The 72,089-nt window shown below is 45.8% G+C and overlaps 1 protein-coding gene across 6 annotated transcripts; it reads right to left on the minus strand.

Annotated features, from left to right (window-relative positions):
• Positions 1–327: 327 nt before the first annotated feature.
• med30 (mediator complex subunit 30) lies at positions 328–50,660 on the minus strand. Of its 6 annotated transcripts, none has more exons than XM_078398471.1 (5): positions 50,455–50,660; positions 42,176–42,382; positions 21,977–22,135; positions 14,543–14,644; positions 328–2,021 (listed from the first exon to the last, which is right to left on the minus strand). In XM_078398471.1, the coding sequence occupies exons 2-5, from the start codon at positions 42,344–42,346 to the stop codon at positions 1,926–1,928; spliced, it is 528 nt and encodes a 175-aa protein (XP_078254597.1). In that variant the 5' UTR covers positions 42,347–42,382; positions 50,455–50,660; the 3' UTR covers positions 328–1,925. The 6 variants fall into 6 exon arrangements, with proteins under 6 accessions (XP_078254597.1, XP_078254592.1, XP_078254594.1 ...); XM_078398466.1 differs by having other exon boundaries at positions 14,534–14,644; XM_078398468.1 differs by lacking the exon at positions 50,455–50,660 and adding an exon at positions 50,353–50,398 and having other exon boundaries at positions 14,534–14,644.
• Positions 50,661–72,089: the final 21,429 nt, after the last annotated feature.

Raw genomic sequence — 72,089 nt, forward strand, 5'->3', positions numbered from 1 at the left:
GGCCATTCAGTCCTTCGAGCCCGCACCGCCATTCATCGTGATCATGGCTGATCATCCACAATCAGTAACCCGTGCCTGCCTTCTCCCCATACCCCTTGATTCCACTAGCCCCTAGAGCTCTATCTAACTCTCTTTTAAATGCATCCAGTGAATTGGCCTCCACTGCCCTCTGTGGAAGAGAATTCCACAAATTCACAACTCTCTGGGTGAAAAAGTTTCTTCTCACCTCAGTTTTAAATGGCCTCCCCTTTATTCTTAGACTGAGGCCCCTGGTTCTGGACTCCCCCAACATTGGGAACAATTTTCCTGCATCTAGCTTGTCCAGTCCTTTTATAATTTTATATGTTTCTATCAATTTAGTTTAGAGATACAGCGCTGGAATAGGCCCTTCGGCCCATCGAGTCCGCACCGACCAGTGATCCCCACACGCTGACGCCATCCTACACACACTCGGGATCATTTACAATGACACCAAGCCAATTGACCTACAAACCTGTACGACTTTGGAGTGTGGGAGGAAACCGGAGAAAACTCACGCAGGTCACGGGGAAAACGTACAAACTCCGTATAGACTGCACCGTGGTCAGGATCGAATCCGAACTCGACTGCTGCGTTTTTAGAATCAATTCAGGAACTCTGGCATTCAAACATGACACATAAGTCAGATTTTGCAGGCTTAATGTTGCATGTAATCAAGGACCAAATTGCATAAGAAATACCAGACAATAAATTTTTCAATAATAAATGCAAGTTTTATCTTGATAAAGATGAGGCGTTGATCCCACTCATTCGCAGTCTCTTCAGATTATCTTCCTGAATCTACATGGAGTGTCAGCATTGGCAAGCATTGATTTACTTTCCAAAAACTAAGACCCTGGATACAAATACAACTATATATTACAAAATATAACTGTATTTTCTGTTTATCCAGCCATCGTAAGCAACTTGAGCTCATTCTTGAGGTGTATGATGAGTGTAAACTGTTGGCTTGTCACTTATGGTATTTAGTTTTAGGATAGAATTTCTTTTTACAAACTTGCAAAAACAACCGTTTAAAGTTGTTCACTTTTTATCAAAAATCTTTATGATCATTTTATAAAATGGATCTTAAATTACCGAAAATATTTTACAGTACCCTGGAACAAATTCACTAAGATATTGAGTTATCAAAATAAAGCTTTGTAGCTTAGCGGCAATAAGCAACTAATTTCCAAAAAGCCGCCTAACATTGGGATTTCCAAGCAATATGCAGAATGAACTGGAACAGTATGGTTCCATGGATTGTGATTCCTAAGCAAAGCAAATGGATTAGAATAGTCAGGCTATAAGTCTGGATTGATGTATTGTGAATCTAAACTTTGGTTGAGTACAATTATGTTGAATATTATTTTGAGCTTGTGGAGCATGTCCATTTCAAAGACAGCAGCAGTGGACATTGCAGATTCTAACATCAGGACATCAAGAAACAAAAAGACCCAACTACAAAATGTAACACAAATTCTCAAAAGAAAAATAAAACACAACCTAATTAAAGACAGAAAGGTAAACACACTAATCCTGTAGCAGTCAGCTGCACAGTACAGGAATGTGGATCAGAAATAGAGCTGCCACATGGTTAAAATTCTCCTTTAAAGCACTTGTCCTATTGCCCTTCAGAATTAGTGTTATACCTTCCACCACATCAACCAGGTAGTTGCTGCACAAACATATTAAATACATTTCTCAAATTAATATACAGTTCACAAAGTGACCGTCAGCTCTGGATAATCTCTTTCTGTGCACTCCATTTTAAGGCACCCCTCTTTTGCATTACGTTTTAAAATAGACTTCAGCCAGCAAACCTGATTAGCAGGTGCTGGGCCTGATTATCACCATCAACACACGTATACATTCAATCAAAATAACAACCGACTTCGTAGCCTGGTTCAGTTTCTCATTGCCAACATTGCATTAATGTCCCAAATCAGGTTGCGTAGTTGATCCATTATTTGCTTCAGGTGCTGGTTTTTCTGTTTAAGTTTCTGCAAAGAAGAAAGACAAAATATTTAGGAAAGCGTGATGTCAGTAAGAGATATCTCTTTTACTTTATTTGCCAGCGTTTCATGGGCATGCCTCATTGCTAACATGCAGATTAACAAACTCATGCTGGGCACTTCCTCATCAATAGACCACAGTCTGTACGAATTGGCAGCAACACTTCTTCCTCAATAACCGTCAGTACGGTAGCACCTCGTGCTCAACTCCCCGCTCTCCTCACTCTATACTCATGACTGTGTGGCTAGACACTGTGCAAACTCCATCTTCAAGTTCGCCGATGACACCACCATTGTTGGACGAATTTAGGATGATGAGGCAGAGTATAGAAGGGAGATCGATCGATTGACCAAATGGTACCAACACAACTACCTGGCTCTCAATGTCAGTAAGAACATGGAACTGATTGTTGACTTTAGAAGAGCAAGGATGAGGAACCACAAACCTGTCTATATCGAAGAGACAATGGTGGAGAGCCGAAAGCTTCAAATTCCTGGGTGTATACATCTCTGAAGGTCTTACCTGAATCTAGCACAGTGATGCAATTATAAAGAAAAGCCATCAATGCCTCTTCTTCCTGAGAAGTTTGCAAAGATTTGGTGTGTCAGAGAGGACTCTCTTGAGCTTCTACAGGTGTGCAGTAGAGAGCATATTGGCTGTTTGCATCACGGCCTGGTTCGGCAACTTGAATGCCCAGGAGTGGAGAAGATTGCTAAAAGTGGTGAACACTGCCCAGTATATCACGGGTACTGACCTCCTCGCCATCGAAGGGATTTACTGGAGTCGCTGCCTCAAAAAGACAGCCAGCATCATCAGAGACCCACACCACCCTGGCCACACACTCATCTCACTCCTGCCATCAGGAAGATAAAAGAGCCATTAGGCTATTAAACGCTACAACCTCCAAATAAGCTCTGGTCTAAATAGACTTGGACGCATTGGTTTTTGTATTTTTGCATTATTATTGTTTGGTGTAATGTATGTATGCAGGAGTTTTTTATTATATTGTTTATATTGCATCCGGAGGCTGCAACGGATCGTTCGCACAGCTGAGAAGGTTGTTGGCTGCAACCTTCTCCCCATTGACGAACTGTACACTGCAAGGGCCAGGAAGCGAGCGGGCAAGATCATCTCTGACCCCTCTCACCCTGGCCACAAACTCTTTGAAGCACTTCCCTCTGGAAGGCGACTCCGGACTTTCAAAGCAGCCACAGCCAGACATAAAAACAGTTTTTTTCCACGAGTGATAGTTCTACTCAATAACCAAAGTCTGTAGTCTCTTTTTTGCTCTGGTTTATTTTCACCCCCATGTTTAGACCGTAATGGTTTATCCTTATTGTTTTGATGTGTTTATGCTTTATTCTTAATTGTTAACTGTATGTTTGTGTTGTCATTTGTGAGCGGAGCACCAAGGCACATTCCTTGTATCTGCATACTTGGCCAATAAACTTATTCATTCATTCATTTATTCATTCGTTTACAGAGTACTATTTTTTACATATTTTGTTGTGTTGCTGCAACTAAGAATGTCATTGGACATGTAAGGACCCAAACAGTCTTTCCAGGTGAGACAGAGGTTCACCTGCACCTCCTCCAATCTCATCTATTGGATTCACTGTTCCAGATGTCAACTTCTCTACATCGGCGAAACCAAACGCAGGCTCGGCGATCGTTTCGCTCAACACCTTCACTCAGTCCGCCTTAACCAACCTGATCTCCCGGTGGCTGAGCACTTCAACTCCCCCTCCCACTCCCAGTCTGCCCTTTCTGTCATGGGCCTCCTCCAGTGTCATAGTGAGTCCCACCGCAAATTGGAGGAACAGCATCTCATATTTTGCTTGGGCAGCTTGTAGCCCAGCGTTATGAACATTGACTTCTCTAACTTTAGATAGTTCCTCTGTCCCTCTCTTCCTTTCCCCCTTCCCAGCTCTCCCTCTATCTTCCTGTCTCCAACTACATCCTTTCTTTGTCCCTCCCCTGACATCAGTCTGAAGAAGGGTCTCAACCCGAAACATCACCTATTCCTTCTCTCCTGAGATGCTGCCTGACCTGCTGAGTTACTCCAGCATTTTGTGATACCTAAGAATGTCATTGTTCTGTTTGGGACATATGACAATAAAACACTCTTGACTCTTGAAAATAATCAATGTAAGATAATTCCGCACACAATATTCTCTCTTGGGAATTTTTTTTTCATTTACGGATTACTATTCATATGTGATAGGTACCAAGTCAAACAGACTATTTCCTGATCAGCGCAATAGTCTCAGTAGTTTAAGGCAATGCAGATGTTGTATATATGGATTTCAGCAAAGCATTCGACAAGGTTCCACATGGTAGGCTGCTCTGGAAGGTTAGATCACATGAGATCCAAGGAGAGATAGATGAATGGATAGAAAATTGGCTCCATGGAAGGAAGCAGAGGGTGATGGTGGAGGGTTGCTTCTTGGACTGGAGGCCTGTGACTAGTGGTGTGCCTCAGGGTTCGGTGCTGGGACCGTTACTCTTTGTCATCTATATCAATGATTTGGATGAGAACATACATGGCATGATTAGCAAGTTTGCAGATTACACAAAAGTGGGTGGTTTTGCAGATAGTGAAGAGGATTGTGAAAAATTGCAGCAGGGTCTGGATCGATTGGGCATGTGGGCTGAGGAATGGTTGATGGAATTTAATGCAGAGAAATGCGAGGTGTTGCATTTTGGGAAGTCTAACATGGGCAGGACCTACACAGTGAGAGGTAGGGCTCAGGGCAGTGTTGTAAAGCAGAGGGATCTAGTAGTGCAGGTGCATGGTTCCTTGAAGGTTGAGTCGCAGGAAGATAGGGAGGTCAAAAAGCCTTTTGGCGCATTAGCCTTCGTCAGCCACAGTATTGTGTATAGAAGTTGGGAGGTCATGTTGCAGTTGTATAAGATGTTGGTGAGGCCGCATTTAGAGTATTGTGTTCAGTTCTGGGCACCGTGTTATAGGAAAGATGTTGTCAGGCTGGAAAGGGTACAGAGAAGATTCACGAGGATGTTGCCAGGACTAGAGGTTCTGAGCTACAGGGAGAGGTTGAGCAGGCTGGGACTCTATTCCTTGGAGTGCAGGTGGATGTGGGGTGATTGTAGAGAGGTGTATAAGATTATGAGAGGAATAGATCAGGTAGATGCAGAGTCTCTTGCCCAGAGTAGGTGAATCGAGGACTGGAGGACATAGGTTTAAGGTGAAGGGGAAAAGATTTAATAGGAATCTGAGGGGTAGCCTTTTCATACAAAGGGTGATGGGTGTATGGAACAAGCTGCCAGAGGAGGTAGTTGACATGTCCCAACATTTAAGAAACAGTTAGACAGGTACATGGATAGGACAGGTTTTGAGGGATATGGACCAAATGCGGGCAGGTGGGACTAGTGTAGCTGGGACATGTTGGGCTGAAGGGCCTGTTTCCACACTGTATCACTCTATGAATCTATACACGAGAAATGGCTTGATTGTAATCATGTATTGTCTTTCCGCTGACTGGTTAGCACGCAACAAAAGCTTTTCACCCTTCCTCGGTACACGTGACAATAAACTAAACTGATAAACTGACAAATAAACAAAAAAAATCATCTTCTAGCATCTTGGCTGAGATTGTTTTTAGCTGGTAAGAACTATCACCATTATCTTTGATGCCTACTGTTTCGGATGCTGGTAACTACTCGTCAGTAGGCTAGCATCCCTGACTGCTGTTCAGCCCTGAATATTGTCACCGTAGCAGGAATGCGTGACGAATGTACTAAACGTTATTTGATGAGTTAATTACTTAATTTTTCAGAATCTGAGAGATAATTATCAATAACCATTAATACTCGGTCTTTCCACGGAGGAACCAGCCACTCTGCCCAACATCTCCCACAGAACCCTTCTGGTTCCGTCACATTGTGGTCACTTGTTTCGAAAAATATACCACCAGCAATGCTCGCGACAATGGCTCTCACAAGTTGAACAGTCACTACAGTTATTTTTTGACGTTTCACTTCAATATAAAAGCCAAAGGTTTTGCTTCACGTAAATTTGAATTGTGACATTTTACCTTACAAAGTTAACGTTCTTGACCATTGTTACCACAATGCTTCTCTTTGGAGATAAATAATGCTTATGCATTAATGAAGGGAGTCACACATGTCAGCTTCACAACACTTTCAAGGCAGCAATAAACACTCTCCAGATCAACACGTGGACATCTATTAAGATGTGGAATTCTCAGGAACCTTACTCTGCATGACACATCCTCAAAGAACTTCAATAGATTAGTCAGTCACAATTTATCTTTCATATACTAGCGTTGACTCAGTCCCAATATTTGATTTTTTTAAGTCACTTTATAAACATATCTATTATATGTTGGTAATTCCTACTTTCTCTGTCACTCCTTTGTTGAATTATGGGCTCCAATCTGCAGGAACCAGGATTGGATCAATGAAATTCTTACTTTCTGGAACTTTACAGACACTTTAAACACAACAAAACCAATAAATATACAAATAAATTATTAGTTATGCAAGGTAAACTAGACCATAATAACACAAGCCAAAGTATGTAGCGCCTTGTACTATTTAATAGTACAAAGGTTCTCAATAGTTCCGTGCTGAGGTGGGTTTTCACTGTTTTATGTATTGGTTTCCAATGTTTATTTGTTTCTAACTTACACATTTAGCTCTGTTTCTCCTCCTGATTCTCACCTCAGGTTCTCATCTCCCCACTGAGCTGGTTCAAACAATCTTCAAAGTGCCAAAAACAGCCGTACAAAGATATTGGCAGTGGCCCTTCGGCCCAACTTGTCCACACCGTCCAACATGTCTCCTGTACATTAGTTCCACCTGCCTTTACTTTAGTTTATTGTCACTGTCAGAGACAGTGAAAAGCTTTTGTTGCATGCTAACCATTCAGCGGATAAACAATACATAATTACAATGAAGCCATCCACAGTGTATAAAAGGGAATAACGTTTAGTGCAAGATAAGCCAGTGAAGTCTGATCAATTATAGTCCGAGGGAGTCCAGAGATAGATAGTAGTTCAGGACTGCTATCTAGTTGTTGCTTACGACCGTTCAGTTGCCTGATAACAGATGGGAACAAACTGTCCCAGAATCCGGAGATAGACACAAAATGCTGGAGTAACTCAGCAGGACAGGCAGCATCTCTGGAGAGAAGGAATGGGCGACGTTTCGGGTTGAGAATCTGGAGGTGTGTTTTCACACTTCTATACCTTTTGGCCAATGGGAGAGGGAGCAACTTGTCTTTGATTATGCTGCTGGCCTTGCCGAGGCAGCATGATGTGTAAATGGAGTCGATGGAAGGGAGGTTGGTTTGTGTGATGGTCTGGGCTGCTGGCCTTGCCGAGGCAGCATGAGGTGTAAATGGAGTCAATGGGAAATGTCGTAGAACAGAGACCCCAGGGTATAGATACGAAGTTCCATAAAAATGGGAACACAGGGAGATAGAATGGTGGAGAAGCATTTGGCATGCTTGCTTTTATAAGTGTTTTGAGTGCAGGAGTCAGGATGTCTTGTTACAGCTGTACAAGTTCCAGATTAGCCCACATCTGGAGAATTGTGTACTATTCTGGTCAACCTGCAACAGGAAGGATGTCGTTAAACTAGAAAGGGTGAAAAAAGATTAACATGGAAAAAGATTAACATGGGTCTGAAATGTTTGAGTTATAAGATGAGGTTGGAAAGGCTGGGTCTTTTATCCCTGGAGGGTGTGAGGCTGAGAGGTAACCTTATAGAAGTTTATAAAATCCTGAGGGGAATCGATAAAAGTCTTTTTCCCAGTACACTGAAATCTAAAACTAAGTGTAGGTGAGAGGGAAAAGGTTTAAAATGGACCCTTGGGCCAACTGTTTCACACAGACAGTGGTGCATATGTTCATCAGGCTGCTGAAGAAAGTGGTACAATTATGACATTTAAAAGATACTTGGAATGGTTTAGAGGGATATGGGCCAGGAGCAGTGAAATGGAAGTAGCTCGATTAGATAACTTGGCTGGATGTGCTGGGCTGAAGGGCCTGTTTCAGTGCTTGTCGGCTGTTTGACTCTATCCCATAAAAAAAACATAACTGTGCTACGTATGGTCTGGTACATAATGTTTTGTAATTATAAACTTGAGGGTCTGGTTTACAAGTGTTATCAGTAAAGTGAAGAAAATTGATTCTAGATTGAAAATTGTAATGATTGTTTCTGCACAATTTGAATGCTTTGTAGAAAGCCATTCACCAACACCAGTATCTTCCAGGAATCCTCAGGGCTCTTCCATGTCTCCTTTGCCCTCTGTCTCCTGCACACAAGCTGATGACAGACTGCCACACAAGACCCTAAGTCCTCTTCTGGTCGGCAGCAAGCAGGAGGCATCTTTAATAAATTGGAAGTATTCCTTTGACACAGGCAGGTTCTGATTTAAATCTTTTACAAATTTTAGAATGCCATTAAATGAACACGATTGATTATGACAATACTCAGTGATACAAACAGATGCTAACACTTCACATATATTCAAAACTATTTACGAACTGATGAACAGACTGTACAAGGTTTCACAATTTTTACTTTGTCTAAATAAGGGAGATTCAATTTCTCATCAAATCAGATCTTTTAATCTCAAACATGAAAAGTGGTGGCACTCTTCTGTTGAATTAAGCAGGAAAGAATCAGAATAATATTCTTACAAAATACTATTATTTGCTTTCTATTACGGTTATATTTTTGTCATTCATTTTTATAGGTGATGAAATGTGCTATTTTATATATTAAAGATTGTATTCATCCGTAAATTATGGAAGATCATGCATGCAATTCCAAATTGATAATTTTCAAAAATTTCGATAACCTACAAAACATCAGTTTCACTACGATGGATATCAGCGATATTAAAATCTTGGGAGAAAATTAAACAACATCTCTGGCAGTTTCAGCATCATCTTCACCCCTGCCTCCACCACCTTAAGAAATTGTCATGGATCAGCAGAAGGAAGGATTCATTCGTTTTAGGGTTAATTTGCATTTTTGAAAAAGAACCAGAATTTCCCCTCCAAGAGAGGTTGATAGGGACCTGTTCTCTAAAGTGGCAACGGAGAAGTATTGTGGTTTCTGGAGCGAGGAACCTTAATGTCCTGACTGGCCATTTCACTCTTTTTGAGGTTTAATTTGCAAGGCAAAATCTGATGCAAGAATAACTATTGATCTACGTCCCGACTGTTGTCTAATGGCAAACCCCAATGAGGAGATATTTAAAAAAAATTGTTGGTGGCTTGGTTTGAAAACAATGTCCAGTTTTATTATTTGAAGTAGACCAAGTGGACCCGTTGAGCCCACAACTCAACGGGCGGCACGGTAGCGCAGCGGTAGAGTTGCTGCTTTACAGCGAATGCAGCGCCGGAGACTCAGGTTCGATCCTGACTACGGGTGCTGCACTGTAAGGAGTTTGTACGTTCTCCCCGTGACCTGCGTGGGTTTTCTCCGAGATCTTCGGTTTCCTCCCACACTCCAAAGACGTACAGGTATGTAGGTTAATTGGCTGGGTAAATGTAAAAATTGTCCCTAGTGGGTGTAGGATAGTGTTAATGTACGGGGATCACTGGGCGGCACGGACTTGGAGGGCCGAAAAGGTCTGTTTCCGGCTGTATATATATGATATGATATGATATGATAACTCATTGGGTTGCCGTTGTGACGTGGGGAAGTGGCACTTTTTTCTTTAAAATAAATGGCTTTTTTAAAAAACACATCTCATTGAAAATCATGATTTTTCTTTAAAATGGTGTATTTTTTCTGCATTGGTCTAACACCCTCCCCTCCATCCCCTCAACCCCCCTTCTTCCCCACCCACTCCCTCCTTCCCCTCCCACCCCCCAGTCACCCACTCCACCCCCCCTTATCCCCCCCTCCATTCTTAGGGGCTCTCCGGCGGCGCCGCCATTCCCGCCCGTTGGGTTTCCATGGTGACGTGGAACATGGAGGTATTACTGCGCATGGGTGGCTGACGGGCACAGCAAGTGGAAAAGGGATTTATTAAAGTTTAAAATGTGAATAACAAAATATAACAATTTGAACATTAATAGGATTTCTTGATGCAGGAATTTTCAACATCAGCATCATTTCCCCTTTTCACAACAGGAAGGAGTTGTCGAAAATCGCCACAACAAAAGGTAAGAATGCCGCCAAAAGGCTCATCGTTCTTATTCCATAGATCTCGAAGAGTTCTGTCCACCGCTTCAAAGCTCCCCCTCCTAATCATCGGGCACTCATTCCAAACAATCAGTCTCACACTCCTGATCAAATGAACCATGTTGGAGTTCTTCTCAATGTTGCACATTGTATTATCGATCACTTCGATGGGTATCTTGAATCGAGAATGTGCAGTTCTTCCACCAGGCTGCTATACCAATGGATGCTACAGCAAAAGCAACATCAACTTGACCTCGAACTTTGGAGAGGACCAAATTAGTGAGAATTGTTTTGCCCATTCCTGCTGGTGTATCAATGAAAAACATTGAAGGAACATTCCTTTCCAAGCAGCTGCACACATGGTCATACACTGCTCTTTGCTCAGCATTCAGCAGAGGCTCCTTCTCTTCAACAAATCACTGTTGTTCAGGGCTATTGTGCTGCAATTCCCACAACAATTCTGGATTGTCACCATCAAGGTTCATCCTTCCATGTCTTGGTAGTGGCACATGAAAGTATCCCAGTGTCCCAGTGTCTTGTTGTAATTCACAAGCTTGTCTAGAATATACAACAGAGCCTGATCATGATGCCTCTCATCAATCATGATAATTGGATCATCGATTGTTCTCCGTTCTCTTTGAAGGTAATCTTCATGCATTGAATTCTTGAAGCGATCCCATAATTGTCGAGAAGTGTTGATCTCAGCAATTGTCAGCAAAACAAACAAATCTCTCATTGCTTCAGGGAGTCTTGTCCGTTCAGCATCTTCCATCGTTTGTTGCCAATGGTCGTCAGTTTGCAACAAACTTCTTTCTATGCTGACGTCTGTGAAGGAAGGAAGAATATGTCCGTCATGTGTCCTCGATGGATTGAAGGATATTGGCCCTTTTACGTGATGGAGAAGCAGTCTCAAGTAGTAGAGGTCACATCTTGGAGAAACGGTATACACTCGTCCCAGAACGTTGGCTTCAAAAATACCTGGAAGATCTTCCACCATCTTCCCAACCTTCCTTCTTTGCCATTTCTTATTGTTCCATGTGTAAAATCGGGGTACATCAGCGTAGTACAGTGTTCTTGCACATTGATCTCGAGAACACAATTCCATGAATTCAGTTAAAGTTGTTCTCGTGATATCCTCATTTCTCACCAGCCGACCAGCATCGACTCTGATGATGACTCGTTGTTCTTGTGGTAGATGTACCTGGAGTCGAATGACAGCGGAGTGTCTCTCATGAGTTGGAAATCCAAGGAATGATCCCACTGCTTCCAATGGGCCAATGTATCTGCCAGTAAAGTACTGTGCAATTTCATCATCCCTGTTAACTCCAAAAACTGCTTGATCACTCCCCTTCAAGGTGTACTTGAACACGTATTTGACTGACTTTCCAGAGGAGCATATCTCAACGTTGATGTGACATTTGAACAACTTCAAGAGTTGAGCATTACAGGGCACCACCCATTCAGAAGTAATAGGTTGATCCCCGTGTCCTTCTTGATGTCCCTGAAATCCTCCCATATCCGGAGATCATCTCCTGTACAGAGGATGTGACTCATCTCCACACCTTGTGCTTTCGATAAATAGTTTCGGGAATCTCTTTAAGCATCTTCCATTCTTCCAACATGGAGAAGAAGCAGCGGCGGCTCCGGGGCTGAGCGGTGAAGGAGACGCCTGGGTTTAGAGCGGCAGCGGTGATGGCGGGGCGAGGGCTCCGGGGCTCAGCGAGGCAGCAGCGATGGAGATGCACGAGGTTTTGATGGCGGTGATGGCGGGGAAGGGCTCCGGGGCTCAGCAAGGCAGCAGCGATGGAGACGCACGAGGTTTTGATGGCGGTAATGCGGGGCGAGGGCTCCGGGGCTCAGCGAGGCGGCAGCGATGGAAACGCCCAGGGTTTAGAGCGGCAGCGGGAGTGGCGGCCATGATGGAGACACCCGTGGTTTGGAGCGGCGACGGTGACGCTCCCCCACATGGGCCGCGGAACCATTCGGGCGTCTGGCGGGAAGTGGGAGCTGAACGCAAAATGGCGACCCTCCACCCAACTGCGCGCGCGCAGTCACCCGGCCATCTTACGTAAGTGTATGCGCTGGTCTGGCAGCCATCTTACTTGAGGACCGCCCCCCCCCAACTGTGCATGCGCGGGTTTTTAAAAACTATAAAATGTGCATAACTTTTAAAATATAACACCAATTTCAATTAAAATATTTGCATTACCATTAAAGCGGTGACGGTGAGTAAAGTGGGCCTAAAATTGTCATGCTATCATGTACCGTTTTGGTTGAAGTTTAATCACAAACAAACAAACAAACAAACGAGAGTTTTAGTATATATCTCGCTGCAGTTGTAGGATGCACAGACAGGTTCCCATTAGTGATCTACTGGAACAGCTGAAGTGAATAAGTTTATTGGCCAAGTATGTGCACATACAAGGAATGTGCCTTGGTGCTCCGCTCGCAAGTAACAACACCAACATACAGTAAACAATTAAGAATAAAGCATAAAACATTAAAACATTAAGAAAACAACATTACAGTTTAAACATGTGAGTGAAATAAACCAGAGCAAAAGGAGGCTACAGACTTTTGGTTATTGAGTAGAACTATCACTCGCTGAAAAAAAAGCTGTTTTTATGTCTGGCTGTGGCTGCTTTGACAGTCCGGAGTCGCCTTCCAGAGGGAAGTGCTTCAAAGAGTTTGTGGCCAGGGTGAGAGGGGTCAGAGATGATCTTGCCCGCTCGCATCCTGGCCCTTGCAGTGTACAGTTCATCAATGGGGGGAAGGTTGCAGCCAACAACCTTCTCAGCTGTGCGAACGATCCGTTGCAGCCTCCGGATGTCGTGCTTGGTGGCTGAGCCAAACCAGACCATGATGGAGAAGGTGAGGACGGACTCAATGATAGCAGTATAGAATTGGACCATCATTGCCTGTGGCAGATTGTGTTTATTCAGTTGCCGCAGGAAGTACATCCTCTGTTGGGCCTTTTTGACTGTGGAGTCGATGGTGGCCCCCATTTAAGGTCCCTGGAGATGATGGTTCCAAGGAACTTAAATGACTCCACAGATGTGACTATAGTGTTGTTGATGGTGAGTGGGGGGAGGGGAGGGGGATCTCTTCGAAAGTCTACATTTAGTTCCACTGTCTTGAGAGCATTGAGCTCCAGGTTGTTGCAATGGCACCAGGACGCCAGCTGTGTCACTTCCCATCTGTAGGCAGATTCCTCCCCATCCTGGATCAGTCCAATCAGGGTTGTGTCATCCGCAAACTTGAGGAGCTTGACAGGAGTCTGTGGAGGTGCAGTCGTTGGTGTAGAGAGAGTAAAGGAGAGGGGAGAGTACGCAGCCTTGCGGTGCTCCTATGCTGAGGGTCTGCGGGTCCGAGATGTGCTTTCCCAGCCTCACATGCTGCTTCCTGTCCGTCAGGAAGTTGATGATCCACTGACAGAGGGGTTCAGGCACAGTCAGTTGGGGGAGTTTGGAGTGTAGTAGCTCTGGCACAATGGTGTTAAGTGCAGAGCTAAAGTCCACAAACAGAATCCTGGCATAGGTCCCCTTGTGGTCTAGGTGCTGGAGGAGGAAGTGCAGGCCTAGATTGACTGCGTCATCCACCGATCTATTGGCCCTGTGTGCAAACTGCAGGGGGTCCAGCAGGGGGTTTGTGATGTTTTTCAGCTGGGCCAGCACAAGTCTTTCAAAGGTCTTCATGACTACAGAGGTAAGTGCGACAGGCCTGTGGTCATTAAGACCAGTGATCCTTGTCTTTTTGGGTACAGGGACAATAGTGGAGACTGAAGCAGGCAGGGACAGTACAGCAGTACAGGGACAGCAGGCAATGGTCAGAGATCCAATTTACGGATTTCAGCAAGCAGAATGTAAACATCAAAAGGACTTTTTATTTCCCCCCATAAACCTTGAACAAAGGATAATCTCCCCCAACCTCCTTTCTTTTTTAGACACATCAATAAAATTTAACAACACCAATTACCAAGCAGGTGGCACTGCATTTTACAGACATTTCACTCTATTTTTGGAATCCAGCCAGATTAACGGGATGGAATTTCCCTTGCTATTTATATTGCTGCTGGCTACTAAATCAGACTAATGATCTCCAATTATAGCAGGTCAAATGATATCCTTGTCTGAGAAAGGTTGCAATGATACTGGTGCAGCACCACGTTTTTCCATCATTCATTCCCCGATCTCGTTGAGCCTAAAACTTCACAGCAAATTACTTCCATCCCACCCCATCTGTCCGCAAGTGCTTTTGTAAACATTAAACAATTAAGATATACTTGGATAAACCTTTCAAAGTGTTTCTGTACCTTATTTACCTCTACAATTTCCCGCCTCTCTTCACTTGCCAAACGGAGTTGATTTGCCAAGCTATGATCTTCATGTTTTGTACTTTCATCCTCCACATAAGGAATAAGTTGCTGAGGAGATATAAACAAAATATAATTAAACCAGGTTCACTTTAAGCATTATGCATGGCCTTCTCCACAGTGAGCACTATTTAACTCATTTCCACTTGTATCTTCAAATGTAACCTTTTGAAATTTCATTATACTCTTTAAACATACACATGGAAATCAGAGTTCAGCTTTTTCAGTGTGCTAAAATATCACATCTAATGCTTTTGTCAACTTGACCCTCCCAAATGATTGCAAAATAGCTGTAAAGTGTGAAATCTACACTGAAATTTCAATCTTAACCTGCCTGTGTCAAAGGAATAGACAATAGACAACAGGTGCAGGAGGAGGCCATTCGGCCCTTCGAGCCAGCACCACTATTCAATGTGATCATGGCTGATCATTCACAATCACTTCCGATTTATTAAAGATGCCTCCATTTGCTGCATCACAATCTTGTGTGACAGTCAGGCAGCAGCTACTGTGCATGAGTCAGAGGGCAAGGAGACATGGAAGAGCCCCGAGCTTCCTGGATGATTGGTGAGTGAGATGCCTGCCAGGAAAGAGAAGCCACACCAGGTGGAGCAACGCTGGACATAGGCAGCCTGGTATCACTGGATATTCAGTGACCTCTGCAACTCTTCAAGATCAAAAGTGCTCTTTAATACAGACACGCACGTGTGCTCACATACACTGCCATACCTGAAACAACAGTGACAGGTCTCCCCACACAGTGACTCAGGCAGAGAGATTTGCTGGTGGGAGGACTGGGCAGGGGATAGGATAGAGAGAGAGAGGGAGGGAAAGCAAAGGCTATCTGAAGTTAGAGAAGTCAATGTTCATACCGCTGGGGTGAGCAACATATGAGGTGCTGTTCCTCCAATTTGCGCTGGGCCTCATTCTGACAATGGAGGGGGCCCAGGACAGAAACGTCAGATTGGGAATGGGAGGGGGAGTTGAAGTGCTGAGCCACCGGGAGATCAGGTTGGTTAAGACGGACTGACCGAAGGTGTTCAGCGAAACGATCACCGAGCCTGCGCTTGGTCTCGCCGATGTAGAGAAGTTGACACCTGGAACAGTAGATGAGGTTGGAGGAGGTGCAGGTGAACCTCTGCCTCACCTGGAAAGACTGTCTGGGTCCTTGGATGGAGTTGAGGGGGAGGTAAAGGGTCAGGTGTTGCATCTCCTGCGGTTGCTGGGGAAAGTACCTGGGGAGGGGGTGGTTTGGGTGGGAAGGGACGAGTGGACCAGGGAGTTGCGGAGGGAACAGTCTCTGCGGAAAGCAGAAAGGGGGTGGGATGGGAAAATGTGGCCAGCAGTGGGGTCCCGTTGGAGGTGACGGAAATGTTGGAAGATTATATGCTGTATCTGACGGCTGATGGGGTGGAAGGTGTGGACAAGGGGGACTCTGTCCTTGTTACGAATGGGGAGAGGGGGTGCAAGAGCGGAGCTGCGAGATATCGCGGAGACCCTAGTGAGAGCCTCATCTATAATGGAAGAGGGGAAACCCGGTTCCTAAAGAATGAGGACATCTCTGATGCCCTGGTATGGAAAACCTCATCCCGGGTGCAGATGCGGCGTAGACGGAGGAATCGGGAGTAGGGGATAGAGTCTTTACGGGAAACAGGGTAGGAAGAAGTGTAGTCTAGATAGCTATGGGAGTCAGTGGGTTTGTAGTAGATGTCGGCTGCTCCAGGTGTCAACTCCTGTACATCGGCGAGACCAAGCGCAGACTCGGCGATCGTTTCGCTGAACATCGCCACTCAGTCCGCCTTAATCTACCTGACCTCTCGGTTGCTCAGCACTTTAACTCCCCGTCCCATTCCCAATCTGACCTTTCTGTCCTGGGCCTCTTCCATTGTCAGAGTGAGGCCCAGCGCAAATTGGAGGAACAGCACCTCAAATTTTGCTTGGGTAGCTTACACCCCATGTGGAAAAGCTCAGGGTCCTGATAACATCCCCCCAGAATTCCTGAAACACTGCGGTCCTAAATGCCTGGCCTGGCTCCGTGAGTTTTACTCCTCTTGCCTCATTGGTCAGTCCATTCCTCATATTTCGCTTGGGCAGCTTGCAGCCTAGCGGTATAAACATTGACTTCTCCAACTTTAGATAGTTCCTCTGTCCCTCTCTTCCCCTCCCCCTTCCCTGTCTCCACCCATATCCTATCTTTGTCCCGCCCCCCCTGACATCAGTCTGAAGAAGGGTCTCGACCCCAAAACGTCACCCATTCCTACTCTCCAAGATGCTGCCTGACCTGCTGAGTTACTCCAGCATTTTGTGATACCGCAGAGAATTGCTGAGTATTTCTGATCCAATGTAATGCGGCCCGACACTCTGGCAATAACCCGACTACCCATTGACAGAAACATCCTTCTACAACCAAGGGAGCAGGTTTTAAGTTGCTCCTTGCCACGTTAAGGTATTATAAAGACTTCCATTTCACTGATTCCAATTGTAATCAAATTGCTGGAGTACAGGCAGCATCTCGGGAGAGAAGGAATGACTGACGTTTCATGTCGAGACCCTTCTTCAGGCTCAGGCGTGTGAGTGAGGCCCAAAAAAAGAGGAAAAGTGCCGAGCACTTGCGCAAGGCGTAAAACGGGGTCAAAAAACGGGGAATTTTTTGAAATTTACACACAAAATTACCAGTTTCAAGCCTCTTTTAGTGCATTTCAAAGTAAAAACGAACATTACAAAATAATGTGAATATGTCACTGTATACTAATAACATTTTGAAATAAATTTGCACATTAATTGATAATCAGCCCAAAAAGGTAGTAATTGGCTTTTCTAGACTTGAGGAATTGTAAAGGTAAGAAGACATTCAGTCTGAAGAAGGGTCTCGACCCGAAACGTCACCCATTCCTTCTCTCCTAGATGCTGCCTGACCTGCTGAGTTATTCCAGCATTTTGTGATACTGAAGACACTAATTGGAGTTGTCTCCAGACCCCCAAATAGTAGCCCGGATGTAGGGTGTAAGTTGCAGCAGGAGTTAAAGCTGGCATGTAACAAAGGTAATGCCACTGTGGTGATGGGCGATTTCAATATGCAGGTAGACTGGGAAAATCAGGTTGGTTCTGGACCCCAAGAAAGAGTTTGTAGAGTGCCTCCGAGATGGATTCTTAGAGCAGCTTGTACTGGAGCCTACCAGAGAGAAGACAATTCTGGATTTAGTGTTGTCCAATGAATCAGATTTGATAAGAGAACTCGAGGTAAAGGTGATTAGTTTTAATCTGCAATTTGAGAGGGAGAAGGTTAAATCAGAAGTGTCAGTGTTGCAGTTGAACAAAGGGGACTATGAAGGCATGAGAGAGGAGCTGGCCAAGGTAGATTGGAAAGGGATCCTAGCAGGAATGACGGTGGAACAGCAATGGCAGGAATTTCTAATCCGGAAGACGCAGGATCATTTCATTCTAAGGATAGAAAGATTCTAAGGGGAGTAGGAGGCAACCGTGGCTGACAAGGGAAGTTAGGGATGGAATAAAACTAAAAGAAAAGGTGTATAACACAGCAAAGAATAGCAGGAAGCCAGAGGATTGTGAAACTTTCAAAGGACAATAGAAGGTAATAAAACTTGAATACGGGCTGAAAAGATGAAGTACGAGGGGAAGCTGGCCGAGAATATAAAGAAGGACAGTAAAAGCTTCTTTAGATACGTTAAGAGAAAAAGATTAGCAAAGACAAATGTGGGTCCCTTGAAGGCAGACACGGGTGAAATTATTATGGGTAACAAGGAAATGGCAGAAGAGTTCAACATGTACTTTGGATCTGTCTTCACTAAGGAAGACACAAACAATCTCCCAGATGTACTAGAGGACAGAGGATCTACGGGAATAGAGGAATTGAATGGAATTTGCATTAGGCGAGAAATAGTATTGGGTAGACTGATGGGACCGAAGAGTGATAAATCCCCTGGGCCTGATGGTCTGCATCCCAGGGTACTCAGGGAGGTGGCTCTCGAAATAGTGGATGCATTGGCGATCATTTTCCAATGTTCTATAGATTCACAATCAGTTCCTGTGGATTGGAGGATAGCTAATGTTATCCCACTTTTCAAGAAATGAGCGAGAGAGAAAACGGTGAATTAAAGACCAGTTAGCCTGACATCGGTGGTGGGGAAGATGCTGGAGTCAATTATTAAAGAGGTAATAACAGTGCATTTGGATAGCAGTAAAAGGATAAGTCCAAGTCAGCATGGATTAATGAACGGGAAATCATGCTTGACTACTCTTGTGGAATTTTTTTGAGGATGTGACAAGTAAAATGGATGAAGGGGAGCCAGTGGATGTAATGTATCTAGACATTCAGAAAGCCTTTGATAAGGTCCCACACGGGAGATTGGTGAGCAAAATTAGAGCACATGGTATTGGGGATAGAGTGTTGACATGGATAGAGAATTGGTTGGCAGACAGGAAGCAAAGAGTAGCAGCAAACAGGTCCTTTTCAGAATGGCAGGCAGTGGCGAGTGGAGTGCCGCAAGGCTCGGTGTTGGGGCCGCAACTATTTACCATATATATTAATGATTTGGATGAATGAATTAGAATTAACACTAGCAAGTTTGCAGATGACACAAAGCTGGGTGGCAGTGTGAACTGCGAAGAGGATGTTAGGAGGTTGCAGGGTGACTTGGACAGGTTGAATGAGTGGGCAGATGCGTGGCAGATGCAGTATAATATAGATAAATGTGAGGTTATCCACTTTGGCGGCAATGAGACCTGGGTGTCCTTGTACACCAGTCACTGAAAGTTGGCGTGCGGGTACAGCAGGCAGTGAAGAAAGCTAACGGCATGGTGGCCTTCATAAGGAGAGGATTTCAGTATAGGAGTAAAGAGGCTCTTCTGCAGTTGTATAGGGCCCTGGTGAGACCACATCTGGAGTATTGTGCACAGTTTTGGTCTCCTAATTTGAGGAAGGACATCCTTGTAATTGAGGCAGTGCAGCATAAGTTCACGAGATTGATCCCTGGGATGGCGGGACTGTCATATGAGGAAAGATTGAAAAGACTAGGCTTGTATTCACTGGAGTTTAGAAGGATGAGAGGGGATCTAATAGAGGCATATAAAATTATTGAAGGACTGGACAAGCTAGATGCAGGAAAAATGTTCCCAATGTTGGGCGAGTCCAGAACCAGGGGCCACAGTCTTAGAATAAAGGGGAGGCCATTTAAAACTGAGGTGAGAAGGAACTTTTTCACCCAGAGTTGTGAATTTGTGGAATTCTCTGTCACTGAGGGCAGTGGAGGCAAATCACTGGATGGATTTAAGAGAGAGTTAGATAGAGCTCTAGGGGCCAGTGGAATCAGGGGATATGGGGAGAAGGCAAGCACGGGTTACTGATTGTGGATGATCAGCCAGGATCACAATGAATGACGATGCTGGCTCGAAGGGCCGAATGGCCTCCTCCTGCACCTATTTTCTATGTTTTCTGCTCTGTTTTATATTTTAACCCCATCTTAATTAATTTAGTTATATAATCTTGCGCTTAATTTTAATATTTACTCATTACAGTTCCACCACTGATTTTCTGGCACTCTTGGTTCCAGGTCTTTGCTGGTTTATCCAGCCGGCCAAGGAAGTCGGCGATGGGGATAGATGTGCTGGCTCGAGCTGGGCTGGAGTTCCAGAGCCCCGGCCACAGGTTGCAAATTCAACCCACCGATCGGCCTTGGAAGTCCCGATGAGGTCGAGATTGGCTGCCTTGCCCAGCCTAGGTGCCACATTTTCGGGGAGACTTCCATGGCACGGGGGATTTCTCGCGGAACCCCTAGCGCCCTCTAGTGGAACCCTAGAGTTCATTACAAATCTATACATAGTTTATTTATTTTTTTCTTTCTTCTTTTCGATCCGATTTCTCTGTTTATTTGGCAAAGTGAAACACGCGGAAATCATGCAAAAAGCGCGGAAAATGGATTTTAAAAACACGGAAAATTCACATGCCTGCAGACTCTGCAGGTCCGAAGAAGGGCCTCGACCCGAAACATCACCCATTCCTTCTCTCCAGAGATGCTGCCTGTCCCGCTGAGTTACTCCAGCATTTTGTGTCTACCTTCGATTTAAACCACCATCAGCAATTCTTTCGTACTAATTATAATCAATCTGTGCTGCAAAAGCCACTTAAAGTAAACAAGGACGTCCAGTGGTTGACTAATCGATCATGAAGCACTTCATCGACTGTAATGAAAGTTATTGCCCTTAATCACGTTAATAGTAATGTTGGTATAGTGCTCTTCTTTGAATGGAACTCACCAGAAAATGAGGCAATGTATTCAGCAATGCCTAGATTCAGGGATCGGTGGTAACATTCACATCACAAGAGTGCCAGGCAATGCCCATTTCCAATAAGAGGGAATCTAACCATTTACCCTCAATATTACCATCACAGAGTCCTCACTGTCAATACCCTGGGGTGGAGCAGGGTATCACCATTCACGAGAAACTCAACTGTATGGACCACACACGCAAACTAGATAACACTGCATTAATGATGCTAACAAACAATCACTCAATGAGTCGAACAGCATCTGTGGGGGGAAATGGAGAGTGGACGTTTTGGGTCAATTGTTTGTTACTCCAGATTCCAGTACAGATGCTCCTCAGGTTACGATGCTTCGACTTCACGATGGTGCAAAATCTGGGCAATGGCAACGAGCGATATTTTCGGTTTACGATGGGTTAATCGGAAGGTAACCCCATTGCAAGTTGAGGAGCAACTGTGTCTATAGTTTCTTGTGTCTTGACTAATTATGCAAACTTTAGAAAAAACAGGCAGAAACTTGGCTGAATTTACTAGTCTTTTTCAAATCCGACAGCTCAGAGTTTCTGCGCACTCTCAAAGAATGCGCACGTAAAGTCCAGTCCCAGCTTCACGCCACATTGGGTATTGGGACAATAATTTGTCAATTTTAGTGCCAAGGTGCAGGGGTTATTATCCAAAATGCAGCAGCTAACTTAGCACAGCACTGAAACTCTTTGTGTAAACTAAATGTTGGTGTTTTGCACACACACTTCATGATTGTAGACAGGTTTGTTGATTTGCTATGCCCATGGCTACAGGGGATGGTTCAATGGTCCTTTATCGTCACGTGTACCATTCAAGGTGCAGTGAAAGTTGATTTACCATACAGTCAGACCAGAAAAAAGCTCAAGACACACATCTACGTAAAAGTGAACATAAACATCCACCACAGCAGCTCCCCCACATTCCTCACTGTGATGGAAGGCAATAAAGTCTTATCTTCTTTCCTCCTTTTCTCCCGTGGATGGGGCAGTCGAACCACGGACAAGGTAACAGCAAAAAGCTGCTCCTCCTTACGTTTCTCTTGGCAAGGGTCTGGTCCCCCTTCAGCTGCTTCTTACCTCCATTGAGACAGGATCTAAACCGGCACAGTTTTCATTGCACTTGTCGTAGACTAGTCGCAACTTCCTGAAGAGCACAGACAGCTGGCGAAGGTGTTCCTGCAGTTTCCCCTGCCTGTCCTGGTGGGTGGCAACATGATATGACACACCATTTGGCAGCTGCAATGCAGAAAGCATAAATTGAAGTATTTACTGTACAAAAATAAATCATCTCTTCATTGGCTGCAGGCAACCATTACAAATCTTTCAGAACATCCCAAACAGTACTATTTTGAATTATTAAATTACACAGAACAAGTCAATATGCACTATGAAAGATATTCATTGATTTTTTTTCTGAGGTGCGCCACTGACATTGGGCTTTAGCTGAGTGTAAGCATAAACTTCAATGAGACAGTCAAATGGTGAGCACACAAACAGAAAAAAATAACTTCCCTGCCAGAAGAGCAGGATGTGTTACTTAGCTGAGATGCAGGCAGCAGGAAAACTGATGACAATCCAACTGTTTGTTCCAATCCTACTTTTTCCTGACAGATTAAACGGGCCAGACTTGATTCACATCTTCCACCCTGGCGCCAGTGCTTCTGCCAGACTTATTCATGTTTCTCCGTGGAATGTCCACAGCTCACACCTGGCACAGTCACTGGCTTGAGCCAGCAGCACTGTCCTCTATCCTGTTGCCCCTGTCTGCACCAGTTGACTCACAGACTTATGACTTTTTTTTCTATTGAAAGATATATTATGGAAACAGGCTATTCGGCCTGGGTCCACAATGACCATCGATCAAGCCGCTCCAACTAGTTCTATTGAAGGTAGACACAAAATGCTGGAGTAACTCAGCGGATCAGGCAGCGTCTCTGGAGAGAAGGAATGGGTGACGTTTCGGGTCGAGACCCTTCTTCATAAACTTCTCGACCCGAAACGTCACCCATTCCTTCTCTCCAGGGATGCTGCCTGGCCCGTTGAGTTACTCCACCATTATGTGTCTACCTTCGATTTAAACCGGCATCTGCAGTTTTCTTTCCTAACCAACTAGTTCCATGTTATTCTCCTTTTGCATCCACACCCTATACATCAGGGGCAGTCGAGCAGACACCAATTAACCTTACAAATCTGCACGTTGTTGGGGTGTGGGAGGAAACCAGAGGACCTGGAGGAAGCTCACCAATCACTGGGAGAATGTGCAAACTCCGCAAAAACAGCACTCGAGGTCAGGATCAAACCCAGGCCTTTAGCTCCGTGAGGCAGCAGCTTTACCAACTATGCCACCCTTAAAGGCAGGTCTCAATCACAAAGCTTGCTTGCTGAGCCTGTGCAAGATCTCATTTATAAACAGGCCACATTGAAATGAATTGGAATAAATGGAATTCATGACAATGATAAGTTAATTTTTCTACCATATTTGATTCAATTCAGTCGGGGTATGTGAGTGTTTTTATTAAATTATCTTTTTTTTTTGTTGGAAAAACGACATTTCTATTGAGGTAGGAGGTCGGTAGCCCAGGGCTGGTTGCAGCCCAAGGATCTGAAGCATGTGGGGAACCAGGGGTGGACTGCTGCCTGATAGATACAACATGGGTTTATGCCAGGTCACAGTCCGAAATACTCTTTTCCTCAATCGACCAAAGGCCCTTCCGGCTGTCGAGAACACTGAGAACAGCTCATGGGATCTGGACCAACTCAATCCAGCCAAGTAATGCTCTCATGACATGACTGACAACATATTCCGCAATACCCATAGCCTTCAAACGTTGGCATAAATTTGAATTGAGCCTCAGTTGACTCTCCGAAACACTGGCATTATCCACCACAAATAGGCCCTATAGTTTTGACAAGGAATGGGTGACGATTCGGGTCGAGACCCTTCTTCAGACTGATGTCAGGGGGGCGGGACAAAGGAAGGATATAGGTGGAGACAGGCTGACCTCCCGGTGGCTGAGCACTTCAACTCCCCCTCCCACTCCCAGTCTGACCTTTCTGTCATGGGCCTCCTCCAGTGCCATAGTGAGGCCCACCGGAAATTGGAGGAACAGCACCTCATATTTCGCTTGGGCAGCTTACAGCCCAGTGGCATGAACATTGATTTCTCCAACTTTAGATAGTTTCTCTGTCCCTCTCTTCCCCTCCCCCTCCCCCTTCCCAGTTCTCCCACTGTCTTCCTGTCTCCACCTATATCCTTTCTTTGTCCCGCCCCCCCTGACATCAGTCTGAAGAAGGGTCTCGACCCGAAACGTCACCTATTCCTTCTCTCCAGAGATGCTGCCTGACCTGCTGAGTTACTCCAGCATTTTGTGAAATACCTTCGATTTGTACCAGCATCTGCAGTTATTTTCTTACACTATAGTTTTGAGATACCAGAGGGCAGAGAAAGAAAAGGATGGAGGATTGTTGGGGGAAAGAATAGTTCTGATATAAACTGAGGAATCTCCCAGCAAAGACCAGCAACGTACCTTTATTTGACACGTTAAGGGGACAGGACCTTTGTTATCATAGAACATAGAAAATAGGTGCAGGAGGAGGCCATTTGGCCCTTCGAACCAGCACCGCCATTCATTGTGATCATGGCTGATCATCCACAACCAGCAACCTGTGCCTGCCTTCTCCCCATATCCCCATTCCACTAGCCTCTAGAGCTCTATCTAACTCCCTTTTAACGTCACAATCGTCGATTTTATGCAGAGTCCCAAGTGAATCAAGATGGGCCCATTTTTAATTTAAACTAGTTCATATTAATAAGGAAAAAAATGACCACTCTGCGAGAATTAGGACTGAAGGATCGGTAGCTCAGGTTACCATTTTAGGATCTCGTGGCAATGGGGAAAGTACTGAGGGGAAGGTGGCGATGGAGATCCGTGCTTTCACTGGGGGTCAGGAAGGATGCTGGCGACTGAAGCTTTCACTGGGACCACAGTGTGTGTCATAAGCAATGGCAGGACATTGCTGTTGGTGGTACAGTGCGATAGACTTACATCACAGCTGTGTAAGAAATGTAGGGAATAACTGCAGATGCTGGTACAAATTGAAGATATCACAAAATGCTGGAGTAACTCAGCAGGTCAGGCAGCATCTAGGAGAGAAGGAATGGGTGACGTTTCGGGTCGAGACCCTTCTTCAGTCTGAGGGTATGAAAGGTCTCGCTCAAGTTGATTGGAGCAGGTTATTAGACGGGAAAGGAACATCGGCCAAGTGGGATGTTTTTAAAAGTGTACTGAAGAAAGCTCAGGATGTGTTGGAGTGAAGGGCAAAGCAGGCAAGCGTAAGGAAGCTTGGCTGACGAGGGAAATTGGGACTAGTCAAAAACAAGAAGGGTGCATGGGACAGGTATTGGCAGCTGGGATCAAGTGCATCCCTGGAGGAGTTTCGGGAACTAAGGAGTAAACTAAACAAGGAAATCAGAAGGGCATAGTAGCATAGCAAATAGGTGCAGGAGGAGGCCATTTGGCCCTTCGAGCCAGCACCGCAATTCATTGATCATGGCTGATCATCCACAATCAGTAACCTGTGCCTGCTTTCTCCCCATATCCCTTGATTCCGCTAACCCCTAGAGCTCTATCTAACTCTCTTTTAAATTCATCCAGTGAATTGGCCTCCACTGCCTTCCGTGGTAGAGAATTCCACAAATTCACAACTCTCTGGGTGAAAAAGTTTCTTCTCACCTCAGTTTTCAATGGCCTCCCCTTTATTCTAAGACTGTGGCCCCTGGTTCTGGTTCAAGGTGAAGGGGAAAAGATTTAATAGGAATCTGAGGGGTAACATTTTCACACAATGGATGGTCGGTGTACGGAACAAGCTGCCAGAGGAGGTAGTTGAACCTGGGACTATCCCATCATTTAAGAAACAGTTGGACAGGTACATGGATAGGACAGGTTTGGAGGGTTATGGACCAAGCGCAGGCAAGTGGGACTAGTGTAGCTGGGACACTGTTGGCCGGTGTGGGCGAGTTGGGCCGAAGGGCCTGTTTCCACGCTGTATCACTCTATGACTCTTAAGTTTAGCCAGGCAAATGAGCATATTGGAGGGGAACTGGTTGGGCTTCTGCCCCAGGAAGAAGCAGAGGGCCCTTAGACCATCCTTATGTGGGATGGAGCTGGCCTCTATCAGGGCAGCAGTGGTGTCGCAAATAAAATTGGGAAGGAACTGGACCATTCAAGGCAGGTAGAAATGTTTGATGGGGTAAAAGCAGGCTGAAATAAGCTGTCAGTGCAGTCGACGAAGGGTCTTCAAACTGGAAAATTAACTCCGTTTTCCTCCCATAAATCCAGCCTGACCTGTTAACTATTTCCAGCATTTTCTGATTCAGAGGTTCCCTGCTAAATTTTGGATTGGGATGAAATAACTGCCAATTTTATTTCACTCTGAAAAAGGAAATGGATATCTATTGCATTAACACTGGGGGGAAAAAAGCATTATGTAATTAAATTTCACAGTAGTTAGGAACTGGATTAACTCATTACATCAGACAATAGATAATAGGTGCAGGAGGAGGCCATTTGGCCCTTTGAGCCAGCACCGCCATTCACCGTGATCATGGCTGATCGTCCACAATTAGTACCCTGTTCCTGCCTTTTCCCCATATCCCTTGACTCCGCTATCATTAAGAGCTCTATCTAACTCTCTCATGAAAGCATCTGGAGAATTGGCCTCCACTGCCTTCTGAGGCAGAGAATTCTACTTCTTCACAACTCTCTGAGTGACAGTATTTGAACATCAGCTGCATAACAAATCCAATATCCTCAGTGAACATAACGAGTGGCTGTATAATCACCCCTTTATGATATAATATGCTTTTCAGGAGCAATGAACACCAATCTGGATTTACAAAAATAGTTTAAAAATTAGAAATTTGAAATCTTTACACAATAAATGGTTGAAGAAAAAAGAGAGCAAAAAAAGATTTAAGGTGAAAAAGAGCTGATTTCAGTGGAAGAGGATCCAAGCCACTGTCATACCCTGGAGTTTTAGTTTACCTTTATCTTATTTAAATAAAATCCTCTGGAATTTATAATCCAATTTTACTGCACAAAAGGGATCACGTGATTTCTGACTCAACTGGTATCTCGAACTTACCATACTTAATGAAAGTTCCATGAGCTACACCTTAGGTTGCCAAGCGATTAACAAAATACCAGGTTGCCAAGTGACATGCAATGAATGTTCTGTGGATTCCTTGCAAAAATCCTGGCAACATGAAGATTTATTTTTATGTTATTGACAGGACATGTGCAATGTCAGCAAAGGAAATGATTTTCTGAGCATTTCCCAGCATGACAACTATTAAACAAATCAAAGTACAATCAAAGGAAGTGTGAAGTTTCGTTAAAATTGGGCAGTATTAACAGCTGTCAAATTAACAAGAAATCAGCAGTCAAAAATTAGTAACCATTGCACCTTCAAACATCAAGTATCCTCCATAAATAAGTGGATGCCATCTCATCAAATATTAATTGAAAGAACCTGCCATCCAGTGTGAGACACATGAATACAGAGGTACTGAGGACAAATAAACCATAACAAAACCAATCCCTGGCGTGCAAAGCCATGGTACTGGTGTCATTTTGAGATCAAAAAGCTTGATAATTCTAAAGTCATTTTTTATCTCTTTAGCATTATTACTGAAACATTACGAATCTAAAGGTATAACTGATTTCCAATTTAAGCTCCATTGTGTTTAACTACGAGATCGTGGAATTATAGTCTACACAACACAAATTAGGAAATATTTGTACCATCTCCCCATGTCTTATGAACAACAATTGCAAGTTTTATTTAAGTGGAACAATTAGATTTCCACTCTCAATAATTCTTATTATAGGCTGCTAAGGATGAGAGTCCGTGGTATCAGAGGGAAGATGCTAGCACAGATGGCAGAAGGCAAAGGGTGGCAGTAAAGGGGGCTGTTTCTGGTTGGCTGCCAATGACTAGCGGTGTCCACAGGGGTCGGTGCTGGGACTGCTACTCTTCACGGTGTATATCAATGATTTGGATGAGGGGATTCAACGCTTTGTGGCCAGATTTGCATATGATACGAAGATAGGTGAAGGGGCAGGTAATGTAGAGAAAGCTGGGACTCTGTAGAAGGGATTTGTAGGAAAATGTGGAGCCATTTATTTGGTTGTAGGAATAAAAGCGTGGACTATTTTCCAAATGCAGAGAGAATTCAGAAAGCAGTTTTCGGACCCTCATATCTGAGAAAGGATGTGCTGGCATTAGAGAGGCTGTAGAGGAGGGTTACAAGAATGATCCCAGGAATGATTGGGTTAACATGATGAGCGTTTGACGGCACTGGGCCTGTACTCGCTGGAGTTTAGAAGGGTGCGGGAGGACCTCATTGAAACTTACCGAAAAGTGAAAGTCCTGGATAGTGTGGATGTGAAGAGGATGTTTTCACTAGTGGGAGATTCTAGGATCAGAGGCCATAGCCTCAGAATAAAAGCACATACTTTTAGAAAGAGATGAGAGGTTATTACTTTAGTCAGATGGTGGTTAACCTGTGAAATTCAATGCTATAGAAGGCTGTGGAGGCCGTCAATAGAAATTGTTAAGGCAGAGATTGACAGATCCTTGATTAGTACAGGTGTCAGGGATTTTGGGGAAAAGGCAGGAAAATGGGGTTGAAAGGGAAAGATAGATCAGCTACGATTGAATGGCAGAGTAGACTTGATGGGCCGAATAGCCTAATTCTGCTCCTATAACTTACGGATTTATGAATTTGCAAAATTGCAATAATTTACAGAAACATAGAAAACATAGGTGCAGGAGGAGGCCATTTGGCCCTTTGTGCCAGCACCGCCAGAGAAACCTCTGCAATGTAGTAAATCATCTCAAAGTGCAAATGGAGCCAATCCTGCAACACACACAAATTCTGTGAAACAAAAAACTCAAATTAAAATTGGGGTAGACATGGTTCTGGATTTTTCCCATTTTGTATTTAAACTAGCCACTTGTAGCAATGGAAAGTCACCAGCTAAATGGGAGAGTAGAAATTCTCTTGCGTGCATCCCTGCTATTTAAGAGAACTCCCAGCTCTTCCAAAGCTCCCCTTTCTCCCAAACGTAGTTTTTCCAGATCCAGTAGACTGACAAGACAAGTCAAGCTGATTTTATTGTCAAGTGCACAAGTACAGTACGGTACAGGTAGAAACAAAATCTTGCTTGCAGTAACATCACAGGCATATATACTCAGATGAATTCTGCAAGGCAGTCAAAGAAATTGAACATGCAAAGACATGAGAGAAACACAATTAATGATTCAATGGTTCTTAATTGTCACACGTACTGAGGTACAATAAAATTTGGATTTGCATACAGTTCAAAGTATTACTATACATAAGCACAATCCTAGATTAAGTACAAACTATATAGCATTAGTCCACTGGGATGATATACAAGAGTCGCCAGGTTTTGGCACCATTTTCAAAGTCCATGTTGTTTTAAGTGCACTTGGCCTTGAAGGCCCGTAGTACTGGCAGCAGTGCTGGGTCAGCCTGGCCAAACGGTGTTGGAGACATCCTCTACCGCTGCTCCATCGCACTGCCATTGCAGGCCGAACCCCATCTGCGTGCTCAGTCTCTTCTAGTGGTGCCCGATCCAGTCGAGCCACAAGCCGCTGCAGGGCCTCGTGTTCTGTTGCTAAGGTTAGATTAGGGTTGTGTAGGTCGGTTCAAGAACCTAACGGTTGTAGGAAAGTAGCTGTTCCTGAAACTGGTGTAGGATTTCTGGCTTCAGTATCTCCTGACCAATGATAGCAGTGAGACGAGGGCGTGGCTCGGATCCTCATTGGTAGTTACAGCCTTCTTGAGGCACCGCCTCACATAGATGCTTTTGACGATGACACATGGAATCTACTTAAACTACCAAGGAAGTAGAGGCCCTGGCAGGTCTTCTTCATGATCACATCCATGTGCTAGGTGCCAGAGGTCCTCAAAGCTGAGTGGCAAGGCCCTGAGCAGAGGCAAGGCGGGAACTGTACCATTGGTAACGTGGGTGTGTTAGAACAAGCCCCATTCACAAAACCACTTCAAACCCTTTGAAAGCCGGATAAACACTCTCCCCATCTTTACCATCTCTTTATGCCACGCAGATTTTACAGAATATTGTGGACATTCAATGCTAAGCATTGGACACCTATTAAAAAACTTTACTTTACTTTTGAAAGGTGGAAGTACTCAAAAACACCTAATTGAAATCCTTCAACATGCTGGAAATAAATGTTATAGAAATTAAATTAATCTTTTTCCTTCCCAGCAACCACACAATTGGCCTTCCAATAGTTGGGGATTTGGAGCCCCCTTCAGGTTTAACGTAGCAAGGGCTCAGTTTATGGCTTCTATCAGATACAAGCTGGGAAATCCCAGCAAGATCCACAGAACGTTGAGATACAGGTTGAGATATGCTGTCAACTCCCTGCAATATCTGGGCTGCACATTGTAAGATGTTGTTTGACATACCCTAGTGTCCAGAGATGAAACTACATATCATTTTTTTTAATACACTCATTACTTTGGTCAAACGCAAAAAAATCACCTGACAGTTCTTGCAATGTATATTGGTTTCATATAAAATGAGGTAAAGAACTCCACCTCCTGGCACGAAGGGGCAGATTTAAAACATTCATACAATTAAAATGAATGAATAGTAAACTCCACCGAGATCACAGCCAACATTCCCATCATGCACCATCAGCAAACATTACCAAGAATGCAAGCTTGTACAATGTGCTTTAGCTGTTGCAAAACTGCTGAGTAACTAAATGGTGAAATGTGGATTGTTTGGGTTGGTGGTGATGTACATTTATTGTGCTGTCAAAAGTAAAAGGACCTGACAAAATGTATGCCGGGACGTTTTTGGAAGCATGGGAAGATGTTGCTGAGGTCCTGGTAGAGATTTTTGTGATGGACCAGAAGATGGAGGATGGAGGAACTTGTGCCTTTTTTAAAAATAAGGGTTACAAGAATGAGCCAGAGAACTGGTGGCGCAGCAGTAGAGTTGCTGCCTTACAGTGAATGCAGCGCCGGAGACCCGGGTTCCACCATGAACTACGGGCGCCCTCTGTATGGAGTTTGTACGTTCTCCCCGTGACCTGCGTAGGTTTTCTCCGAGATCTTCGGTTTCCTCCCACACTCCAAAGACGTACAGGTATGTTGGTTAATTGGCTTGGTATATAACCATATAACCATATAACAATTACAGCACGGAAACAGGCCCGTTCGGCCCAACCAGTCCACGCCGACCACTTTCTCTGACCTAGTCTCATCTACCTGCTCTCAGACCATAACCCTCCAATCCCCTCCCATCCATATATCTATCCAATTTACTCTTAAATAATAAAATCGAGCCTGCCTCCACCACTTCCACCGGAAGCTCATTCCATACAGCCACCACCCTCTGAGTAAAGAAGTTACCCCTCATGTTACCCCTAAACTTTTGTCCCTTAATTCTGAAGTTATGTTCCCTTGTTGGAATCTTCCCCACTCTCAAAGGGAAAAGCCTATCCACGTCAACTCTGTCCGTCCCTCTTAAAATTTTAAAAACCTCTATCAAGTCCCCCCTCAACCTTCTACGCTCCAAAGAATAAAGACCCAACCTGTTCAACCTCTCTCTGTAGCTTAAGTACTGAAACCCAGGCAACATTCTAGTAAATCTCCTCTGTACCCTCTCCATTTTGTCGACATCCTTCCTATAATTTGGCGACCAGAACTGCACACCATACTCCAGATTCGGCCTCACCAATGCCCGGTACAATTTTAACATTACATCCCAACTTCTATATTCGATGCTCTGATTTATAAAGGCAAGCATACCAAACGCCTTCTTCACCACCCTATCCACATGAGATTCCACCTTCAGGGAACAATGCACAGTTATTCCCAGATCCCTCTGTTCCACTGCATTCCTCAATTCCCTACCATTTACCCTGTACGTCCTATTTTGATTTGTCCTACCAAAATGCAGCACCTCACACTTATCAGCATTAAACTCCATCTGCCATCTTTCAGCCCACCCTTCCAAAAGGCCCAAGTCTCTCTGTAGACTTTGAAAATCTACTTCATTATTAACTACACCACCTATCTTAGTATCATCTGCATACTTACTAATCCAATTTGCCACACCATCATCCAGATCATTAATGTAAATGATAAACAACAGTGGACCCAACACAGATCCTTGGGGTACTCCACTAGACACTGGCCTCCAACCTGACATACAGTTGTCAACCATTACCCTCTGGTATCTCCCATTCAGCCATTGTTGAATCCATCTTGCAACCTCACTATTAATACCCAACGATTTAACCTTCTTAATCAACCTTCCATGTGGAACCTTGTCAAATGCCTTACTGAAGTCCATATAGACAACATCCACAGCCTTGCCCTTATCAATTTCCCTGGTAACCTCTTCAAAAAATTCAAGAAGATTAGTCAAACATGACCTTCCAGGCACAAATCCATGTTGACTGTTTCTAATCAGGCCTTGTTTATCCATGTGATTATATATATTGTTCCTAAGTATCTTTTCCATTAATTTTCCCACCACAGACGTCAAACTAACAGGTCTATAATTGCTAGGTTTACTTTTAGAACCTTTTTTAAACAAAGGCACAACATGCGCAATGCGCCAATCTTCCGGCACCATCCCCGTTTCTAATGACGTTTGAAATATTTCCGTCATAGCCCCTGCTATTTCTGCACTAACTTCCCTCAATGTCCTAGGGAATATCCTATCAGGACCTGGAGACTTATCCACTTTTATATTTTTCAAAAGTGTCCGTACCTCCTCTTCTTTGATCCTCATAATTTCCATCACTACTCTACTTGTTTCGCTTACCTCACATAATTCAATATCCTTCTTCTCGGTGAATACCGAAGAAAAGAAATTGTTTAATATCTCCCCCATTTCTTCCGGCTCAGCACAAAGCTGTCCACTCTGACTCTCTAATGGACCAATTTTATCCCTCGCTATCCTTTTGCTATTGACATATCTGTAGAACCCCTTGGGGTTTACTTTTACATTACTTGCCAAAGCAACCTCATATCTTTTTTTCCCTTTTCCAATTTCCTTCTTAAGATTCCTTTTACATTCATTATATTCCTCAAGAACCACATTTATTCGCTGCCGCTTATATTTATTGTATATCTCCCTCTTTTTCCGAACCAAGTGTCCAATTTCCCTGGAAAACCACGGCTCTTTCAAATTATTATTCTTTCCTTTCCACCGAACAGGGACATAAAGACTCTGTACTCTCAAAATTTCACCTTTAAATATCCTCCATTTCTCTATTATATCCTTTTCATTAAACAAAATGTCCCATTTCACTCCTTTTAAATCCTTTCTCATCTCCTCAAAATTAGCCTTTCTCCAATCCAAAATCTCAACACTTGGTCCAGATTTGACCTTCTCCATAATTATATTGAAACTAATGGCATTGTGATCACTAGACCCAAAGTGCTCCTCAACACATACCTCCGTCACCTGACCCGTCTCATTTCCTAACAGGAGGTCCAACACTGCCCCTTCTCTGGTAGGTACCTCTATGTGTTGCTGCAAAAAACTATCCTGCACACATTTTACAAACTCCAAACCATCCATTTAACAGAATGTGATTCCCAGTCTATGTACGGAAAATTGAAATCACCCACAATCACTACTCTGTGCTTACTACTAATATCTGCTATCTCCTTACATATTTGCTCTTCCAATTCTCGTTCCCTATTTGGCGGTCTATAATACACCCCTATAAGTGTTGCTAAGCCTTTCTCATTTCTGAGTTCCACCCAAACAGCCTCCCTAATCGAGCCTTCTAGTCTATCCTGCCAAAGCACTGCTGTGATATCCTCCCTGACAAGCAATGCAACACCCCCACCTCTTGCCCCTCCGATTCTATCACATCTGAAACAATGAAATCCTGGAATATTTAATTGCCAATCGCAACCCTCCTGCAACCATGTTTCACTGATCGCCACAACATCATACTTCCAGATGTCAATCCAGGCTCTAAGCTCATCCACCTTTCTTACAATGCTCCTAGCATTAAAATATACACATTTAAGGGACCCATCATTTCTTATTCTCAGTTTATTTCTTTTCACTTCTTTCTCTCCTACATATTGGGTCTGAGTGTTTCCCTTTTCTGTCTCCTGCCTCACACACTGCCTATTAGCTATCTGTGTTTGAGTCCCTCCCCCCAACCGTACTAGTTTAAAGTCTCCGCAATTACCTTAGCAAATCTCCCCACCAGGATATTGGTTCCCCTCAGGTTCAGATGCAACCCGTCCTTTTTGTACAGGTCATACTTCCCCCAGAAGAGGTCCCAATGATCCAGAAACTTGAATCCCTGCTCCCTGCACCAGTCCCTCAGCCACGTATTTATCCTCCACCTCACTCCATTCCTATTCTCACTGTCGCGTGGCACAGGCAGTAAGCCTGAGATTATCACTTTGGAAGTCCTTTTTTTTAACTCTCTTCCTAGCCCTCTAAATTCTCCTTTCAGGACCTCTTCCCTTATCCTACCTATATTGTTGGTACCTATATGCACCACGACCTCTGGCTCCTCTCCCTCCCTTTTCAGGATATCTTGGACACGTTCAGATACATCCCGGACACTGGCACCAGGGAGGCAAACTACCATCCGGGTCTCCCGACTGCGTCCACAGAATCGCCTATCTGACCCCCTCACTATATTATTATTATTATTTATATTATTTTTCATATTTCAGATACAGCGCGGAAACAGGCCTTTTCGGCCCACCAAGTCCGCGCCGCCCTGCGATCCCCGCACATTAACACTATCCTACACACACTAGGGACAATTTTTACATTTACCCAGTCAAATTAACCTACATACCTGTACGTCTTTGGAGTGTGGGAGGAAACCGAAGATCTCGGAGAAAACCCACGCAGGTCACGGGGAGAACGTACAAACTCCTTACAGTACAGCACCCGTAGTCAGGATCGAACCCGAGACTCCGGAGCTGCATTCGCTGTAAAGCAGCAACTCCACCGTTGCGCCACCGTGCCGCCCTATAGAGTCCCCTATCACTATCGCTCTCTTCTTCCTTTCCCTACCCTTCTGAGCAACAGGGCCGGACTCCGTGCCAGAGGCCCGGGCGACGTCGCTGCCCCCAGGTAGGCTGTACTCCCCAACAGTACCTAAACAGGAGTATTTATTGCCAAGGGGTACATCCACTGGGGTACTCTCTAGCCCTGCCTCTGCTCCTTGCCCCCCCTAACCGTGACCCACTTGTCTACCTCCCGTGGTCTTGGAGTGACCATCTCTCTATAACCTCCTCACTCTCCCTGACCAGACGGAGGTCATCAATCTGACGCTCCAGGTTCCTAATACGGACCCTTAGGAGCCCCATCTCGTCGCACCTGGCGCAGATGTGGATGTCTGGAAGACTATCAGACTCCCAGATTCCCCACATCCGACACCCAGAACAATAAACTGCCCTGGCACTCATACTCCCCCTTAACTGGGAACGTTGCAGTGTGGTCTGCTCCAACCGCTCCAACCGCTCCTGGGCCTCTGTAAGAACAAAGCTCCGTGCTCGGTTTCCAAAAACTACCGCCCGGACGCTACTCCAACCGCTCCTAGGCCTCTGTGAAAACAAAGCCCCATGCTCGGTTTCCAAACCTACCGCCCGGCCGCTGCTCCAACCGCCCACCCAAAAGAACTGAGTAATCTCCTGGGAGAGGCGAAAAACCGGATAAAAACCCAAGTCAAGTCAAGTCAAGTCAATTTTATTTGTATAGCACATTTAAAAACAACCCATGTTGACCAAAGTGCTGTACATCTGATTAGGTACTAAAGAAAAAAATGAAACATACAGTGGCACGCAAACAGTTCACAGCGCCTCCTCAATGAGCCTCAAACGCTTGGGAGTAGAAATAGGTTTTGAGCCTGGACTTAAAGGAGTCGATGGAGGGGGCAGTTCTGATGGGGAGAGGGATGCTGTTCCACAGTCTAGGAGCTGCAACCGCAAAAGCGCGGTCACCCCTGAGCTTAAGCCTAGACTGCGGGATAGTGAGTAGCCCCAAGTCGGCCGACCTGAGGGACCTGGGATTAGAGAGGGGGGTTAGAAGATTTTTGATGTAGGGGGGGGGGATGTCCATTTAGGGCTTTATACGTGAATAGGAGGAGCTTGAAGTTGATTCTGTACCGTACAGGGAGCCAGTGGAGAGAGGCCAGAATCGGGGTGATGTGGTCCCTTTTACGGGTACCCGTCAGGAGTCTCGCTGCGGCGTTTTGGACCAGTTGCAGGCGGGACAGGGAAGATTGGCTGATCCCAGTGTTGCAGTAGTCTAGGCGGGAGGAAATGAAAGCGTGAATGATTTTTTCTGTGTCGTCGAATTGGAGGAAAGGTTTGATTTTAGCTATGGTTCGAAGTTGGAAGAAGCTGGCTTTTACCACAGCGTTGACTTGCTTATCAAATTTTAATGCAGAGTCAAATATCACGCCGAGGTTTTTGACATGCGGTTTGACTAGGCAGGATAGACTTCCAAGACTGCCTGTTATCGATTTGATGGAGTCGGGGGGGGCCGAATAGGATGACCTCAGACTTGCTCTCATTTAATTGGAGGAAGTTCTGTGCCATCCAACATTTTATGTCCTCAAGGCAGTGTAAGAGGCTGTTTAAATTTGACTGGTTGTTGGGTTTCAGGGGGAGGTAAAGCTGAGTGTCATCGGCATAGCAGTGGAAAGAAATGCCATGCCTTTGAATGATTTGGCCAAGGGGGAGCATGTATAGAGAGAAGAGAATGGGGCCTAGGATGGAGCCTTGTGGAACTCCGCAGGAGAGGCTAGCTGGAGCAGAGGAATAACTGCCTATGTTGATGGCGAAACTCCTATCTTTGAGGTACGAAGCGAACCAGCTCAGGGCAGTGCCATCAATGCCAACCGCGTACCGGAGACGGTCAATAAGGATGGTGTGGTCCACTGTATCGAACGCTGCGCTGAGGTCGAGAAGGAGCAGGATTGCACAGTCGCCGGTGTCGATGGCGAGAAGCAGGTCGTTGTGTACCTTCAACAAGGCAGACTCTGTGCTGTGGTGGGCTCTGAAACCTGACTGGAAACTTTCCAGGATGGTGTATTGGTGCAGGTAGGGCACTAATTGGTTTAGAATTGCCTTTTCAAGGACTTTTGACAGGAATGGCAGTTTGGAAATGGGTCTGTAGTTGCTAGGCAAGGTGGGGTCTAGGTTAGGTTTTTTCAGTAGGGGCTGGACCACCGCGTGCTTGAAACTGGTTGGAACAGTGCCAGTGGCCAGAGAACTGTTGATAATAGAGAGGATGCTGGGACCGGCTATTGCAATGACATCCTTCAGAAGGGCAGTGGGGGCAGGATCAAGGGGGCAGGTTGCAGGTTTCATAGCGGAGACAAGCTTTGCAAGGGAGGATAGAGTGACGGGTGGGAAGCAGTCCAATTTAGATGAACAGACTAGTGAGACAGCTAGGTCACGGGTGGGAGGGGAAATGTTCATTCTAATGTTCTCAACTTTGTGGTGAAAAATTTAGCGAATTCTTCGCACTTAGCAGGGGACCCAACTAAGCTGGTACTGGGGGCGGGACATATGACAGAGGTAATTGTTCTAAATAGGACCTTGGAGTTATGAGAGTTTTTGGAAATAAGGTCGGAGAAGTATTGTGCTCTAGCAGACTTTACTGCTTCCTGGTATTTGAGAAGATTGTTTCTCAGAATTTCGAAGGAAATTTGAAGCTTGTCACATTTCCACCTCCTTTCTGATTTTCTGCACTCCCTTCTTAGGGCTTTGGTGGTGTCATTGAGCCACGGCCGACCTTTGGGCTTAGGCTTTTTCATTTTAAGGGGAGCGATAGAATCCAGGATGGAAGAGCAAGTGATATTAAATAAAGAGGCAAGATCTTCAGTGCTGAGATGGGGGGGAGAGGCCTCAATAGTGCAGATGTTGGGGGCAGCTGTGAGAGCCTCGGAGAATTTACTGGCAGTCAATGAATTTATGTCGCGGGAGTAGCGAACAGGGAGATGAGATTTTGCGGGAGATAAAGGCAGAGATGCGTCAAAAATGATGCGTCAAAAATGATTAACCCAGGCCAATTTGGGAAAAAAAATCCGGGAAATTCCTCTCCGACCCCAAGCTAGGCGATCGAAACTTGTCCGGGAGATCACACAGGTCTTACTCCTTACTATCTCCACACAATACTTCCCAAGCAACACAGATGCAATCAATGATCAGCAGCTATCACCACGATATATGTAAAATATTGTCCCTAGTGGGTATAAGATAGTGTTAATGTGCGGGGATCCCTGGTTGGCATGGACCCGGTGGGCCGAAAGGGCCTGTTTCCGCGCTGTATCTCTAAACCGAGTTGGTGAGTCGAACATCAGTGGTGAGAAAGTTACTGCAGGGGATTCTGAGAGACAGAATCCATCTGCATTTGGGAAGGCAAGGATTTTTAGTTTAGTTTAATGATGAAGTGCGGAAACAGGCTCTTCGGCCACCATCTTTGGAGTGTGGGAGGAAACCAAAGATCTCAGAGAAAACCCACGCGGTCACGGTGAGAACGTACAAACTCTGTGCAGATAGCACCCATAGTCGGGATCAAATCCAGGTCTCTGGCGCTGTAAGGCCACAACTCTACCTCTGCGCCACCATGCCGCACCAATGATTAGAGAAAATCAGCATGGGTTTGTGTTTGGGAAATTGTCCAACGAGTTTTTTTTGAAGAGGCTACTAAGAGGGTAAACAAGGACAGGGTGGTAAATGTTATCTACATTGACTTTAGCAATGCTTTTTGACATAGTCCCACGTGGTAGATTGGCCCACAAGACCATATGGGATCCAGGATGATCATGCCAATGTTATACCAAATTAACAGTGCAAGAAGTCGGAGACTGGTAATGGAGGGTTGTTTTTTAGATGGGAGGCCTGTGACCAGTGGAATGATGCAGGGATCAATGCTGGGTCATCTGCTGTTTGTCATAAACATTAACAATTTGGAGGAGAGCATAGGTGGGATGATCAGTTTGCAGTTGACACTAAAATTAGTTGTGCGGTGGATAGCGAAGAAGGTTGTCTAAGATTACAATAGGATCAAGATCAATTGGGAAAGAGAGCAAAGGACAGGTGGAATTCAACTCCGAAAGCGTTAAATTATACTTTTACAAAGATTTTAAAAAGCAAGATATACACAGTGAGTGACCATGCCATTGGGAGTGTTGTAGAACAACTTTTAAAAGATATTTGAACACGTTCGTGGATAGGAAGAATTTAGAGAAAAGGAGGCAAATAAGGCTTGCTCAGGAAGGCAGCTTGGTTGTAATGGATGAGTTGGGCTGATGGTCTATTTCTGTGCTGTACATCTCCATGACGTCCAGTAGCGCATATGATAAAACTGTTGCCACAAAGCACCAGACACCCGGGTTCGATCCAGACCTCAGGTTCTGTCTGTATGGAGTTTGCGCATTCTACCTGGGCCCATGTGGGTCTCATCCAGATGCTCGTTGCCTCCCATATTCCAAAGACGTGTGGGTTTGTAGGTTAATTTTAGTTTTAGTGATACAGCGTGGAAACAGGCCCTTCAGCCCACCGGGTCCGCGCCGACCAGCGATCCCCGCACATTAACACCATCTTACACCTACAAGGGACAATTTTTACATTTACCAAGCCAATTCACCTACAAATCTATACGTCTTTGGAGTGTGGGAAGAAACCCAAGATCTCGGGGAAAACCCAAGCAGGTCACGGGGAGAACGTACAAACTCCGTACAGACAGCACCCGTAGTCAGGATGGAACCCGGGTCTCCGGTGCTGCATTCACTGTAAGGCAGCAACTCTACCGCTGCGCCACCGTGACCGCCCGAGTAATTGGCCCTAGAATATAGGAAGTGAATGCAAAAACGGATAACATAGAACCAGTATGAACGGATAATCAATGGTCGGTGTGGACGGTGGGCCGAAGAGTCCGTTTCCATGCCATATCTCCAAACTAAAAGCCAAACTGAACAACAACTGGACGCTGTGACAAAACATTGTAATGAACACATATTGTCATATTTGATCCTTATTCTAACATGTATAATATTCACCCAAAAAAAGATTAGAGGAAGTTGGAAGTGGAAATAAATGGCAACAATTTGCTGCCATACAGTGCCAGAGACCCGGGTTCGATCCTGACTACGGGTCTTGTCGGGGGTTTCCCCGGGTGCTCTGCTTTCCGCTTTCCGCTTTCCTCCCACACTCCAAAGATGTTCAGCTTTATAGGTTAATTTGGTTTTGGTAAAAATTGTAAATTGTCCCTAGTGCGTGTTAGTGTTAGTGTATGGGGCGGGGCTATGGGACGGCAGGGACAGAGTGGGCCAAAAGGCCTGTTTCCACACTGTATCTCCAAACTAAACTAAATCAGTCATTGATTGGATACTTCAGAACATAATGATATAATACAAAATTCAGTTTATTTCCCTAGGTTGGAGATCTCAGGGATGTGTGCAGGAATAAACAGGGAAGTTTGGAAGAGCTGGAATTTTGCCCCGAATTGCAGACATGCACGAGGGAACTTGAACTCGATTTCCCACAGCCACAGCTGACTCAATTTAATTTTAAAATAGTGATTTAAACCTAAGGCACGCAGTCATATTATAACAGTTAGGTGATCCCTTAGAAGTAGTCAACCCCTCCTGTTCAAACTGCAGGGATAATAATAATAATAATAAACATTTATTTTTTATAGCGCTTTTCCAAATGCTCAAAGACGCTTTACAATACAGTCAAGACATAAAAACAAACAAACGAACTGTCCTGACGGAGAAGCGGCGAACAAATAGCGCCAGCGTCCTCTCACGTCAGGGTCCGGCAGTAGACAATAAAGAACACAAGACACACAATTACAATTTTAACACAAACAGCCATCACAGTGATTGCTCCAGGCACACCCTCACTGTGATGGAAGGCAAAGAAAAGTCTTATCTCCGCATTCCTGAATACAGAATTTTTAGTTTGAAATGGACCGACCAAAACCCACACAGTTTTGGGGCGTTAACATTCCTCTTCATGTGGAACAGACCTCCTAACATTTAATTTTACAAATTCATAATTTTGATATCCAAAATTCACAATTTTACATCGAAATTCATAATATGGCGCGTAATGCAACTTTTCAGCAAAACAAAAAGGTATGCACGCCAAATGCACATACACGTTGCGCTACATTCACGTGTGAAAAACGACTATTATGTACAATGTCAGTGTACAATGTACAATGTACAATGTCAGGCCTATCATGAGTATATTCTGCTATTTATAGAAAGGTTATTTTTGCAACACAAAGATTTTTTTTTTTTTTGTGTTTTCTATTTTGCTTTTTCCTTACACATCCCAATTCTCTTGGTATTTAATAAAAGAACAATGGTCATAAAATGTATGACTAAATTACGAAGAAAGAGTTGATATATGCGACTCGACTAAGCATACGGAAGGATTTCAAAGCGCGAGTCTGTCAAGGATCATTTCACTGAACACCTCCGCTCAGTCCGCCTTGGCCTACGTGACCTCTTGGTTGCAAAACATTTTAAATCCCCAACCCATACTGATCTTTCTGTTGTGGGCCTCCTCCACTGTCAAAAGTGAAGCCAAACGAAAATTGGAGGAACAGCATCTCATATTTCGCATGTGGAGCTTACAACCCAGTACAATGCAATGAATATTGCTTTCTATAATTTCTAATAATCCTTGCATTCCCTCTCTCTCTCTCTGACCCTCCCCCTCCCATTCATCCTGCTCGTTTCAGTTTTTATCCCTTCGTTACTACCTCTTCTACAGACAACCATGGACTGTTGCAGGCTCCACCTTTCACTGGTCATCGATGCTGGCTCTGATTTGTTCTGTACATTTTCATATCTCTAATTTCCCTCACCCCAGATTCTCAGTCTGAAGAAGAGTCTCGACCTGAAATGTTACCTATTTGTTTTCTCCAGAGATGCTGCCTGACACGCTGATGTACTATCTTGTGCCTATCTTTGGTGTAAACCAGCATCTGCTATTCCATCCTGCCCCAGGGTTCTGTTCTTTTGTTTATCAAATTTGATATCAGCTGCAAAATAATACAAAAACTGTACACTGCCACACTCCATTGATTACTCATGTTTTCATGCATGTTCCATACTGCTGATCATGAACAGCATCTAGGATAAATTACTCATCTTGTAAGAATTTATCGGTCAGTCACTGACCTGCATATTTCTTAGAAGCTGGAAAATCTCCATTGTTCTTGAGACAATGTCTTGCACAGTTTCTTGGCCAATTCGACAGAGAGAAGCTGTATTAACTTCACGTCCTGCCTGGCCTTGAGGTCCAGAAAATGCTCCGGGCAACCCTGGACCAGGTACAGGCGGTGTGGCCATCACTGTTTCACCCCACACGTCAGTTGGCTGAAGGTCCTATCAGAAAGAATTTGCAAAAGTGAGAAGTCAAGAATATCTTGAAAGATAACTTAGTAAAGAAAATAAAACTGCTGCCTACATGCATTGCTTAACTTTTTCATATCAATGTGCATAGTGATACAGCATTAATAGAACCATCAAACGACAGAAGCAGGCCAGACAACGTATCAAGCCCACAACAACAATCCCACCTCCACAATCTTCTCCTGTAGCCCGGCAACATTTCAGCATCCAATTATTATCTTTGAAAGCAGCAACAGAACCTGTTTCTGGACAGTAATGTTCCCCATACTGAGACTTATTGATGCTGATCATTATGGAAGGTTCTGAGAATGCCATGAAACAAGACAGCCGAACAATGATGTACCGTATATAGAGAGCACGTACAGACAGACAGACAAACACACACACGGACACAGTTGCAGAACAACAGGGAAGCAAGGAGAGGAGTGTGTGTGGAAACAACAAACTATATTTGGCACATAGCATGTCCCAGAACAAAGTTGCTTTCACTTTGTCTTAATATTAATTTATTTAAAAACATTCCAATGTAGCCACGCTAACCATCCTGTGACTTCCTGGGATATAATCAACATATTAACAGAAAGACAGACATGCGACAGTGAGTGTGTGAATGTATTTCCCAACAAATCAGCCGACATCTTGCAGAAGTGTTTCTCAGGTTCTCTTCTGAGGTGTTTGACGTGGATTTGAGGGTAGCAACCATTTGCCTCACTAAGCACTCCCATCACTGGACAATGTTTCCATTTCCTCCAATGGTCCTTTTCAAAGTCCAGAAAACCTCAATCATATCATGCGTTGCCTTTCCAAATTCCATAAAATGTACAATTTAAATACACTTAATATTGACATACATCTTACTGTCAACATTAGGAGCTTGTACTGTCACTGTAATCTATTTTCAAACCCACCAAATGCTGTGAAATTTCAGGGTACTTTTTATAACCTCCATTGCCACAGAGGTCTCTTGATTTACTATGTAGGCTTATTACAGTTTGTTTCATGAAATACAAATAACCCTCGAAACATTTCAGATATTTCAGGTCAATTTCCATGAGTAAGCTTCATGACCAGGCTAAAACAAAACAAACATCAAATCAGCTTTTAACTTTATCTGCCTTTTCATAAACTAAAGATCACAATGAGATACATGCTGGAAGTTGCATGGACTCGCCAAATGCTTTCATTCTTTCAAATACCTAAACAATTACCACATTGGCAGGAAGAGCTTTGAATTTCTTTGCAAAATCATACCCGAACATCAACAGTATAAGATTGCAATGGAACAGGATTAATATGCTACATCTGTAATAATCATGCATCTTCCTTGCAGAGAGCACAATATCTTACTAAGCATTTGCAACACCCAGGTGCAGCTTAAAATAACATGGTTACTTTTGGTTAGCATATTATTCTTTATATTCTTTAAAAATTGCTGCAGGCCAGGCCTATCCCTGCAATTCTTCCTCCTGAAAGCTTTACAGATGATCACTTCTTTCTGTTCAGTGGTTCAGAAACACCTTCTTTGTGAATAAGTACATCATGTTTTCTCAATCTCTGACTACCTCAGCCTTTGTAAATGTAGCTGAGAATGTGAAAAGTTTTAAAGTTACATCTAGCCAAGAGAACGTACATGACATGATTCGCAAGTTTACAGATGACACAAAAGTGTTACAGATAGTGAAGTTGGGTGTCAAAAATTACAGCAGGATCTCGATCGGTTGGGACAGGTGGGCTGAGGAATGGTCGATGGAATTTAATAGAGAGAAATGTGAGATGTTGCATTTTGGAAGCACTAACCCGGGCAGAGCCAACACAGTAAATGGTACGGCTCTGGGGAATGTGGTAGAGCTGAGGGATCTCGGAGTACAGGTACATAGTTCGTTGAAAGTGGCATCACAGACAGATAGGGTGGTCAAAAAGATCTTCATCAGTCCGAGTATTGAGTATAGAAGTTGGGAGGTCATGCTGCTGCTGTATAAGACATAGGTGAGGCTGCCATTCTGGGCACCATGTTATAGGAAACATGTTGTCAAGCTGGAAAGTGTGCAGAGAAGTTTTACGAGGATGTTGCCAGGGCTCGAGGGCCTGAGCTATAGGAAGATGTAGAGCAGGCTAGGGCTCCATTCCTTGGAGCGCAGGGGGATGAGGGTGATCTTATAGAGGTCTACAAAACCATGAGAGGAATGGAAAGGTTAGACACACAGAGTCTCTTGCACAGAGTAGGGGCATCAAGAACCAGGGGACATAGGTTTAAGGTGAGGGGGGAGAAAAGATTTAATAGGAACCCAAGGGGTAACTTTTCCACACAAAGGGTGATGGGTGTATGGAACGAGATCCGGAATAGGTAGTTGAGTCAAGTACTTTTGCAACGTTTTAGGAACATTTAGGCAAGCAAACAGAGATAAAATGTAGTCGGAGATAGTAAGACTGGTGGGAGAGCTGGGAAGGGGGAGGCATGGAGAGTGAGGGAAACTAAGGGTTACTTGAAGTTAGAGAAGTCAATGTTCATACCGCTGGAGTGTAAGCTGCCCAAGTGAAATATGAGGTGCTGTTCCTCCAATTTGTGCTGAGCCTCATTCTGATAATGGAGGAGGCCCAGGACAGTGTGGGAATGGGAGGGGGAGTTAAAGTGCTGAGCAACCAGGAGATCAGGTAGGTTTAGGCGGACTGAGCGGAGACGTTCAGCGAAACAATCGCCGAACCTGCGCTTGGTCTGGCCGATATATAGGAGTCCACACCTAGAACAGTGGATGCAGTAAAAGAGATTGGAGGTGCAAATGAACCTCTGCCTCACCTGAAAAGACTGTTAGGGTCCTTGGACGGAGTCGAGGGGGGAGGTAAAGGGACAGGTCTTGCATCTCCTGCGGTTGCAGGGGAAAGTACCTTGGGAGGGGGTGGTTTGGGTGGAAAGGGACGAGTTGACCAGGGAGTTGTGGAGGGAACGGTTTCTGCGGAAAACGGAAAGGGGTGGAGATGGGAAGATGTGGCCAGTAGTGGGATCCCGCTGGAGGTGGCAGAAATGTCGGAGGATTATATGCTGTACGTATGGGGTGGAAGATGAGGACAAGGGGGACTCTGTCCCTGTTACGACTGGGGGGAAGGGGGAGCAAGAGCGGAGCTGCGGGATATCGAGGAGACCCTAGGGAGGGTCTATAATGGAAGAGGGGAAGAATGAGGACAAATCCACTGTCCTGGTACGGAATACCTCATCTTGGATTTATTCATGTTGATCCAAGCTGAACCCTACAACTGAATCCTTGCTATGATTTTCATCCAACCCGTTTACTGTTCATCAGTAATGACATCCTCATACATCATTATCTCAGGGATCAACTTTTTCCAATGTCTTCTTTACCACCTTTCCCTGCTTAAACCTTCACAAATGTCACCAAGTGCAAAACTCTGCAATTCAGCACCTCCATTATCCTTACTTATCCATCATGTCTCCATATGATCCCAGAAATCAACTTTAAGATCTGTTTTCCAAACTCAGTTTTCACATATTCAACCTCATGGATGGGATCTTTCTCAACCATGTACCTCAAACATTTCCAGCTACCATTTGCCCCTTCCTTTCCAGGCTATGCTTTGTTATTTGAAACCTAGGCAGTAGTTGACATCTCCCATATTACCTCATGCTGAGTCAATGCTCAGCAACATTTCCCTGTCCTTTGCAATTCTCCTCCAGATGTACTTTGTCTCTTTCCCTTCCACCCACACCTGGCTCTTCCCTTCGAATGTCTTCTCAAAACTACTCCATTTTACTTCTTGGGTAGGCACAAAATGCTGGAGTATCTCAGCGGGTCAGGCAGCATCTCTGGAGAGAAAGAATACCTTCAATTTAAACCAGCATCATTTTGTGTTTACCTTCGATTTAAACCAGCATCCACCCATTCCTTCTCTCCAGAGATGCTGCCTGACCCGCTGAGTTACTCCACCATTTTGTGTCTACCTTTGATTTAAACCAGCACCTGCAGTTTTTTTTCCACCATTTCACTTCTTACTTGATGCCTATTCCTCCTCCATTAAGTGTTTAGTGGAAATATTCATAACAGCAGAGATCAATGTTCAAATAAAAATCCTTTTGCACTTTTGTTCTACCCGTTTTACAATTTTTTTGTAGAAAAAAACATTAAATGTTAAACAAAAATGTGTTTTTGTTCTTGTACATCAATTTCCAGGCACATTAAAGCTGTCTGGTAACTCAATAGCTACATTTAATGTACAGACTAGTAAATTAAACAAACAGAGGGGCTTTTTTACCCTCTAAAGAAAAGGTGGAAGGCAGCAGATGCCAAGCACATCCTCATTTTATTGTGTTGCGTTGTGGATACACAATAGGCATTCCTCAGAGGATTTACTGTTGCCTGAGGAACCAAGCTGGAAACACAGAGCTGAAATTCTTTAGGCCACCTATGCTTAAAATGGGGGAAGAAAAAAGTGATGTGGCTTAATGTAGATATTTAGCACTCTCTTAACAACAAGGATTCGATTGCATTCTTAACCTTGTGCTGCTTCTAATGTTCCTCTGCACACAAAAATTAAAGGATCATGAACTATACCCCTAACCTCCACAGGTGACTTTTTTATTCTTTGCTAAATGGCAGGGGAGGTAAATTCATCTTTCTGATCTATTTATGGAAACGTAAAACGTGCATGTTTGAAACATTTACTAGAGAGATCAACAATTATATTTCAATTAATTCACAGATTCAGACAGCAGAACCGTCAATGACTGGATAAAAATTGCATCTTTACATAACAACATGTCCTTCGATACTTCACAGAAGTGCGATTAAACAGCTCAGGGGTCCCATTATGAAAAAAATGATCAAATGTTTGGTCGAAAAGTAGAGTTGAAGGAACATCATAAACAAGAAAGCGAGTGGAAAGATCCAGGGAGCGAATTCTAGATCTTGGGAACAGGATAATCTAAAGGATCTGAAGATGTCTGAAGAAGGGTCTCGACCCGAAACGTCTCCCATTCCTCCTCTCCAGAGTTGCTGCCTGTCCGCTGAATTACTCCAGCATTTTGTGTCTATCTTCTAATCCAGGGATCTCCAAACTATGGCCCGCGGACCACATCTGGCCTGCCACGAGATTTTATCAGGCCCGCGGCAAGCTCTTACGCGGCAGGGACTGAAGGCAGAAGCTGCCCGGCGAAGGTTCACCGAAGAGCAGATCGCCACCGACCCAGAGCCGGGACAAGACAAGAGATCGCAGCGCCCCCTCGCAAACACCAAACCCAAGGAAACTTCCCTCCTCGCCTCCGCCGCTCACCCTGGGGAGAGAGAGAGGTGGGGGGGGGGGGAGAAGAGTCGGGGTAGAGGGAGCAGCGGGTGAGAGCGGGAGCGCGGGGAGGGTGTCAGAGGGTCCAGTGAAGGAGCGCTGCCACTTGCGGGGCCTGCACCCTCCCTCTCCCTCTCTCTCTCTCCCCCCCCCCTCCCTCTCTCTCTCCCTCCCTCTCTCCCCACTCCCTCTCCCGGAGCCAGCGAGATCTGCGCCGCTCCTCCACTCTCTTCCCTGACCCCCATCTCCCTCTAACGCAGCGAAATAAGAACAAACACGAGTGAAACTTCCCTCCTCACTGCCGCCACCGCCGCTCACCCCGGGGATGCGGGGCTTCTGACAACAACTACACATGTGTTTGTTCTTATTTCGCTGCGTTAGAGGGAGACGGTGCCGGGGAAGAGAGTGGAGCAGCGGCCCAGATCTCGCTGGCTCTGGGAGAGAGGGTGGGAGCAGCCCCTGCAAGTGGCTGCACTCCTTCACCGGACCCTCTGACACCTTCCCCTCCCCCTCCCTGCACTCCCACTCTCACCTGCTGCTCCCTCTACCCCGACTCTTCCCCCCCCCCTCCCTGCACTCCCACTCTCACCTGCTGCTCCCTCTACCCCGACTCTTCCCCCCCCCTCTCTCCCCCCCCTCTCTCTCTCCCCCCCCCAACTCTCTCTCTCCCCCCTCTACCCCTCTCTCTCTCTCCCCCCTCTACCCCTCTCTCTCTCCCCCAGTGATGGTCACTGTATTGTTTCTGTGTTATAAATAATTGTATACCTATGGTATATCTATATTACAATATTTCAAGCACTTTTAAAAATTGAATGTTATTTATTTGTTGCCATATAAACCTAATGTAAATTAACCTAACTTAGTTTAACCTTTCTTAATCTAACGTAACCTAGTCTAAACTTTGTTGAGTTCATTAAATTTATAAAACTCACACTTTATTTTTTCCTACTGCCCGCAAAAATGTGCCAAATACATAATGTGGCCCTCATGCTGAAAAGTTTGGAGGCCCCTGTTCTAATCTAAAGGATCATCAGAATTGAAGGAGCACGGATATCTCAAACAGCTGAAGGGCGAGAGATTATGGCTATGGACCAAATTAAAAAGTCAAAAATCCATCACAACAACTGAACTCTGTCACTGGATTCCTCAACTACAAGGAAAATTACATTTTAAAAATAAATCACCCACTTTAAAAAAATATCTATCCAGACCTTTGACTGAGTGATAGCAACCGTTCTCCGAATGACTCTATTGAGAAAAAACCCCAACTTCTTTATTTTACAAAGCTTCATGCAACTTTTTAAAATAAGCAACAGTGGGGCAGGTTTAAATGTCAGGGCTTTCCCACAGCCCAGGAAAAACAAGGCTGGAATAATAGCAGCTCTGGTTTGAAGAAAAGAGATTATTCACTGCCGAGGAGAGACACAAAACTGCTGGAGTAACTCAGTGGGGGACAGGCAGCAGACAAAATGTGCAAGAAGGAACTGCAGATGCTGGTTTACACCGAAGGCAGACACAAAATGCTGCAGTAACTCAGCGAGACAGGCAGCATCTCTGGATGCTCCAGTTTAAATTCCATTTGGAATATTTTGGAGGACCAAGAACCAAGAGAAGAAATGGGTGACATTTCGGGTCGAGACCCTGCTTCAGATGTCAGACAGACTCTCAGTCTGAAGAAGAGTCTCGACCCGAAACGTCACCCATTCCTTCTCGCCACAGATGCTGCCTGTCCCGCTGAGTTACCCCAGCATTTTGTGTCTATCTTTGGTTTACTCCGCCACCTCCAGTTTAAATTCCATTTGGAATATTTAGGAGGACCAAAAAACCAGCATCTGCAGTTCTTTCCTACAGACAATGGGGATGATCTGGATTGTTTAGGACACACACACGCACACTGCACACACACCCTGCGCACACACACACACCCTGCGCACACACACTCTCACTACACACACACTGCACTGCGCACACTGCGCACACACTGTACACACTACACACACTGTACACACACACACTGTACACACACACTGTACACACACACACTACGCACACTGTACACACTACACACACTACACTGTACACACTACACACACTGTACACACACACACTGTACACACACACACTGTACACACACACGCTACACACACAACACACTGTACACACACACACACTACACACACAAACACACTACACACACTGTACACACTGTACACACACTGCACACACACTACACTGTACACGCTACACACTGTACACACACACAACACACACACTGTACACACTACACACACTACACACTGTACACACTACACACACTGTACACACACACTACAGACTGTACACACACACACTACACACTGTACACACTACACACACACTACACACTGTACACACTACACACACACTGTACACACACAGTACACACACACACTGTACACACTACACACACACTGTACACACACACTGTACACACACTACACTACACTACACACACAGTACACACAAACACACTGTACACACACACTGTACACACACACTCTACACACACTGTACACACACTACACACACACTGTACACACTACACACACACTGTACACACACTACACACTACACACACTGTACACACTACACACACACTGTACACACACACTCACTACAATCAGCAAAACCGGTTCTTGGATTCTGGGTCCTCCTAAATGTTCCAAATGTTATTTACACTGGAGGTGGGTCAGTGGGGACGGGGGTTTAATACTCACGGTTTACCCTCATGCCCGCCGAGCCGAGCAGAGCAGAGTCTGGGTGTGTGAGGGCGGCGACAGTGGGAGCGGCTCATTGAGGCAGAGACAGTGGGAGAGAGAGAGAGAGAGAGAGAGAGAGGGAGGGGGAGGGAGGGAGAGAGGCCGCCAGCAGCGGCGAGAGGAGCGGGAGCGGGGTGGAGGTGCGGGAGGAGCAGGCTGTGCGGCCTGGGATGGCGGGGCGGGGCGGGGGAGGGGCCTGGCCCGGGGAGGGGGAGGGGCCTGGCCCGGGGAGGGGGAGGGGCCTGGCCCGGGGAGGGGGAGGGGCCTGGCCCGGGGAGGGGGAGGGGCCTGGCGCTGCTGCAGGCTCCTCACTAGAGTACCGAGCGGCAGCGTGCAACTCACAGCACAGCTCAGCTCAGCACACATGCATGCACCAGCACACATGCATGCACCAGCACACATGCATGCATCAGCACACATGCACAACTCAGCACGCATGCATGCATGCATGCATGCATCACCCTGCAACACCACTCCCCCCCCCCCCTCTCTGCGAAAGGCACGCTCGCAATGGTGCAGCAGGGGGGGGGGGTGCAGTCAATGCAGAATCCCGACGCGACCACTCCCTACGGAGATAGACAGACACACACAGATAACTGCTGGAGAAACTCAGCTTTACACCGAAGACACAGACACACAAAATGCTGGAGCAACTCAGCGGGTCGGGCAGCATCTGTGGAGAGAGGGAGTGGGTGACGTTTCGGGTCGAGTCTGAAGAATGGTCAACCCATTCCCTCTCCACAGATGCTGCCCGACCCGCTGAGTTACCCCAGCATTTTGTGTCTACCTTCGGAACAGGCAGCATCTGTGGAGAGAAGGAGTGGGTGACGTTTTGGGTCGAGACCCTTCAGGCTGAGAGTTTTAGGCCTGTCCCACTTAGGTGACTTTTTAGGTGACTATAGGCGACTAGACTGTCTCCACACGGTCGCCGGGGTGTCGCCTGTATGGTCGTGAGTCGTAGCTTCTCTGGTCGCCGCTGGATTTTGAGATGTTTAAAAAAAATTCGGCCACAGTGGGTTTGACGCCAATGAGCGTAGCTTGACGTCTCCTGACGTAGGTGCTCTTGTAGGTTGTCGCCAGGTGACTAAGTTGTCGCCGGTGCTGACTTCGGTGAATTCCATTGGCAACTACCTACGCCAACCGGCGACAAAACCAGAGGCCAAAATGACATGAATTGTCTTCAGTTATCGCCGACGGTCGTAGCTTGTCGTAGATTGTCGCGGGTAGACGTAGGTTGACTTCAGTTATTGTAGGTGTTGCCAATGTGGTTGTAGGTTGTCGCCTGTGTGGTCATAGGTGGACGTCCTCGCGACGATTGGGTTGTCGGTAGCTTGTCGTAGCTTGATGTCGACTAGGTTGTAGGTTGTTGTAGCTTGTCGTAGACATTGTCGTGGGGGGTCCAGTCGCCGGCTTTTCGGCGACCTGCTACGGCTACGACAGTCGCCTACAAAATTGCCTAAGTGGGACAGGCCCTTTAGGGGAGACGAGGGAGACAGAGATTTGGAAGGGTAAGGTGTGAAGAGGACAGATCAAAGAGGACGAGGGGCAAGGAACATGTAGAATGGATCATTGTAAGCTACGGAGAGACTCGAGTTCACTCTTTCATCATCACTGGTGAACCTTGCCCTTCCCACAACAATCTTCCTGTGCATCACCTACCAACTCTCTTTATATCAAGTCAATAATTGTATATGAGATTATGAGAGGCATAGACAGGGTAGACAGTCAGAACCTTTTTCCCATGGTGGAAATATCCAATAGGAGGGTTGCCCGGCAGGCGAGCTCACGCCCCCTGACCCGCGCTGTTGCCACTCATCGCCGTCTGGAGGGCAAGCCGTGTACTGCAGTTTAGCATTTACCATGGACATCAGCAAAGCAGTCTTCTGTCCCAGCATCCGTTCAATTGTCGCAGTATGCCTCCAATCTAGCAACGGAGGAGCATGCACGATATGTCCATAAAGTCTCCGTGATTGGTATTGACCCTTACTTAGTTCCTGAAGCTGAGAAATCCCGTGACATTTCCCAACTGCCAGAACTGAATTCCATGGACATCATGGCATACCTCATCCCAAGCCCCAGTCCATACACAGCAAATAATCTCCAGGCATACAAGTCATCAGAGGCTTACAATCAGTTTGCAAATGGTTGGTTACATGACCCTAGTGTATATATCCCAAATAATCGTCCACACTTACGAGTGGTGTGTGAGAAAGTAGGTTTTCAATCATTTGTTTCTGCTATTACTTATTAGAAGCTTTTTTAACACTTTTTCTTTCTCTTTCTTTTAACTTATCCTCGTACTGCAGGTTCTGCACTCGCAAGCTGTAGGCCTGACTTCTAAGCTATTGATGCCGTGGGTTATTGGTACAATTGGCCCACTGTGATTGCAAGGCAGGGCTCGGCCAGGTTTGTACCCATGTAGCAACGCTTCTCTTTGGTGTTGACGCTGGAGTTCGGATTCGTGAGAAAAAAACAGTCACCCAGGTCAAAGCATATTGGATGGAGCCAACGAGAAAGCAGGTTAAAGCTGCGCCTGTCAACAAAGTTGACTTCTCTTCAGCAACAAAGAGGAAAAGATGTCTTGATGCTGCCATAGATGGGATGGAGCCGAACCAGCAACAAAGCAGAGATGAAACTCCAACAGTGTCATCCGCTTCGTGTCCAACATCAGAGTTGCTGCAGGGCAAAGCACTGAGTGGACATTTGTTAGACCTGTCCATGATGACACCAAAATCGGCCATACTCAGCACTGTTGACCCTTATGCAGGACGATTTGTTCCTGCTGAGACTGTTAAAGAATTTGCACCCATTCTTACAGACTTAACGGACAAAGATACATTCAGCTTAACATATGCTGATCTTCTGGAGGTGTGAAGAAATTGATTATTCTGTTACTGAGGAAGGGGCAAAGAATGTCGAGGCGTACACTGGTCAGCAAGCCAAAGTAAATATCTGGTTCCGGTATCGGACAGGCCACATTACAGCATCACAAATGAAAAGTGCTTGCAGGACAAATGCAGGTGATCCTGCAATTAGTCTGATCAATCGGTGTGCTACCCCGATCTATGCAGATTTAGCACCGAGGCAACCAGATGGGGCTGTGATCATGAACTGCAAGCAAGACAAGCTTATGAGGATTATATGCATACTGAGCATTCCAGCTTCAAAGTGAAAGACTCAGGACTGATCATAAACCCCAAGTACCCTCATATGGGTGCAACACTGGATGGACCATATGGATGGACTGGTTCAGTGTGCTGAGCATTGTTGCGGAGCATTTGGTGTCTGTGAAATTAAATGTCCGTTCTGTAAGAAGGACATCTCTTTAATGTGCGCAGCGGAGGACAAGCAGTTTTGTCTTCAGGATGTGAATGGTGAGCTTCATCTGTTTAATGAGTGTGCTTACTACTACCAGGTCCAGGCCCAAATGTTTGTCCTTGAGGGATTATTTTGTGGTTTGGACCAGTGATCAGAATAAGAATCAGAATTACCTTTATTGTCATCCAAAAAAACAAATCTTTTTGACGAGATTTCGTCACCCACAGTCCAACAATAAGAGCAATAAAAATAAGCAATTACACATACAATCACAAACCAACACAAAACAAAAAAAAGAACCATCCATCACAGTGAGTCTCCCCCAGTCCCCTCCTCACTGTGATGGAAGGCCAGAATGTCTTTACTCTTCCCCTGCCGTCTTCTCCCGCGGTCAGGCTGTTGTAGTTGCCACGTTCCAGGCCGCGCCGGACGGTGAAAGGTCCGCAGCTGGCCGACCCCAGCGTCCGTCCCCATATTGAGCGTATTGTGGGTAATCATGCTTTTTGGACAGATGCTGTAGCAGCTGCCACTCACTTCATCATATCATCATATCATATATCCTCAAGGTAGACGTGCTACCGGAGTTTGTTGGTAAGCATTTTACCAGTCCTTCCAAAAATAGGTCATAGAATGTCAATGACCAGGATGGACAAAAATGGTGCTACTGTCAGGAGGGGGAAAGCGGGAAAAAGATCATGTGTGATAACCCAAAGTGTCCTATTTCGTGGTCTCATTTTGAATGCCTGCAATTGCCAGGCAATTATAAAACACCAAAAACATGGTTTTGCCCAGTTTGCAGGTTCCTCCCAAAATCACAAAGAAAAGTTCCAAAAAGAAATGAACTGCAAGTGTTGTGCAGAACATAAATACCAAGTCTAGCATTGCACTGTATAAAACCACATAATAGGACATTTTCAAGTCAAGTCAAGTCAATTTTATTTGTATAGCACATTTAAAAACAACCCACGTTGACCAAAGTGCTGTACATCTGATTAGGTACTAAGGAAAAAATGAAACATACAGTAGCACGCAAACATAACAGCACATACAAAACAGTTCACAGCGCCTCCTCAATGAGCCTCAAACGCTAGGGAGTAGAAATAGGTTTTGAGCCTGGACTTAAAGGAGTCGATGGAGGGGGCAGTTCTGATGGGGAGAAGGATGCTGTTCCACAGTCTAGGAGCTGCAACCGCAAAAGTGCGGTCACCCCTGAGCTTAAGCCTAGACCGCGGGATAGTGAGTAGCCCCAAGTCGGCCGACCTGAGGGACCTGGAGTTAGAGAGGTGGGTTAGAAGATTTTTGATGTAGGGGGGGGGGAATATCCATTTAGGGCTTTATATGTGAATAGGAGGAGCTTGAAGTTGATTCTGTACCGTACAGGGAGCCAGTGGAGAGAGGCCAGAATCGGCGTGATGTGGTCCCTTTTACGGGTACCCGTCAGGAGTCTCGCTGTGGCGTTTTGGACCAGTTGCAGGCGGGACAGGGAAGATTGGCTGATCCCAGTGTATAGGGAGTTGCAGTAGTCTAGGCGGGAGGAAATGAAAGCGTGAATGATTTTTTCAGTGTCGTCGAATTGGTCGTTTTCACACAACAGTCTCTTTTTCAAACTTAAATTTAAGTTTAATGTTAAAGATTTTGAAGTGCACTTTAACTTCTGTGTTTGTTATTCAAAGATTTGACAATTACTTAAAATTTCATTCATAATGAATGCTGATGAGCCAAGATTTTTGGAGATTTTTGTTTCTGTTCTTATGAATGAATAATTGAATGAATGAATGAATAAGTTTATTGGCCAAGTATGTGCACATACAAGGAATGTGCCTTAGTGCTCTGCTCGCAATTAACAACACGAACAAACAGTAAACAATTAAGAAAAAAGCATTAAATATTACAACTTTAAAAATACAACATTAAAGTTTAAACATGTGTGTGAAATAAACCAGACGAAAAAGACACTACAGACGTATATGCCCCATACGAAAACACAACTATCTGTACCTACTGTGGGACTATTGGTTCATTTACGTTGAAAAGTGCACAACAGATCCTTGCAATTTTATCAATTTTGGGTACTATACTTTCAGAGTTGTGTAGGAAAATAACTGCAGATGCTGGTACAAATCGAAGGTATCACAAAATGCTGGAGTAACTCAGCAGGTCAGGCAGCATCTAGGAGAGAGAGAATGGGTGACGTTTCGGGTCGAGACCCTTCTTCAGACTGATGTCAGGGGGGCGGGACAAAGAAAGGATATAGGTGGAGACAGGAAGACAGTGGGAGAACTGGGAAGGGGAGGGGAAGAGAGGGACAGAGGAACTATCTAAAGTTGGAGGTCAATGTTCATACCGCTGGGCTGCAAGCTGCCCAAGCGAAATATGAGGTGCTGTCCTCCAATTTCCGGTGGGCCTCACTATGGCACTGGAGGAGGCCCATGACAGAAAGGTCAGACTGGGAGTGGGAGGGGGAGTTGAAGTGCTCAGCCACCGGGAGATCAGGTTGGTTAAGGCGGACTGAGCGAAGACTTTCAGAGTTGGTCATCATGTACCCCAATGGTACAGTATGACTTGGAATTAGGTATTTTTGCTTGACAGCACCAATCACACGCTCTACATGAGTGCGTAAATGTGCAATTTCACGGGTTTTTTCCACATCCAGCGCAGATAGTTGTGCTTTCCCTCTTGTAAATGCAAGAGTTTCTGCTTCACAACCGTAAAATTCGGCATCATCTTTTATGCCAAAACCGCGATCAGCTAAAATGACATCCCCAGGGAGCAGGGAGAAATTGCATGTCAAGTCAAGTCAAGTCAAGTCAAGTCAATTTTATTTGTATAGCACATTTAAAAACAACCCACGTTGACCAAAGTGCTGTACATCTGATTAGGTACTAAGGAAAAAAATGAAACATACAGTTACACGCAAACAGTTCACAGCGCCTCCTCAATGAGCCTCAAACGCTAGGGAGTAGAAATAGGTTTTGAGCCTGGACTTAAAGGAGTCGATGGAGGGGGCAGTTCTGATGGGGAGAGGGATGCTGTTCCACAGTCTAGGAGCTGCAACCGCAAAAGCGCGGTCACCCCTGAGCTTAAGCCTAGACCGCGGGATAGTGAGTAGCCCCAAGTCGGCCGACCTGAGGGACCTGGAGTTAGAGAGGGGGGTTAGAAGATTTTTGATGTAGGGGGGGGAGTGTCCATTTAGGGCTTTATACGTGAATAGGAGGAGCTTGAAGTTGATTCTGTACCGTACAGGGAGCCAGTGGAGAGAGGCCAGAATCGGGGTGATGTGGTCCCTTTTACGGGTACCCGTCAGGAGTCTCGCTGCGGCGTTTTGGACCAGTTGCAGGCGGGACAGGGAAGATTGGCTGATCCCAGTGTATAGGGAGTTGCAGTAGTCTAGGCGGGAGGAAATGAAAGCGTGAATGATTTTTTCTGTGTCGTCGAATTGGAGGAAAGGTTTGATTTTAGCTATGGTTCGAAGTTGGAAGAAGCTGGCTCTACTAGTTGGAAGAAGGCAGCAACTCTACCGCTGCACCACCGTGCTGTGCCGTCTCTGCAACAATTTTAACTTTTCTCTCTTAATTGAAATAAGACATCTACTGACCAAGTCTCAGGCCCAAAACATTAACTCTCCACTGATGCTGCATTTCCAGCATTTCCTCTTTTTAATGAAGAGTATCATCATTTGTAGGTTTATTATTGTCATTTAAGTTTTATCATTGCCATTTTATGGCGAGTCCGAAAACTTGTTGGTTGTAGAAGAAGTTTATTGCAGCCGCAATATTCGAATACAGAGTTAAACAACAAGGTAAAGGACAACCATCAAAAACTTACTGTCTTCTTCGAAGACTTCGCCGAACTGTCTATTTCGGGCGCCAAAAGCACACATGACCACGCTGGCCAATCAGCGATGTCGCTCTCTGGACCAATCCCCATGGTCGCGTTCCCACGTGACCTCGCTGGCCAATCTGAGGGTTCGACGACCCGGACCATTCTCTATGGTCGCTACATGACCCCCCCCAGAACCCGAGGTACGGAACCTAGCAGGGAGCCGGATTTCGTGACCATAACGAGTACGGAGAGAGGCAGCCTGAACCACAGGAGCCGGGGGTTCCGGACTTGGAGGAACTGCCGGAACGGGGGGTCCTGGAGGAACTGCCGGAACGGGGGGTCCTGGACTGAGCGGAACTAACGGAGGTCGGCCTCTCCTAGGGGTTTGGCCGACCAGGACTGGTTGATCCGGATCCAAGTGAGCAGGTTTGAGCCGGGACACCGAGACGAGCTCACTCTTGCCGCACATGTCTAAGGTGAAGGTAGCCGTTCCCTTACGCAAAACCCGGAACGGCCCTTGATAGACCCTCTGCAACGGGGCGCGATGGGAATCTTTTCGCAGAAACACAAACTCACAGTCCTTCAGGGAAGGCGGTTCATGTACCATGGGACACCCATGACGTGAAGTCGGAACTGGAGCTAGGGAACCCACCCGTGCCCGGAGAGATGCTAACACTGATGGGATTGTAGGCAGCTGGTCTGAAGGGTCCGGAAACAAATCTCCGGGTACTCGAAGTGTCGAGCCATATACTAGCTCCGCGGACGACGCACCGAGATCTAGCTTAGGAGCAGTCCGGATGCCCAGAAGAACCCAGGGGAGCTGGTCTACCCAGTCCGGGCCTTCAAGCCTTGCACTGAGGGACGCCTTAAGTTGACGGTGGAACCTTTCTACAAGTCCATTTGCCTGGGGGTGATATGCAGTAGTGGGTTGTAACTTGGAACCGTACAGTTCTGCGAGCGCGGCCCAGAGGGACGAAGTGAACTGCGGCCCCCTGTCAGTGGTAATAACTGCCGGGACCCCGAAACGAGCTACCCAATGGAGGGCCAAAGTCCTGGCACAAGACGCTGACGAAATATCAGACAATGGGAAAGCCTCTGGCCACCGGGTGAACCGATCCACCACCGTGAGGAGGTGGGTGTAGCCCCGGGAAGAAGGCAAAGGCCCGACTAAATCCACGTGGATGTGGAAAAAATGACTTGCTGGGACCTCGAACTCCTGTACGGGGGGCTGGACATGGCGCTGGACTTTAGCGGTCTGACAGGGAACGCAGGAACGCACCCAACCCGCTACCTGTTTCCGTAGGCCATGCCAGACAAACCGAGCCGCTACCAAAGCAGAGGTGGAGCGGATGGACGGGTGCGCCAGCCCATGAATGGCATCAAAAACCCGGCACTGAAGGGAGGGCGGTACTACCGGCCTGGGACGGGGAAGAGAAACATCGCACCAGACTTTCGTGCCTTCCGACCCGCAGGCTACCTGAGCCAACTTCAATCCCGAAGTGGTGGACTGGTATGCCGAAGCGGTATCCGCTAGAAGCTGTGCCTCCGCAAGCTCCTGGGGATCCACCTCGCAGTCCACCGCCGAAATAGGGGAAAAAGCAGGTCTAGACAGGGCGTCAGCAACGGCATTAAGCTTACCCGCGACATGACGGACATCGGTGGTAAATTCGGAGATAGCAGTCAGGTGCCGCTGCTGGCGGGCCGACCATGGGTCAGACAATTTGAAAAATGCAAATGTTAATGGTTTGTGGTCCGTAAAGGCCACAAATGGGCGGCCCTCAAGGAAATACCTGAAATGACGAACAGCTAAATAGAGGGCCAGAAGCTCTCGGTCAAATGCGCTATACTTCAGCTCAGCCGAATTTAGTTGCCGGCTGAAAAACGCCAAGGGCTGCCAACGGCCACCGACCTGCTGCTCCAAGACCCCGCCCACCGCCATGTCAGAGGCGTCAACCGTCAGGGCCGTGGGGGCGGAGGGGCTCGGGTGGACCAACATGGTGGCGTCTGCCAAGGCTGCCTTAGCTGCTGTAAAAGCCGACTCTGCGGCCGGGGACCATATCAACTCTACCGGTTTTCCCGCAAGGCACTGGAAGAGCGGGCGCATGACCTGCACAGCTGCCGGAACGAACCTATGGTAGAAGTTAACCATACCTACGAACTCCTGTAGTCCTTTTACTGTGGTGGGCCTGGGAAATGCCCGGATAGCCTCCACCTTCTCGGGCAAAGGGGAGGCGCCGGCAGGGGTAATTCTGTGCCCTAAAAAATCAAGAGAAGGGAGGCCGAATTGACACTTGGAGGGTTGGATAATGAGCCCGTGGTCTTGGAGCCGCTGGAACACAGTCCGCAAGTGGACCTGGTGTTCCTGCACTGAGGGGCTGGCGACCAGGATGTCGTCTAAATAAATAAACAAAAAGGGTAAACCCCGACCCACACGGTCCATCAGTCGTTGGAAAGCCTGTGCCACGTTCTTTAAACCGAAAGGCATACGCAACCATTCAAACAACCCGAACGGAGTAATCGTGGCAGTTTTCTGTATGTCCTCCGGCCGCACCGGAATCTGGTGGTATCCTCGCACCAAATCGATTTTGGAGAACACCACCGCTCCTTCCAGCCCAGACGAAAAGTCCTGTAGGTGCGGTATGGGGTAGCGATCAGCCATGGTGACAGCATTGAGACGCCGATAATCGCCACATGGTCTCCACCCCCCAGATGCCTTGGAGACCATATGCAACGGCGAGGCCCACGGGCTGTCGGACTGATGGACAATTCCCATTTCCTCCATCTTCCTAAATTCCGCCCGTGCCACCACCAGTTTGTCTGGCGGTAGTCTCCTGGCCCGAGCGAAAACGGGAGGGCCCTCAGTGCGGATGTGATGGACCACGCCGTGCTTGGCCGAAGGCGTGTCAAAACGTTGGATGAGCAGCTCTGGAAACTCCGCCAGGATCTCAGCATACGAGTCAGGGGCCGCGACGACGGCCTGGACAGTAGGGCTGGGCGGGGAGGCGATTGTCGGAGCGACGGGCGGAGGGTCGGAGGTCGTTACCGCGGACATCAGGGACTAGTGAAAAAGCCCAGAGAAAATCTGCGCCCAGGATCGCTTGTCTGACGTCTGCTATGGTGAATGGCCATTCGTACGTGCGGAGGCCTAACACAAGTGACATCTTCCGTATACCGAAAGTGCGAATGGGGCTGCCATTAACCGCGATGAGGGTGGGACCTGTCTTACCCGTTCTGGTTTCGAGGTCGGTCGGCGGCACTATACTGACGATGGCTCCCGTGTCCACCAAAAATTCTGTGTCCGTGAATCGATCGTGGACGTAGAGGCGTCGGTTCTGGCCAATCGTAACTGCCCCTATGTACGATCGGCCGAGGCATTTCCCGCGAAGGTACAAGGTGAGCGGCAGTTGCGGGATTCGCTACCCCATCGTAGGTGATAATAGCACCAGCCGCGCTTTTGCGGATCTTTTTGGCGGGCTTTCGGAGAACTGGCGGGAGACGCGGCGCCATCTTGATGTCGCAGTGGCGTGGTCACTGATGTCGAGACCTTGTTGATCGAACCGCTTGCCTTGTTTTTAGCCGCTATGAGCGCGTCCGCTTTCGCTGCACATGCTTCGGGGTCCTTAAAAGAACAATCCGTGAGCAGCAGTCGGACATCCTCAGGAAGCTTCTCTCGGAATGCCTGTTCGAACATAAGGCAATCCGTATGCTCACCGGTTAGCATCATCATTTCGGCCATGAGAACGGAAGGCCGTCGATCTCCGAGGTCCGGTAGGTGCAGAAGTCTTGCAGCGCAATCATGCCTATTAAACCCGAAGGTTCGCAGTAACACTTTCTTCATGGCCTCGTACTTGCTTTCCGCAGGCGGATTAACGATGAACCGCATCACGCGTGTGGTCGTCTCCAGTGATAGAGCGCTGACGAGGTAGTAATACATCGTCGAGTCGTCCGATATCTTCTTTATATGAAATTGAGCTTCGGTGTGGACAAACCAAGATTGCGGTGAATGTGTCCAAAACAGCGGAAGGTGAACGCTTACCGCGCTTAACTCCGGTGTGCCAGGCGCGGCAATCAACAACGAGGCGTCGTGTCCCTGCATAGTCGGTGATCGTCCAGATCACGTCGGGGTCACCAATATGGCGAGTCCGAAAACTTGTTGGTTGTAGAAGAAGTTTATTGCAGCCGCAATATTCGAATACAGAGTTAAACAACAAGGTAAAGGACAACCATCAAAAACTTACTGTCTTCTTCGAAGACTTCGCCGAACTGTCTATTTCGGGCGCCAAAAGCGCACATGACCACGCTGGCCAATCAGCGATGTCGCTCTCTGGACCAATCCCCATGGTCGCGTTCCCACGTGACCTCGCTGGCCAATCTGAGGGTTCGACGACCCGGACCATTCTCTATGGTCGCTACAATTTCACATTACTGTGTAACACAGTTTTACACTTTCTCTGGATTTATTTTTTTGTTTCTCATTTCTTTATTTGTTCCACTAACAATCTGCACCTTCATACCTTTCGTTGTTTAATTTCTCATTCTTGCTTTCCCTTTGCATTTCCCAGCACCTTAAAATTTTGTTTATCGTATCATTAATTTTAATGAAGGATTATTGTCCTGAAACTTTATCTCTGCTCCCCCTCTCCACAGATACAACCAGGCCGATTTCCAGCATTTTCTATTTTGATTCCTAATCAATATCCATAAGAAATAGGAGCAGAATCATTTGGTCGTTTGATTCTGTGCTGTCATTCATCAAAATCGTGGTTGATATTTACCACACCATAACTTTACACCCTTCCCATTTCCCTTGATATCCCAAAATTTCAGTTTAGAAATAATTTAAAGACTGGGCCTATAAATCCCTCAAAAATTTATCATTTCAATTCTGAACAAACTCCGTTTTACAGACACTGTGAATTCTAGTTCCTAGACTTCTTAATCAGGGGAAATATCCTTTGTCTTTTGCAGCCAATAAGAATTTTGGGTACTTCAATGAAATCTTCTCGTGTACTTCTAAACTCAAGAAAGAATGCAGGCCTCGTCTACTCAGTCTCACCACAATCCTGCCAGACCTGGAATGTCAAGTGAACCTTTGCTGTACTACTTTCACAGCAAGTATGTTCCTTTTAAGATAATGGGACCAAAATTGTATTCGGTACTCTAGGTACTGTTTCACCAAGGCTCTATATAATTGCACTAAAACATCTGCACTCCTAAAATCAAATCCTCTCCTTGTAAAGACAATTCCTAAACACTGTCACGGACTCTGCGTCCACCACTTTCGTAAACTGGTTCTGGACTCCCCCAACATGGGGAACATTTTTCAAAATATGAGATGCTGTTCCTCCAATTTGTGTTTAGCCTCACTCTGACAATGGAGGAGGCCTAGGACAGAAAGGTCAGTGCGGGAATGGGAAGAGGAATTAAAGTGTTGGGCAACCGGGAGATCAGGTAGGTCCAGGCGGACTGAGTGAAGGTGTTCAGTGATACGATCGCGTTTGGTCTCGCCGATGTCCACATCTTGGACAACGGATACAGTAGATGAGGTTGGAGGAGGTGCAAGTAAACCTGTTTGTCAGTTCCTACAAACTGTTGAAAGTTTTTGGTGTTCTTTTTCAGCCCTTTGAGAGCCATGTGATGAAGTGATTGCTGTAAATTTGCAATGACTGAGTAAGAGACTGCGCTTACGCATCAGGCACAATTTACTACAAATAATTTGGCTGGGGTCATAAGGAAGTTAAAGAAGAATCGGAATCTTGTTTCCACACATTTCTACCAGCTTCCATAACTTCAGTATTACATGTATGGTCTTTTCAGTTTGTTAACGAACTTTCATTTTTAAACAACTTATTTTTAACATTTACATTGGGGAAATAAATCCCGATAATAATAGGTACAAAATGCTGTCTGAAAATGATATGTAAAGGAATACTACACACCAGAAAGAAATGAAAGAAAACACTGCAACAATGGAGAAAGACACAGTGTTGAAAACTGCAAAAAGGAGCAGCCTTATTAGACATTTCCTTTGTATTTATTAGGGAGAAGCAGAGATCATTGTGATGAAGTTGTGCACGAGGCAACTTGTCACCTTCTCTTGAAGAAATTAAGAATTCTCAGCACAAAATGACCAAATCTTCTTCAGATCAACTGACCATCTGATATGCAGGTAGTGAGGAAACATATAAAATATCTAGAAACTCACATCTGGGGACATATCCTACTTCTCCAGATCTGGTGGTTTAAGAACTGAAGTGTGGGGAGATTCTGCTGGAGATTACCAGCTAAAACCGCGGTACAGAATATCAGTACGGAACTGACAAGCTTCCTGCTTATCGCTATGATAATGTGATTTCTAGCTCTAACTTTGTGACCAACAATATCAGGAGTTTCACATAACTTTCACATAACTTACCTGAGGCTCTGTAATGCATTGCCACTGTATTCCTGGTCTCAGAATGAGCATTTGCTACATTCTACTAAATAGTAGGTCATTGGCTTGTAGAGCAGAGTTCCAACAGCTGTCTTTGCTTGTATTTAGCGTAAATCGTTTACCTTTGCTATTTGAACATTTGTTCTTAAACTCTCACACCACCATTCAAAGAAGAACTAAGGTCACAATTTATCCTAGGGTTGAGTGAGCTGGGAGAGGAGCAGTGGGAAGAACCCGAGCCGAAGGGCCTGGAGGGTCTGCAGGGGCAGAAGCAGCGAGCGTTGGAGGTCGGTGACCCGCCTGAGAACGAAGGGCCCAGGGGGGAAAGGCTCGACGGCCTTGGAGGAGGAGGCGGTGGAAGACGAGGAGCGGAGTGTCGAGCCCGAAGAGGAGGAGGAAGAGGACCGGGGATAGACCGATCGGCAGTGGAGGCCGATCAGCAGCGAGAGCTGGGCCGGGTGCAGGGCGCTGGGAGCCAAGGCAATAGGTGGAGGACTAGGCCACGACTCTGCTCGACGGCCCCAGCCTCGAGGTGTTGAGCGCCGGCCAAGTGGAAGCGGACCCCGGCTGACGGAGATGACGAGCGGGGAGAAGGGCTGGAGGGCCAGCAGGAGCGGCGAGGGGCCGAAGAGCCGCAGGAAGCGAGGCACGGAGCAGGGGCGCCGAGCCTGGAGGAGCGGGGAGTGCAGGAAGGGGGAGAGGTGGCGGGACACTCGGACACTCGGAGCGCCGGGAGGGAGTGGGAGACACACTGATGGGGGAAGACCAGTGTTATTTGAACTTCAAATAATAATGTTAAAAGCAGTATATTAAAATTTCCCCTTTGTCGGTTGCTTTATTCTGGTAGAAGTGTAAACTCAAATTACTGAACAAAACAGGGTGGGGGTAAATTTGCTTTTGAAATGTTGCCAGGGGTAAACGGGACGCAGAAGGTTGGGAACCCCTGCCCTGGTGAGTGTGAGTGTGTGCAGTGCACGACATGTCCTCCATGGGAACCCCTGCCCTAGTGAGTGCTTGTCTACAGTGCACGGTGTGCCTCCATGGGAACCCGTGCCCTAGTGAGTGTGAGTGTGTGCAGTACACGACATGTCCTCCATGGGAACCCCTGCCCTAGTGAGTGCTTGCCTACAGTGCACGGTGTGCCCTCCAGACGGTGTTGTGTGGCAACAGCGTGGGTCAGAGGGCGTGACCTCGCCTGCACTGCAACCCATCCCCAGTGGGTCTTGGAAGGGCAACGGTGAACGGTCAGCTGCTTTTCTTGAACTGCTGGACTCTTTCTGGTGCAGATACTCCCACTGCCATGGGGAGGGAGTAGCAAGATTTAGACTCGACGGTGATGAAGAATCTGCAATATGTTACCATATCAGGCGGTGGTGTGAAGTGGAGGAATGGTGCTGATGTTCCTGTGAGCCTGAATCCATTGTCATTGCTGGTGGCCGGAGCGTGCTGGTGCTGTTGGCGTACTCAGGGTGAGTACCCAAGCTGAATCCTAGATGGTACATATTATCATTGGATACCCTGGTGAAGTCAGCCAATATTTAAGGTGGTGGGTGGGGTACTGATTAGTGGGGTACTGATTAGTGGGGTACTGATTGGTGGGGTACTGATTGGTGGGGTGCTGATCGGTGGGGTGCTGGTCAGTGGGGTACTGATTAGTGGGGTACTAATTAGTGGGGTACTAATTAGTGGGGTACTAATTAGTGGGGTACTAATTAGTGGGTTATTATCCCCAGAACCTGCACGAGATAGCCCAGCTGTTGGCGGTTGTGCAGTAGAAAGCAGAAAAGCAGAAAAAGAAAAGATGTTGTCAAATCTTCTATGTTGTTTGGATCTAGGCAAATAGAGAGTATTCTTCTTGAGCCTTCAGAAAGGTTGTGGGATATCAGGAGGTGAGTCCTGTAGGGTCTCGACCTGAAACGTCAGTAATTCCTTCTCTCCAGAGATGCTGCCTGAGGTACTCCAGCATTTTGTATCTACCGGAGTGATGTGCTTCTGTGTGATATTATAGGGAGGGTTTGATCAGACAAACTGCTCCACTGGATGCTGACCTCTGCAGCTGTCTAATTGCTGCACGAACAGCAGCTTGAAGTTTACAGTGGTCACCCATTGTCAAGTCAAGTCAAGTCAAGTTTATTTGTCACATACACATACACGATGTGCAGTGAAATGAAAGTGGCAATGCCTGCGGATTGTGCACAAAAAAGAATTACAGTTACAGCATATAAATAAAGTTAATAAGTTACTGTAGTGTAGACAAAAATTTAGTCTCTGGAGTTATAAAAGTTGACAGTCCTGATGGCCTGTGAGAAGAAACTCTGTCTCATCCTCTCCGTTTTCACAGCGTGACAGCGGAGGCTTTTGCCTGATCGTAGCATCTGGAACAGTCCGTTACCGGGGTGGCAGGGGTCCCTCATGATCTTGCTTGCTCTGGATCTGCACCTTCCGGACTGTAGCCACCGCCCGCACAAAGCAGCAATTAATTCACTCAAACGTTGGCTTTCCTTTTGCATCGCCGACAATCCAGAAAACCAAGAATAACTCATGGTTTGGGAAGTGAGACATATTCCCGCTTGAGGAGCAGCTCCGGTAACAGTTACAATGCAAAAGAAAATCGTCACGATCTCGCTCACTCACCGAAGCATAAAGCTATAAAACCTACAAAATCATCGTGGTTTTGTACACATTAACCATAAATATACCTAGTTAATAGTTTTGAAAGCAGTATTTTCATACCTCGAAGAAGCTATCTGGAAAATACGGATGAAACGCAGATCTGTGTACACACAGCAGCTGAGCCGGCGAGAATGTTTAGCACGAGTGACCTATGACCCGCACATGCGTGGTCGAGATACCAAACTGGCGTACTCAATGAAATGAATGTCAGTGAATATTAAGTATAGGTGGTTGGACGTGGTATTGGGGGAGGACATTGCCTGGCTCAGTGATGCCACAAATATATGGCACACATCTGCCACACATGTGTCACAAATATTACTTGGTTCCTATCAGCCCATCCTTGGATGGTGTCCACGCCTTGATGTGTGAACCTTTTAGGGCCTGTCCCACTTAGGTGATTTTTTAGGCGACTGCCGGCGACTGTCAAAGTCGTAGCAGGTCCCTGAAAAACCAGCAACTGGACCCCCCCTACGACAATGTCTGCGACAAGCTGCAACAATCTACCACCCAGTCGACGACAAGCTACCGACAGTCGGTGACCCAATCGTCGCGACTTAGGATGTCCACCTACGACCGTACCTACGACAACCTACGATCACACAGGCGACAACCTGCGACAACTGAAGTCAACCTACATCTACCCGCGACAAGCTACCACAAGCTACGACCCTGTCGGCGACAACTGAAGACAATTCACGTCATTTTGGCCTCTGGTTTTGACGCCGGTACCTGTCGCCGGTTGACGTAGGTTGACATAGGTATTCGCCAATGGAATTCACCGAAGTCAGCACCGGCGACAACCTACGTCACCTGGCGACAACCTACGACAGCGCCTACGTCAGGAGACGTCAAGCTACGATCATTGGCGTCAAACAAACAGTCGCTGAAATTTTTTTACATCTCAAAATCTAGCGGCGACCAGGAAAACGCTACGACTCTTTGGAGACGGCTCACGACCATACAGGCGACACCCCGGCAACCGTGTGGAGACAGCCTAGTCACCTGTAGTCACCTAAAACATCACCTCAGTGGGACAGGTTCCTTTCATTTGCTGAGTAAGTGGGAATGGAATTGCACTTTGAGGAATTGTTAGTGAGCATCCACCCCCCCTCCCCTCTGAACTTTCTGAATCGTCACTGCTGAATCTGCTGAAAATGGTCAAGACTAAGGCAATGCAGTGACATTATAGGGGCTAGGATACCCATTCAATGTCACTATTCAAAAGTGAACAAGGTTAGTTAGATAAATGTTAGCTAGCTTATATTACTGTAGCTTAGCCTGTGTAGCCAGTTTAATAACTCAGTGCAATGGTACAGCATGAAATCCAACCCCTAGATGGCATGAGAGTGCAGTTGGCAAACTAATGAAACACTATGCAATCTTCTGTTCTTTGCAGGGGTACAGTGCCACTGGAGCACCCCGGAGTGCCACTCCGCTCCGGCACCTCTGTAAAAAACAAGCCTAAATAAACAGCGGGGAATTTAAACCAGCGGGGAATTTAACATCGGCAGCTCCGGCTCCTAAAAAATTAGCACTGCGTCACTGATTCTTTGCATCAGTGTAACCAGATGAGACGCAACATAAATGGTGTTAATGTAGTATTTGAATGTAAACGATGTTAATTGTAATATCTGAACATAACTGATTTTATTTGAAAGTAATAACACTACCACTCTCTCTAATAATTTATCTCTAATAATTGAATGGGGCAAGAACTGTGTGGATGTAGCGAGAATTTAATTTAACTAGTGTGATTAAATTGTTAATATTTCCACCTTGAGCTGAAATAAATACTTTTGCTCTTCTTGGTTTCTAATTGACTTCAGCAGATCTCACTGAGCATTTCACTACGCAATGTAAATAGCTGCTTGTTAAAATGTATTATTAGTTCATGGGAACCAATGGTCATGGCTGGTAAAGCCATATGTTTTAAGTGGGTTGTTTGTCCTTGGCGGTGTTGATTTTTAAAAATGTTATGGGGGCCATGGTTCTGCATGCAAAAAGCAGATGTTCTGCCTGTCCCTGATGGATAGTGGAAAGGTTATGAAGTGTCAAGAGGTGAATCAGTCACCTCCCTTGCACCCACATTATTTATCAGGATTTTCATGATTGGGCATTCGGCATTCAGCAATGAAAATGTACTGAATGTCAAGGGTAGACTCTTGCATTTGGAATGGTATTTGCTTTGCACTGTTGTGGCACAAACATTACTTGGTTCTTATCAACCCTATCTGTTGCTGGTAATTCACATTGTGCCAGAGCTAGTGGAGTTTTATAGTGATAATGGAACCATGGTGGTATTAAACAGAGACCTTTCGATTTCAGCAACAGCAATATAAATGTCCATTTAATGATAAGAAAAAAACTAGGAGCTGTGATAGAGCACCCAGCCCTTCAAGCCTGCTCTGCCATTAATCAATATCGTGACTTTAAAAAAAAATCTCAGCTCCCTTTTATAGCAATCAGATTTTTGGATCACTTGATGTCCAGCAAAGTATTAATCTGTGTTTTGAATGCACGCCATGAGTCTCCACTGGCCTCTGGTGTAGAAATTTTCACAGATTCACCACACACTGAATGAAGAAATTTCTCGTCCTCTCAGTCCTAAATGGCTTATCGAAATGTCTTATCCCATATTCTGAAACTATGCCCCCAGTACTGGATTCCTAGCTAGGAAAATATGTTTCCTACATCTACCCTCTTAAACCCTTTAAAATTGTTGCATGGTTCAAAGACATCACCTTGCATTCTTTTGAACTCGGGAGAATACAGTTCCATTCCTACAATTCCAGGCAATGCAGACATGGATGTGATTAGACATATCGGAGGAATGCAAGGCTAAATTGCACGTATTTTAATGCAAGGAGTCTGACTAGTAAAGTTAACTTCGAGCATTGATCAGCACATGGGGATATGATATTGCTGCAATCACAGAGACAAGGTTGAAAGCAAAGCAGCTCTGACAGCACAACATTCCAGGATCTCGGATCTTCAGGGGACTGAGGGGCGTGGGTGGATGGAGGGAGAGAGGTAAAAGGTGGCATTCCTATATTAATGCATGGCCAGGAACTCGGTATTGGAATTGTCTGTGCTTATTTTCACCTAAACAACCGTTGTTGTTCCTGTGGTGTAGATTCCATTTCAATGACTGCCAGAAGTTCTAAATAGAGTAACTAGACCGGTGAAAATGAATTAAGATCATGTGGAGGAAGAAGGTTCTTGAAGCCGAGTTGCTCTCCAAATCAACATATATCCTGTGGCATAGCAAGGAACTACAGATGTTGGTTTATACTGAAGATAGGCACAAAATGCTGGAGCAACTCAGTGGGACAGGTAACATCTCCAGAGAGAAGGAAAGGGTGACGTTTCGGGTTGAGACTCTCCTTTGGAATCCTGTGGCCCCTGACGTAGGTAAGTTAGATGTAAAAAGACCAGAAATTATCTAGTTTACAGTCCCTCGTCATTGTAGTGCAAAGATCCAACAACGATGGGGGAGGTTGGCCAACCTATAATGAATACACAATAGACTCGAGCATTGACATGATGGCCTTCACAGTCAGATCATCGAGTATAGACATTGGGACATTACTTTACAGTTGTACAAGATGTTGCTAAGATAACACTTGGAGAATTGTGTTCAGTTATTGTTACCGTGTTCTGAGAAAGATGCCATTAAGCTGGAAAGGGTGCAGAGAAGATTTACGAGGTTGTTTGTCAGGCATTGAGGGCCTGATCTATAGGGAGAGATTGGGCAGGCTTGGACTTTATTCCTTTGAGTGCTTGAGGCTGAGGGGTGATCTTATAGAGGTGTACAAAATCACGAGGGGAATTGATAGGGTAATTGCACAGTCTTTTTCTTTCTTAGGATTGGGTAAGCAAGAGCTAGAGGACATGGGTTTGAGGTGAGAATGAAAAGATTTAATAGAAAACTTCAGGAGCAACTTTTTCAAACATTGAGTGTATGCCATGAGCTCCAGAGGGAGCAGTTGAGGCAGGTACAATAACAACATTTAAAAGTCATTTGGGGTATAGTGCATTCGGAAAGTATTCAGACCCCTTCACTTTCTCCACATTTTGCTACATTACAGCCTTATTTTAAAATGGATTACATTCATTTTTTTAATCATCAATCTACACACAACACCCCATAATAAAAAAGCAAAAACAGGTGATTAGAAATTTTTGCAAAGTAATTAAAAAGAAATAACTGAAATATCACATTTACATAAGTATTCAGACCCTTTACTCAGTACTTTGTTGAGGCACCTTTGGCAGCGATTCCAGCCTCAAGTCTTCTTGGGTATGACACTACAAGCTTGGCACACCTGTATTTGGGTGATTTCTCCCATTCTTCTCTGCAGATCGTCTCAAGCTCTGTCAGGTTGGATGGGGAGCGTCGATGCACAGCTCTTTTCAGGTCCCTCCAGAGATGTTCGAACGGGTTCAAGTCCGGGCTCTGGCTGGGCCACTCCTGCGTTGTCTTGGCTGTGTGCTTAGGGTCGTTGTCCTGTTGGTAGGTGAACCTCCGCCCCAGTCTGAGGTCCAGAACGCTCTGAAGCAGGTTGTCATCAAGGATCTCTCTGTATTTTGCTCCGTTCATCTTTCCCTCGATCTTGACTAGTCTCCCAGTTCCTGCAACTGAAAAACATCCCCACAGCATGATGCTGCCACCACCATGCTTCACCATAGGTATGGTATTGGCCAGGTGATGAGCGGTGCCGCTTGGCATTCAGGCCAAAGAGTTCAATCTTGGTTTCATCAGGCCAGAGAATCTTGTTTCTCATGGTCTGAGAGTCCTTTAGGTGCCTTTTGGCAAACTCCAAGCGGGCTGTCATGTGCCTTTTACTGAGGAGTGGCTTCCGTCTGACCACTCTACCATAAAGGCCTGATTGGTGAAGTGCTGCAGGTGTAGTTGTCCTTCTGGAAGGTTCTTCAGAACTTTGGAGCTCTGTCAGAGTGATCATCAGGTTCTTGGTCACCTCCCTGACCAAGGCCCTTCTCCCCCGATTGCTCAGTTTGGCCGGGCGGCCAGCTCTATGAAGAGTCCTGGTGGTTCCAAAGTTCTTCCGTTTAAGAATGACGGAGGCCACTGTGCTCTTCGGGACCTGCAATGCTGCAGAAATTGTTTTATACCCTTCCCCAGATCTGTGTCTCGACACAATCCTGTCTCGGAGGTCTACGGACAATTCCTTTGTCTTCATGGCTTGGTTTTTGCTCTGACATGCACTGTCAACTGTGGGACCTTATGTAGACAGGTGTGTGCCTTTCCAAATCATGTCCAATCAATTTAATTTACCACTGGTGGACTCCAATCAAGTTGTAGAAACATCTCAAGGATAATCAA

This window comes from Rhinoraja longicauda, chromosome 4 (assembly GCF_053455715.1).
Source record: "Rhinoraja longicauda isolate Sanriku21f chromosome 4, sRhiLon1.1, whole genome shotgun sequence".
NCBI lineage: Eukaryota > Metazoa > Chordata > Chondrichthyes > Rajiformes > Arhynchobatidae > Rhinoraja > Rhinoraja longicauda.

Coding starts and splice junctions, on each gene's coding strand:
- med30 (XM_078398466.1), bottom strand. CDS start 42,346: ATGGCCACACCGCCTGTACCTGGTCCAGGGTTGCCCGGAGCATTTTCT. Junction 22,136..42,175: donor AGCTTCTAAGAAATATGCAG/GTCAGTGACTGA, acceptor TCTGCATTGCAG/CTGCCAAATGGTGTGTCATA. Junction 14,645..21,976: donor TAGATCCTGTCTCAATGGAG/GTAAGAAGCAGC, acceptor ATATCTCCTCAG/CAACTTATTCCTTATGTGGA.